Here is a 70,949-nt window from a genome sequence, read left to right as displayed (position 1 = left end):
TTAGGTAATAAAACCCTCCTTTCACGGGTGTGGCTTCTGTAGGAATTTATTTTTATTTTCTTATTTTGTGGATATGCTATGTAATCAACCTATTAGAAATTGTCATACCTTAGCCACAATTCTTGGTGAAACAGCCATAGTAAGCTGTGTAAACTTCCTACATACATCAACCTTTGTAGGAAGTTTCAGCGATTTAAAAAGGCCCTTGGGCGCTCGCCTAGGCGCTCGGGCGAGGCCCGAGCGCCTCGCTAATCTCCTAGGCGGCGCGCTACAAACAGGCATCGCTTGGGCGCTCGCTCGAGCCCAGGCGCTGGGCACTTCGGGCGAGCACCTGTGTTAACCAAGGCGACCGAACCAAGTTTTTAGGTCTGGTTCGATCCTGGTTCGGCTCGCCCGAGCGCCTCGTTAATCTCCCAGGCGACGCGCTACAAATAGGCGTCGCTTGGGCGCTCGCCCGAGCCCAGGCGCTGGGCACTTCGGGCGAGCACCTGGGTTAACCAAGGCGACCGAACCAAGTTTTTAGGTCTAGTTCAATCCTGGTTCGGTCTATGATGGTTAGTTGGTTCAATCGAACCAACTAAAACTGATATAAGTGACAAACGAACCCTAACCCTCGTCGCTACCGATCCCAATCCCGATCCCGCTGCTTGCCGCTCGCAAACGCTGCCGCTATCACCGCTCGCGCCTCTCGCTGCACGCAAACGCTATCACTGTCGCCGCTCGTGCCTCCCGCGGCCGCTGCTCGTAAACGCTGTCGCTGTCGCCGCTCGCGCCTCCCGCTGCTCCCCGCTCCCACTCCGGCTCCCGCTGCTCGCCGCTATCGCCGCTCGCCGTTGCCGCTTCCTCTTTTCTCAGTCAACAGGCTCAGCACCCCCTTACACTTCCTTCTTCTCCTTCTGTTAACAGTATACAGTATACTGTTAATATTGTTAGGTTTATTTGAAATTATTAATTTTCAATACTGTTAATAGATTTTCTTAATTTAATAGCATATTTTAATTTAAAATTTTAAATAATTATATTTATTAATTATATTATATATTTTTATATTTTAGCGTCTCGTTTCGCTCGGGCGAGTGCCTAGCGCCTCGGGCGTTTTTGGACCTTGGCGCCTAGCGCTTTTTAAATCACTGGGAAGTTTACATCATTTTTTTTTCTCTTTCTGATGGACTCCAAGGAGTGAAAAATTGGGTGGATATACTAGTTTACATGTTTCTCTTATGTATCTGAAGAGCTTTCTCGAGACACTATATTCCTTTTCTATTTCTGATAAAATTTAGTAGCAAAAATTGTCTGACTTAAATTACGTCTCAGCTTGAGAAGGGCATTTCTTTGCTGCATACTGGTGCATTGTGTGTTCATATGATTAGGATTCCATGGTATTTAGTTTATGGGATCAAAGATCTTCATCACATGGTACCTTGGAGCTATGGCACAAATTTTATAACTTGATATTTAGACCAAGCCAAATAGTAGAAAAGCAGATTGCATAAAGGATGTTCAAATTCTACTGATAAATGGCAGGAACCACAATGACTTGCCCAATGCCATCCAAATTAGTGACAAGAGGAAAAGGGTTCAGACTGTGGTTATGATTAAACATGTATGTCAGTTTTTTAAGATCTGCGGTCAAGTACTGAAATAAAGGTGTCTTCATTTCTCAATTTCTTGGACTAAGAGAGGGTGTCTATACCCACAAGGCAATGCTTGCTTGTAGTTGGACTACATAGAGGTTGGGTTAAAGACTTTTATCATGAACAGCATGCATTTTTTGATGCCTTGTGTACATTTCCGGTAGTCCCTAGTGACTTATTGGAGCAAAGAAGTCACGACATGGGATCCTATGTGCCTTGGTGTTAGCGTTCAAAACGTATATATGTGTCCATGGCACAGGGGATTATCATTGTTCAAGTTGCTCAAATGAAGGGTTGGTTCTATGGTGATCAAGGATTTTGCAAAGGTGTATAATGTATATCACAGATCTTGAGGATACATCATGGTTGTTGACCAATTCTTATTCTTTTTTATCCAGCTTTGTAGCTCCAAAAATTATCCAAAGATGATTGGAAAAAGAAATGCTATAAGAACTGGTAATATATATGATATCTGATAAGCCATGATGTGGTCAAATTGGTTAAATTATCAAGCAATTTTCTACCAACTTCGGAAGTTATGAAGATTCAAGTGAATCGGAGAACGTGCACGGCGATTGTGGTCCTAAATAAATGGAGAGTGAATCACAACATGACAGGAGACAAACTGGATGCAGAAGTGACATGGGAAGGACATTCCATAGAAAATCAATTTTTCACTCAAGATCTGATCTTTTTACTAATGTTCTTATCCTTGTAACAATGTTAATAAGGTATGAAGATTACACTCTCTGTAAAAAGGTGATAACATTTTTATGATTTGCGCTTTGAGGAAGAATCTTGTCAACTGTCATCAAAGCGCCTACATAAACTATGCAATGTCGTAAATCTAACCTAAGAGACTTCAGTTTCCAGAAGCCTGAAGGAAGCTGTCTCAGAAAATCACATTCGTTCCTCCTATGTGCTTTGCAGATTATATAAAGCAACCACTCGCATGCCATTCTTTCCATTATTTCATATTTCTTAGTGCATGCTACAGATTATTTCCTTTTTGGTTTGTTGTATTTACAGATAAGACAGCAAAAGGATGCTCTTGGAAGGCACTCGATTTACTTCCTTTCTAGTTACATCAATGTATATTCAGGATATGGCCCCTTCCAAACAGGCATCAAAAGGTAAGTTCCTTGTTCTAGGCATGTGCCTTATACAAGTCATCACTTTAGCGAAGTAACTACTACCGCACATGATAGGTTAACCTCCATCAACAAAGATTTACTAGTTGCTTTTTGTTTGCTTTGTGTTTGCAGGGAGATCGATGAAGCATTGAGACCTGGCATATATTCCTTGATTGATATATGCACAGCAAGTGATATTCAACAGCTTCATACTGTACTTGATGGTTAGTAATTGCGAAGCGGTCCTCATCAGATTGAGCAGGTTAGATAAATGAATGTTTCCGAGCAGTAACTAATTATTTGTGTCATTTCGCTTGCAGAGAGTTCGTGCAGAAGTACTCTTTCAACTTTACTGCACGACTACCAATTGGATTTCCAGTACGAAGGGAAAGTGTGATCTGAAACCAGGTTCTTCCTGTAATGAGTTTCAAGTTGGTTCTGTTCAAAATTGAGGGAGGCTATGGGTTCATCTTCTTGTTCTTTGGGAACATCGCATGAGCATGCCTCAGTTTGTGGAAAACTCTTCCTGCAGTGGCTACTGTATCTGTACAGTTTTTTAAAGATGGATCAAAGACTGATGCTTTCAGAATTTTTCGGATGGTTCGATGCAACAAGAGGACTTAGCAGCGGTGGTAGAACCAGCTGATGACCAAGGTTGCTACTTGTTATTTATGATCAGTGAGTTGGCACGGCAGTTGAGCTACATGTGCAGCTAAGAGTGGGTATCGCGGATCCACCCTAAAGAAGAAGAGAGTGACTGCTTCTTTAGTTGTCATTAGGAAGCAAAGTCGTGTGAGGGTTTAACCAACTGCAGAGTCCAGACTTCTTGCTTTTTAACAACTTAGTGTACCTGAACTCGAAGGAATTTAGCACTTGGCCGATGATGACGGGAGACGAACATTATCCAACGGCTGCAGATCATTTCACATATGTTTTAACTCTAATTATTAACCCAAAAAATAGATGGTGTTCATTTTGATCTTTATATTTCATACTAGAGAGCATCGAGATCAATTTGTATGATTACGTTATGTCATTGCATCTGAAAAGCAAATGACACAATCTTAATTTATATTTGTAACACACCGTTGGTGTGTGTGTGGTTGATAGATGGCTCGATTTAATACTTGAAATATTAATATGATATTTTTATTAGCACGATCTGATGAAAATTTCAACTTATGTACTTTTAATTTGAGACGTTACGATCTTGATAGTCCGATTCAAATACTTTGGATAGTGGCTCAAGAGGCTATCTAATATTGCATCTAAAAAAGCTGAAGCCAGTAGATGAAGATGTGATCTTAATTTATATTTGTAATTAAAACAAGAAACTATAACTCGAACTTCGGCCGCTCGCAAGCAACAAAGAGTCATGAAGTTCTAATTCTTCCTATAAACTTAATATGAATCGGGGAGCAGTTGTCTCTTTGATCAACGATAAATCAAGGTTGAAAGGATGATGGAGATTCAATATATATATGAATATTATGCAGCAATACATAACTGAAGATTGCAACAAAAACCCCCAAGACATTTTTTCCCAAAAATTATGGTCGAGTATTATTAACTAAAAGTTGAAATGACATTTTTCCTACGATGAGCTCCATCGAAAGAAAATTGAGGTAACCTACCTAATTTAGTGCACTGAACGAAGAAGTAGTAGCTCTTCTTAATTTGCTAAAGTGATTGGAGTCTAGCGTCGGCGCCCCTATCCCTAGTTTATAGTTTAAACAGGAGATACCAAACTTGATTTTCCTTATTTATAATACTTCTATAGCGAGATCCCTATCCCTGGATATTATAACAAGCCCGAGAGGAAGTATGGCGTGAGAAGATCAACAACCTACAAGGGCAAACCCCACTCGTCTCACGCCAAAATTGAAAAGAGGAAGCAATTGATAAGAAACAAGAAGTGCTAAGTGTTACTTGTGCGGGGAAGAAGGACACTTCGCAAGAGAATGTCCCAATGACCGTAAAAACATCAAGAGAGTCGCTATGTTTGAACAATTAGACCTTCCTGATGACTATGAAATTTTGTCAGTACAAGAAGGGGAAAACCAGAGCGACGCAATCTACTCCATCTATGAAGGAGAAGACGTAGAAGACCTACAACACGGTATTCACTCCTTCACCCACAAAATTTTTGCACTAATAGAAGATAGTAGAACTTGGTGGATAGGACCCGAGTCAGGTTACTAGGCCAGAGTTCAAGTCTCCCAAGCACAAGCTGAATGCAGACACATATGGGAAATCAACACCGAGTTACCAGCAAATTTGGAGAAGTGCAAATGCTGCAAACGGACATCACAAAGGAGGCACAAGAGACACTGCCCCTTGTGTAAAATTACTTCATGCGAGATGTGCAGTATCTACTACTTTGATAAAAGAACCCCCGTAATGACTAAGGAACCACCAAGGTATGAACCAAGAAACTTGCTTCAGTAGCAACAGGATTATATTAATCACTGTGAAGCAGAAATTAGGAGGCTCAAGACTGTAGTAGAATCTGAACTGCAAAAGGCCAAGGAAATGGAAGAGATGCACATCCAGGCCGTAACCACTGCCCAAGAAAACTTTCGCCTACAACATGAAGTATGCAAAAAGAAAAAGAAGTATGATCAGCTGGAAAAAGAGGCAATGGAGGTCGACAGGTTAAGACTAGAAAGAGCTGATCTATTAAAGGAAATGCAAAGATTGAAGGAAAAAGAAATTGAGGAGGACAAGGAAATCTTCGTTCTACTCGCAGACGAAACCCAGAAAGTCTTATCCGTTGAAACCAAGGAAACAAGTGGTTCAAGAAAAGCCAAAAATATGTTGTTTAATCTAAAGGTACAAATCGAAATTTTAAACATCCCCCCTTTTGAAGTTAATGCTATATTAGATACAGGAGCAACAACTTGCTGCATAGATGAAAATAAAAAGCTGAAAGGAGGCAAAATGACCATTGCGGATAACTAGAATCCCATATACCTATGCCTTCGCGATGAAACTTGGGGATGACATCCAAATGATAATCGGATGCAATTTTATAAGGGCAATGCAGGGAGGAGTAAGGATAGAAGGTAATATCGTTACTTTTTACAAGAACCTTACTACAATTAACACACTGCTCTACATCCCAACAGCAACAGCCATAGAAGAATTGGATCTTGAGGAAGATGACTATGTTCAAATCCAAGAAGCAGTGTTTTTCTCCGCTAAAGCCCAACAAAGTGACAATGCTATTAAGGAAAAATTTGGAAGCCTACTGGACCAACTAAAGGCCCAAGGATACATTGGGGAAGACCCCCTTAAACACGAGGAGAAAAACAAGATTCAGTCCAAACTGAAAATTAAAAACCCTGATTTCGTGGTGGAAGACAAACCCCTGAAGCATCTCACACCACAGGCTAAGGAGGCTTTTTCAAAGCATATAAGGGCCCTCTTGGAAAACAGAGTAATAAGGCCCAGCAAGAGTAAACACCGAACGACTGTCATAATTGTTAACTCCGGAACAACAATCGACCCAATCACTGGAGTAGAAAATAAAGGCAAAGAAAGAATGGTATTCAATTACAAGAGGCTGAACGACATCACAGAGAAAGACCAGCACAACCTACTTGGAATTAACACCATTCTAACAAAGGTCAGCAACAGCAAAATTTATTCAAAATTTGATCTAAGTCTGGCTTTCATCAAGTTGCTATGCACCCAGACTCAATTGAATGGACTACCTTTTGGGTCCCTAACGGGTTATATGAATGGCTAGCCATGCCATTCGGGCTTAAAAATGCACCAGGAATATTCCAAAGAAAGATGGATGAATGCTTTAAAGGTACAGAGGAATTCATTGCAGTATACATCGATGATATACTAGTCTTCTCTAAAAATAAAAATGACCATGCCCGACACATAGCCCAAATGCTGGAAATCTATCAAATAAACGGCCTGGTATTAAGCCCAAAAAAAATGAAGATAGCAGTCAAGGAAATAGAATTTCTTGGGGCAATTTTAGGAAACTCAAAAATTAAGTTACAACCTCACATCATCAAAAGGATCACTGAATATCAGGAGGAGGACCTTACCACGAAGAGAGGACTCAGATCATGGTTAAGTATACTCAATTATGCTCGAAATTATATACCTAACTTGGGCAGACTTTTGGGACCACTCTATTCCAAGACAAGCCCAACTGGGGAGAAAAGATTTAACGAGTAGGATTGGAAGTTGATCAAAAATATCAAAAGCCTGGTTAAAAATCTCCCAGATCTAGAGGTTCCTCCAGAAGAATGCTTCATCATCCTTGAAACCGACGGATGCATGGAAGGGTGGGGAGGGGTCTGTAAATGGAAAAAATACAAAAATGACCCTCGAAACACTGAGAAAATCTACGCCTATGCTAGTGGAAAATCCAGTCCTATCAAATGCACCATTGATGCAGAAATGCATGCGGTAATGAAGACTCTGGAATCCTTAAAGATATATTTCCTAGATAAAAAGGAAGTCATTATCAGGACAGACTACCAGGCAATTATTAGCTTCTTTAACAAGTCTGCTCAGAACAAACCTTCCAGAGTTCGGTGGATGGCTTTCTTAGACTATATAACAGGAAGTGGCGTGGAGATAAAATTCGAACACATTGAATGGACTAGTAATATCCTTGCAGACTCTTTGTCCAGACTAATAAATATTCTAGTTGCAGGATGGCCAAGCGAACAAGTATTCCTGCTATTAGAGGCCACCCAGGAGGTTCAAGCATAACCAAACCCGAAAGCAGCGGCATACCTCAACAAACTGTTAGTAACCTTGTCCAACAATATCAACAAAAGCTGGACGAGCTCAAATCAGAAATGCAAGGAGGAATCCCCCTCTGTAAAATCAAGACAACCGAAGGAGAGCTCAGGACCATTCAAAGAGAAGCTGCCCGCCAAGCTTGCGAAGCATTACAATGCTTCCACGACATCCACTCAGCAAAGGCAAAGGAATATCAGAGAAGGAGTGGGGGCAAGGACAGTTGGTACAAAGACTGGCTACCAACTGTCCTCCAGCACCAGCAACAGTTGGAAAGAGCTCTTGACTAACCAAAGATTCTGCCCAGAAGATAAATAACTTCAGTCTTTAGAAACTCGGGGAGCCGTGCATAATTGGAGTCTAGCGTCGGCGCCACTATTTTGTGCCACTAGTTTTTACTTTACCATCCTTTTGCACTGAGCCCCGGGTAGCCGTGCATAATTGGAGTCTAGCGTCGGCGCCACTGTTTTGCGCCACTAGTTTTTACTTTACCATCCTTTTGCACTGAGCCCCGGGGAGCCGTGCATAATTTGGGGTCTAGCGTCGACGACCCTGTTTTAGTAAAGGCAAAATAGAAAACTTTGACAAAGGGTGTCGATGGGGGCAAATGATCACCCGACCCTCTGCCTTAGTTTCTCTATATAAGTCTTAGATCAGCTCATTGCAGGGCATTCAGAAAATACATCTGAAGTTCTACTTTGAGTTCCAAGTCATAAATCAGAGTCTGTAAGTTTCTTTCTAGTACTTCATACCTATCAATGTTTTTATTTCTTGAAGGTACAGTGAAAGCTTAGTGAATACTTTTGCTAAGTGATTACTTGAAGCTTAGTGAATACTTTTGCTAACTTCTTAATTGACTCTATTGGTATACCAATCACTTTAGCAAAATAGTGGCGCCGACGCTAGACTCCAATTATGCACGGCTCCCCGGGGCTTAGTGCAAAAGGATGGTAAAGTAAAAACTAGTGGCGCAAAACAGTGGCGCCGACGCTAGACTCCAATTATGCACGGCTCCCCGAGTTTCTAAAGACTGAAGTTATTTATCCTCTGGGCGGAATCTTTGGTTAGTGCAAGAGCTCTTTCCAGCTGTTACTGGTGCTGGAGGACAGTTGGTAGCCAGTCTTTATACCAACTGTCCTTGCCCCCACTCCTTCTCTGATATTCCTTTGCCTTTGCTGAGTGGACGTCGTGGAAGCATTGTAATGCTTCGCAGGCTTGGCGAGCGGCTTCTCTTTGAATGGTCCAGAGCTCTCCTTCGGTTGCCTTGATTTTACATAGGGGGATTCCTCCTTGCATTTCTGATTTGAGCTCGTCCAGCTTTTGTTGATATTGTTGGACAAGGTTACTAACAGTTTGTTGAGGTATGCTGCTGCTTTCGGGTTTGGTTGTGCTTGAACCTCCTGGGTGGCCTCTAATAGCAGGAATACTTGTTCGCTTGGCCATCCTGCAACTAGAATATTTATTAATATGGACAAAGAGTCTGCAAGGATATTACTAGTCCCTTCAATGTGTTTGAATTTTATCTCCACGCCACTTCCTGTTATATAGTCTACGAAAGCCATCCACCGAACTCTGGATGGTTTGTTCTGAGCAGACTTGTTAAAGAAGCTAATAATTGCCTGGCAGTCTGTCCTGATAATGACTTCCTTTTTATCTTCTCAGTGTTTCGAGGGTCATTTTTGTGTTTTTTCCATTTACAGACCCCTCCCCACCCTTCTATGCATCCGTCGGTTTCAAGGATGATGAAGCATTCTTCTGGAGGAACCTCTAGATCTGGGAGATTTTTAACCAGGCTTTTGATATTTTTGATCAACTTCCAATCCTGCTCATTAAATCTTTTCTCCCCAGTTGGGAGCCGTCTTGGAATAGAGTGGTCCCAAAAGTCTGCCCAAGTTAGGTATATAATTTCGAGCATAATTGAGTATACCTAACCATGATCTGAGTCCTCTCTTGGTGGTAAGGTCCTCCTCCTGATATTCAGTGATCCTTTTGATGATGTGGGGTTGTAACTTAATTTTTGAGTTTCCTAAAATTACCCCAAGAAATTCTATTTCCTTGACTACTATCTTCATTTTTGATGGGCTTAATACCAGGCCGTTTATTTGACAGATTTCTAGCACTTGGGCTAGGTGTCGGGCATGGTCATTTTCATTTTCAGAGAAGACTAGTATATCATCGATGTATACTGCAATGAATTCCTCTGTGCCTTTAAATCATTCATCCATCTTTCTTTGGAATATTGCTGGTGCATTTTTAAGCCCGAATGGCATGGCTATCCATTCATATAACCCGTCAGGGACCCAAAAGGCAGTCCATTCAATTGAGTCTGGGTGCATAGCAACTTGATGAAAGCCAAACTTAAGATCAAATTTTGAATAAATTTTGCTGTTGCTGACCTTTCTTAGAATGGTGTTGATTCTAGGTAGGCTGTACTGGTCTTTCTCTGTGATGTCGTTCAGCCTCTTGTAATTGAATACCATTCTTTTTTTGCCTTTATTTTTTACTCCAGTGATTGGGTCGATTGTTGTTCCGGAGTTAACAATTATGGCAGTCGTTCGGTGTTTACTCTTGCTGGGCCTTATTACTCTGATTTCTAAGAGGGCCCTTATATGCTTTGAAAAAGCCTCCTTAGCCTATGTTGTGAGATACTTCAGGGGTTTGTCTTCCACCACGAAATCAGGGTTTTTAATTTCCAGTTTGCACTGAATCTTGTTTTTCTCCCAGTGTTTAAGGGGGTCTTCCCCAATGTATCCTTGGGCCTTTAGTTGGTCCAGTAGGCTTCCAAATTTTGCCCTAATAGCATTGTCACTTTGTTGGGCTTCAGCGGAGAAAAACACTGCTTCATGGATTTGAACATAGTCATCTTCCTCAAGATCCAATTCTTCTATGGCTGCTGCTGCTGGGATGTAGGGCAGTGTGTTAATTGTAGTAAGGTTCTTGTAAAAAGTAACGATATTACCTTCTATCCCTACTCCTCCCTGCATTGCCCGTATAAAATTGCATCCGATTATCATTTGGATGTCATCCCCAAGTTTCATCGCGAAGGCATAGGTATATGGGATTCTGAACGAGTTATCCCCAATGGTCATTTTGCCTCCTTTCAGCTTTTTATTTGTTGTTGTCTTAGAGGTGATCCCACTGAAGTGTACTATGTAGGGATTTTCCTCCATTGCGGCATCTGGTACGGCATTTTCATCTATGCAGCAAGTTGTTGCTCCTGTATCTAATATAGCATTAACTTCAAAAGGAGGGATGTCTTTACACATGAAGTAGTAGATACTGTACATCCCGCATGAAGTAATTTTACACAAGGGGCAATGTCTCCTGTGCCTCCTTTGTGATGTCCGTTTGCAACATTTGCACTTCTCCAAATTAGCTGGTAACTCGGTGTTGATTTCCCATATGTGTCTGCATTCAGCTTGTGCTTGGGAGACTTGAACTCTGGCCCAGTAACCTGACTCGGGTCCTATCCACCAAGTTCTACTATCTTCTATTAGTGCAAAAATTTTGTGGGTGAAGGAGTGAATACCGTGTTGTAGGTCTTCTACGTCTTCTCCTTCAGAGATGGAGTAGATTGCGTCGCTCTGGTTTTCCCCTTCTTGTACTGACAAAATTTCATAGTCATCAAGAAGGTCTAATTGTTCAAACATAGCGACTCTCTTGATGTTTTTACGGTCATTGGGACATTCTCTTACGAAGTGTCCTTCTTCCCCGCACAAGTAACACTTGCACTTCTTGTTTCTTATCAGGTGCTTCCTCTTTTCAATTCTGGCGTGAGACGAGTGGGGTTTGCCCTTGTAGATTGTTGATCTTCTCACGCCATACTTCCTCTCGGGCTTGTTATAATATCCAGGGATAAGGATCTCGTTGTAGAAGGATAAGTCTTTTAACGCTCTTCTGAAGGCAGCATCTTTGCATTCTGCTTCCAGATACTTATAGGAGAAAAGTATCCTTGGAATTACTCCTATAGTATTTCCCCTGTATTTCGTCTCAAACGCCTCTTTGATTCTTTTTCCTAATTCTCCAGGCATTTTAGACCATAGTTTTTCGAAAAGTTCTGGGCTTGTAAACAACCTTCCTGTCTTAGATGCAAGCTTCATGTAATCGTTTAGAAATTGAATAATGTACTTGAGGTTTGTGCGGGATAACCTTTCGAGGTCTCTGTAAGCTTCTTCTTGCGCTGTAGTTGAACCCTGGAACGTATCCTCCAGAATGAAGATCGTCCTTAGTTGTGAGAGGATATTTTGAGTTCCTCCAGTTCCGTCTGCGTTAGCCATTAGTAGTTGGTATTCCTCTGGGTACGCCATTCGCCATTAGATCCATGCTAATTTCTCTGCTTCTCCAAGCAAGTTTTCAATGAATTCCATTTTTGCTTGGGGATCAGTGAATCCTTGTAGGGAAACCAAGTTTTTAGTGATTGATTCTCATCTCATAAATACTTCATTAAACATCCCAAGTTGGGACGGAATTATAAACATTGCCCCTTGTTGTTGGAAGGCTGATGGGAGGTTCCAAGCTTCTGAGAAATCCTTGGATTTGAACCTTGGATGTCTTGAGTAGCCTTCATATGCGGGCCTTTGGCTTATGGATTCCACATTCACTGCTGGGGGGTAATTTGCCGGTCCCATAGTTGAATCCGCAGGTGGTCTGTAATTTGATACAGCAGAGGATGAATATACCTGTTGAGATAACTTTGCAAGTTGGGGGTATTCCATTGCTAGGTCTTCCTCGAGTCCTGCTGCAATTACTTTCTTTTGAAATTTTTGGGGATATGGCATCTCCCCACCTCCTTCTGAAACGTTAATATCCTGACAATAGGAATTCAGGTTTTTACGTAATTCTTCAGCTTCATTTTCACTATCATCAAATAATTGGATGTTGACAGCTACTATGTGGCTCCGGATTTCTTCTTCATCGCTAAATGTTTCATCATCAGCGGTATTGTAGTTGATCCGGCTGGATGTAGATGCAGCTTTGTAGTTGTCAAAGCTTATAGATATTCTGCCATCAATAAGGTTGCGACTCCTTACTTCTGTTGGCTGTATTAGTATTGCAATCTGGGTTGGTCTGATGACCCAGTCTCTGCCATGTAGCTCAGTTGTGGAGTACCTCCTTCCGAGAAGTGCCCGGACACCATGGCTTGTTAGGTAGTCCACCACCCCTGATGTTTCATATGCAAAGGCGATATTCGGGGTATTTGAAAGTCGCCCTACTATTCCACGGGTGATTAGCAAGTTTGCCTCACCATTCCGCCATGTGTAATATCCTCTAGTGAGGATTGAAATTTGAATGTTGCGGAAGAAGTCCCTAATTGTCATCATGATGTCAGGAATGATGTAGACCAGCTGACTTCCTCGAGTCAAGTCTACCTCCATGGTGGCTATGATGGACTTGTCGTCAGCCCATCTATTATCTCTGAACACTAATAGTGCTAGTGTTCCTTCTTCTTGCCGATGGAGCGTTTGCATCCTGACTTGCAGTATGCCTAGGTGAATGTATTGCATGCGGCTCCTTTGCAGTCGGTCATAGCTTTCCTCTATGATGAATGCCCTGTCTTCCTGATTATTGGTGACCAACATTGCCTCTTTGGATCGGTGCACATAAACTCGATGGTGTGCATCATCTCGCCTGGAGTGATATAAACGTTAATTTCTTATGGTGTGCATCATCTCGCCTGGAGTGATATAAAAGTGAGATAGGTATGAAGTAATCCTGATGGTGTGCTTCATACCTATCTCGATCGGTGCACATAAAACCTGAATTCCTATTGTCAGGATATTAACGTTTCAGAAGGAGGTGGGGAGATGCCATATCCCCAATAGGTATACCTTGTGCGGGGAAGAAATACTTTTGCAAGGTCAAGATACCCTAGCAAAGTGAGATAGGTATGAAGCAATATACCTGTTGAGAAATACTTTTGCAAGGTCAAGATAGTCTAGTTTCGAGGTATGGGAGCTAGTATACCATTGTTGTATAGCTTCTTCCCATCTTTCAGACATCTATCTTAGGCATTCCTAACCATTGGTCTTCCTTTCCTTTTTCTAGTCTTAGGTTGCCTCACCTTATCAGTGTTTTCTTAGGGTCTCCCTGCCCAATTTTTGACACCTTACGTCTTTTGACAACCTTTCCCTGGATTAAAGAAAGTACTTACCCATGGTTATTTAAGCTTCACGAGTTGATTCTAAATGATAGAAGGAACTTAACAAAAATTTAACCCATGCTCCTCAAAACCTGTCCACATGACTATCTTGAAGCAATATAGAAAGCCATAAAAACAAGCTCTGATACCAAAGTAATCACTTAGCAAAAGTATTCACTAAGCTTCAAGTAATCACTTAGCAAAAGTATTCACTAAGCTTTCATTGTACCTTCAAGAAATAAAAACAGAGATAGGTACGAAGAACTAGAAAGAAACTTACAGACTCTAATTTATGACTTGGAACTCAAAGTAGAACTTCAGATGTATTTTCTGAATGCCCTGCAATGAGCTGATCTAAGACTTATATAGAGAAACTAAAGCAGATGGTCGGGTGATCATTTGCCCCCATCGACACTCTTTGTCAAAGTTTTCTATTTTGCCTTTACTAAAACAGGGGTGCCGACGCTAGACCCCAAATTATGCACAGCTCCCCAGGGCTCAGTGCAAAAGGATGGTAAAGTAAAAACTAGTGGCACAAAACAGTGGCGCCGACACTAGACTCCAATTATGCACGGCTCCCCGGGGCTCAATGCAAAAGGATGGTAAAGTAAAAACTAGTGGCGCAAAACAGTGGCGCCGACGCTAGACTCCAATTATGCACGGCTCCCCGAGTTTCTAAAGATTGAAGTTATTTATCCTCTGGGCGGAATCTTTGGTTAGTGCAAGAGCTCTTTCCAGCTATTGCTGGTGCTAGAGGACAGTTGGTAGCCAGTCTTTGTACCAACTGTCCTTGCCCCCACTCCTCTGATATTCCTTTGCCTTTGCTGAGTGGATGTCGTGGAAGCATTGTAATGCTTCGCAGGCTTGGCGGGCGGCTTCTCTTTGAATGGTCCTGAGCTCTCCTTCGATTGCCTTGATTTTACAGAGGGGGATTCCTCCTTGCATTTCTGATTTGAGCTCGTCCAGCTTTTGTTGATATTGTTGGACAAGGTTACTAACAGTTTGTTGAGGTATATCGCTGCTTTCGGGTTTGGTTGTGCTTGAATCTCCTGGGTGGCCTCTAATAGCAGGAATACTTGTTCGCTTGGCCATCCTACAACTAGAATATTTATTAGTCTGGACAAAGAGTTTGCAAGGATATTACTAGTCCCTTCAATGTGTTCAAATTTTATCTCCACGCCACTTCCTGTTATATAGTCTACGAAAGCCATCCACCGAAACTCTGGAAGGTTTGTTCTGGGCAGATGCTAATCTAAAATTATATTTGAATGGTGCAGATGCTAATCTAAAATTGCATATGCAGTTATTCAAATCACCTCATAATTTTTCTATAAGCAGCTCTTCATGGAATTACCATCCTCATGTTAGCGTAAATCAAGATGGGTAGACCACAAATTTGTCCCAGTAATATTAAACAAGAAAAAGTTGTCGAATATTACTGGGACAAAGACTCCCAAACCTAAAAACATGACCTTGTGCACCAGGCTTCCGAAAGTGTTGTAACATGATTTAAATTAAATCAATATATGCAACCTTATCTCTACAAATAAAGTAGTTTCTCCGAATCGAACAAATCTCGATACTCTAAACTAAAATGACAAGAACAATGTATGTTTATATCAAAATTGTATCTTCCAAGAGCGTAATCTAGACGATCATTGAGAAAATATGCTTTTTACCCAAAAGTATGTTTGTGGACTACTTCTAAAGTTCATCAAGGCAGAGAGAGAGGTAAATGCTATTGGTTCCAGCCTTCTAGGCAAAAAGATAATGTTATGGCATCACCAAGCGAGGTCTCTAATAAACTTATCTAGTAAATGTTACCAAAGCAGTCAGTCACATGAAACTGTTTTAAGAAAATGATATAAAAAATAAAAAAGGATGCCTACTCGATAGCAGTAGCACTCCAAGAAGCAACATTGTAAATAACTTTGCTTCCATCCCATGCCTTTGGAAGCTGGCTCCTCTTCTTCACAGAAAATGTTTTGCATAGGGCTAAGGATCCACAGAAACAGGCAACAAGCATCTTAAGCGACGGTTCATTAATGCCAAGCAGTCAACAATAATATAAAGAGAGAGGCATAATAATACAAATGACTCACCATCTTGAAGCTGATTTGGAGTAAATTCCTGCAAAAGTAAGCTGCTAGCAATAAGTAAACAGACAATAATGAAGACCATTATGTTGACAAACCCAATAAAGGCAAACGGTTAAGAAAAACAAGACCAGCTAAAACTTTTCTTAAGCAAATTGAATTTCACTCACAAACAAACACCTTATTGGCCAATGCATAACGAAATGTCATATGTAAAACCTATGCAATTTCTATAAGAGATATCTCCAACACTGCAGCAAGTAAAACCACAAGTATTCATAGAACAAAGCAGACTATCTTGGAGCAATTTCTTTAACCAAAGCAATTATCTCTGCGTCCATGAAAAGTGTTTTCCCTAGAGACTACACACAATAAATCTCCGTAGGCAAAATCTATATTATTGGGAAAGTAAAGTGCCTTTCACATTAATATAAAGATCTCCAAACAGAAAAAAAGCGCAAATAAGTAACACTTGTTATGTTTTTGGTAAGATGGCACTTGACATACTTTCATTTGCTGTAATGATAATAGGTAATCAGCCATGAAGCATGCTATTCCATCCACAATATCCTCTTGCCTAATGAGAATAAAACCATCTTGTTCTCAGTCATTCTCCCCATCGACAAGTCTGTCTTCCCACAAGTCTCTAGCAGTAACCATGTCCCAAGATGCATTATCATCTGCAACCAAGAGAAATGCATCCACCGGCATCATTCATAGATAATTTTGGTTTTTTAGGAGAATTCAGACATTTCAAACAACAAGAAGTAGTTCATAAGATGAATTTTTATTAAAGATGCAAAGAGATATATATATAAGTTGGCTCGCCATGAATATTTTGATGAACAGATGTCTGCATACTCCAAAGTTTTTCAAGGAAGTATGACAATTCAACTCTTGACTTCAAAAGTGTACATAGCTGCAAAATAAAAGACATGGTACTAAAATTATACTCGTCAAAAAACAACAACATAAATCTATGAGATTGTACTTTGCAGTAAAAAAATGCTGAAAGAGTAGGGAAAAAATTAACATCAAGCACACTCATACAAAGAACAAAACCATTTTTATTTACATGCAACATTAGAAACAACAAGCTCGAAAAGAACAAATGTTCCTCACATGGCAAGAATTTCTAAACAAGAGTTTGTTGAATCTCGAATTTTGATGATGAAACCAATTGATAATGTTATGATCTAATATGCATTTTGAGTGACGCAGGACTAGCTTCCATCAGGAGAGGCAAATTGATTAAAGCAAGAGGAATCGGATGTTGGGCCGGAGTCGAACATGTCAGAAGATTGGACGTCGGATCGAAGGATTGGTCGACGTGTCAGCAAAAGACTTTATGTCGTGAATTCGGGTATCGGGCCGAAGGATTTGACATTGCGTCAAGGAGATCAGAAGTTGCGGGTGTCAACATGCCGATTGGGCAATACAACGAAGGAGAGGACGATGAGCCGAAGGATCGGACGAAGCGTCGGAAGAACCAATGACATGCTGGACAACAGATGATTCATGCTTTGTAATAATTTGTCTAGATCGAGTTAGTTTAGATCGTAATTGAGTTGGTTTAGAATGTAATTAAGTCAACTCAATTAAGGGCCAACTGGGCCCAAAGTGGGGCTATTTTGGGCTAAGAGAAAAGCTCATTCAGTGGCACCGTCGATCCAGGCGGTGGCACCGCTAGTGGCTCAGTCTCCGAGACACAGTCTCCAAGACTGTATCAAGCGGTAGTACCGCCAAACTGGGCGGTGGTACAGCCCCGACAGTCTCCCAAACTGTGTCAGGCGGTGGTACTGCCCAGTGTCAGTGCTGCAGGCGGTAGTACCGACCAGCATAGGAGGTGGTACCGCTAGTACCTCGAAAACTGGGGATAAGACACTTTTAGGCTCCAAGTTTGAATCCATTTGAGGCCTATAAATACCCCTCTCATCCCTGCTCAAATTACATAAGAACTGAGAACAAAAACAAGGGAAAATTCTGTTGTAATCTTGTGAGAGTTCTCCTCGTCTAGTCTAAGTATGATTTCTATTTAGAGAGGAGTAAGGTGGGGTAAATGTTCTCTCCTGAGCCTAGTGATTGAAAGAGGTGCTCGGGCGCTCGCCTAGGCGCTCGGGCGAGGCGAGGCGAGGCCCGAGCGCCTCGCTAATGTCCCAGGCGGCACGCTTCAAACAGGCGTCGCCTGGGCGCTCGCCCGATCCCAGGCGCTGGGCGCTTCGGGCGAGCGCCTGGGTAAACCAAGTGACCGAACCAGGATTTTAGGTCTGGTTCGGTCCTGGTTCGGTTGTTAGTTGGTTCAATCGAACCAACTAAACCGATATAACCCTTACCCAACCCTAACCCGCTGCCGCTCCCGATCTCGTAGCTCGTCGCTCCTGCTCCCGCTGCTGCTGCTCGTCGCTGTCGCTGCTCGCGCCTCCCGCTACTCGCGAGCCCTCCCGCTGCTCGCGCCTCCCGCGAGCCTTCCCGCTGCTCGCGACTCCCGCGAGCCCTCCCGCTGCTCGTGCCTCCCACTCCCTTTCCCTTTCCCGCTGCCGCCGCTCGCTGCTGCTTCCTCGTTTCTCCGTCAGGCTCAGTATACAGTATACTCTTAATATTAAGTTTATTTGAATTTTGAAATGATTAATTTTCAATACTGTTAATAGATTAATAATATATTATTTTGATTTTAATGTTGTTAATTTTTATTTTGATGTAAAATTTTATTGTTTTGAATTTTGAAACTTTTTGTTAATGTGACATTGTGATTTTGAATCTTAGATTTTCTTAATTTAATAGCATATTTTTATTTAAAATTTTAAATAATTATATTTATTAATTATATTATATATTTTTATATTTTAACGCCTCGCTTCGCTCGAGCGAGCGCCTAACGCCTCGGGCGTTTTTGGACCTTGATGGCTTTTGGCGCCTAGTGCTTTTTAAATCACTGCCTGAGCCTATCAAAAGAAGAATAGAGTTGTAAGGGTAGTTGGTCTTCGCCCATTGAAGGAAGACCGTTAATAGATGTCAGTGGCCTCGACGGAAGAGGAATCGGGAGTAGACATAAGTCACGACGACCGAACCACTATAAACTCGACTTGCATTTCTATTGTTGTCATTTACTTACTTTGCAACTGCTTTATTTCCTCATTACTTTAGCTGCACACTATTCGAATTTTATCATATAAAGATTTCTAACTCAACGTAACTTTTATCACTGCACTAATTCAACCCCCCCCCCCCCCTCTTAGTGACGACTCGATCCTAACAGTTGGTATCAGAACCACGTTTTTTATCGTTTGATTTAACACCCAAGAGAAATGGTTCTTTTCAGCTTTCAAGATGATCACTCTATCATTCGTCCTCCTATGTTCAATGGGATGGACTACACTTATTGGAAAACTCGGATGAGAGTTTTCTTGCTTTCGTTGAATCTTGATTTATGGAATATTGTTGAAAACGGATTTCAAAAGTCTTCTCTTCCAATGAACGATTGGAATAATTTGGAGAAGAAGACTCTCTCTTTGAAGGCCAAAGCTATGAATGCTTTATTTTATGCTTTGGATAAAACTAAATTCAATCGAGTTTCTATTTGCGAAATGGCTTATGAGATTTGGCACACACTTAGAAATCACACACGAAGATACTAGTAAAGTTAAAGATTCGAAAATTAATCTTTTAATGCATGACTTTGAATTATTTCGAATGAAGCCAAGCGAAACTAGCATTGACATGTACACCCATTTTACGGATGTCATCAATAGTTTAAAAAGTTTTGGTAAATGTTTTTCTAATTTTGAACTTGTTAACAAAATACTAAGATCACTTCCAAAAAGTTGGGATCCAAAAGTGACGACAATACAAGAGGCTAAAGACTTAAACAAGTTTCCACTTGAAGAACTTATCGGGTCTTTAATGACCAATAAAATGAGTTGTATGATACAAAATGAATATGAGAACTATCTTCCAAAGAACAAGAAGGATTTGACACTTAGAACTCAAGAAGACCACTCGAGCGAAAGCTCAAGTGATGATGACTTTGAACTCTTAACAATAAAGCTTAAAAAGTTCATGAAACATGAATCAAAGAATAAAAACAAACTTAAAAAGAACACAACTACTTGTTATGAACGCAAGAAACCGGGGCACTCCAAAGATGAGTATATAAAACTGAAGAAGTTACCAAAGAAGAAGGAAGCACTCAAGGACGAATCAAGCGTATTTGAAGATGAGGAGCAAACCAACAAAAACAAGGTGGCCTCTCATAATGTGGTATGTAACTCACCCGAAATGTATTTACTTTACCATGAAATTACTTAGTGCTTTCATGCTTTGATGAATTAGTTTTAAAAATATATATATTTTATCATGACAATTACATGTTTTACGATAAAGGAATAAAAATGTTAAAATTAAATGCAATGCTTGTACACCAAATAAGATTAATTCTATACATATTTTAAGAAGCAATAATGTGTATCTTGATGATTTCCATGTTGCTATTCGATTATAAATGATGATGCATGGCTTTTGTATTGAAAACTAAGCATGAAGAGTTAGATTCACTTAATCATTTTAATTGAAAATGCTTTATGATTAATGAAATCATGCTTGATGATTTAATTATGCATGATGATTTGAAGTAATAATGATTTTTGTGATTTATTGATCTTGATGATTTCTATGATGAGATTTGCTCTTTCGATTTTAAACGATGATGCATGTTTTGATTTGGCGAAAAAAACTTGGACATGCTTATATGAAATCAAATCACTTAAATTGAAACAAAAATTGGAGAATACATGTTTCTTGAAAATATCTTAAAGCTTTTCAAATTTTCAACAAGTAATTCTTAGTGATGAATCTATTTTATGTTATCTCTTGAATTAAGAAAAGTGATTTTGATGATAAGTTTGGAGTTAACAAATTGAATTTGAATGAAAATTTTTCAACTGAATCATGAACTTTCTTTTGATTTCTCTACTTGAGCTATTTTTTATGAGAATCAAAATATTTTCTATCTTTGATGATTCCTTCTTACCAATTACTAAAGAAGAGACTTATGCAAACAAACTATGACCTTGATAATGGTTTAAAATTATGCATGTTATATGTTGAAGACTTGAAACCATGTTTTGGTATCATGCATACCCAAGTAATATTGATTTGAAAATTTATTAATTTGGTATCATGCCCAAAGTGACGATGATGACTTTACATTTCTTACAAGAAAATTTTATGGATTGAGATTTATTTTTTCATCTTGATTTCTCGATATTTAATACTTGAGATCTTTCTATGAATTAATATCTTGTTTTTGAACTATCATAGTTCATTTTGCTATTTACTAAAAAGGAGAATTATTTAAATGAATCATGATTTTTCTTATGAATTCTTATAATTATAACATGAGATTTTTTATGAATCAAGATCATTTACTATGATTCTTCTTTTCGCTATTTGAGTCATCCAAAAAGAACCATAATTTTTCTCTTGATTTTTCGATATTCACAATTTGAAATTTGGTTCATGACTCCCTTGTATTCATGAAGTGTATATCTCATTAACTAATTAATTTTTTTTGATATTCTTCATGTGATGATATGAAATTATACATGAAATACTCATGATATTATGTTGATGCATAAAAATGAGAAGTTATGATCATGCATGGTATGATGTAATGTAATTTGACATTTTAATACAATCATGATTGAAATATTTATGATTTGGAATAATGCATGCAATACTTATAATTTTTTGATGAAATGATGTGAAAGTCAACTATCATTTTCTGAAATGATACCTTATTTCAATATGTCATATTGAAATAAGATTGATACTTTATCTTTGTTATGATTTGGAAATTGATGTAAAGGGAAAAGAATTACAACATTGTATTCTTTCCTTCTTTTTAACAATGACAAAGGGGGAGAAAAATTGCTAGCTTGCACATTTCAAGGAAAAAAACTTGCTAAGAAGCAAAATTACTAGCTTGCACTTCTCAAAAGAGAAGAAAGAACTTGCTATCTTAAACATCACTAAGAATTGCTAGCTTGCAATCTCAAGAGAAGCAAAAGTGCTATCTTGCATATCTCAAGAAGCAAAACTTGCAAACTTACCTATCTCAAAAAAAGAAGCTAAATTTACAAACTTATACAACTCAAAATTATTACTAGTTTGTATGTTGTAAAACTTGCGTATCTCAAAAACTTGCTAAATGCACTTCTCCTTTTTGTCGATAACAAAAGAGGACAAGTAATGATGATGATTTAAATCATGTGTAGTATGATGCATTTTTATATTTTGAAACATTGCATGATTTTATGAATTTAAAGGTTCTATCAATATGGCATATTGATAGGGTGGGGTTAACGTTAACTCCGTAATCAATTGGTTGTCATCATAAAAAATGGGGAGATTGTTGAATCTCGGATTTTGATGATGAAACTAATTGATAATTTTATGATCTAATTTGCGTTTTGAGTGACGCAGGACTCGCTTCGATCAGGAGAGGTAGATTGATTAAAGCAGGAGAAATGGAATGTTGGGCCGGAGTTGAACATGTCAGAAGATTAGACGTCGGGCCAGAGGATCGGTCGACATGTCAACAGAAAGCCTCGTGCCGTGAATTCGGGCATCGGGTCGAAGGATCAAACATTGCGCCAAGGTATCACGGACAAACTTCTAAACAGGATGTTTGATGTAATGCTTATGTATATCCGTGTCTTTTGGTATGTTCATGCTCTGCACAGCATGTAGAGGGACGACCGAAGGCTTAATAGTCCTATTTTAGTTAGGTTGGTGGCCGCTTTAGGCTTGTAAATAAAGGTTGTGTCATGTGGACACGTGTGAGAGATTTTCGGTTTGTAATGGACCATTTTGACCATTTGTTGTACAACTGTTCAGAGCTTGTAAAGTCTGTTTGTAATTTGCATTGTCTATGAAGTGTTTTCGGAAATGTTTGCTTGTGGATCCCGAGTGAGGCGTTTTCTCTAACCCGTTTTCTCTTTTGTGGGTCCTAAGGGACCATGGGAGGCTTCGGGGAGGCTAACCTTTGCGAACGGACACGCTAGGGTGCCGCACGACTTAGGCAAAACCAGCTAAGTCTATGACAGATGGTATCAGAGCGGGACAAGCACTCATAAAAACACTTAGCATGCAAACGTGGGGGATCTAGCGGGGCTGCGTTGAGGGCAGTCAGCATACGCGCGACCGTTTGTGGGAAAACGGGCATGGAGATGTGGGGAAAAAGAGTCGCTCGGAGGAGCGGGCATCTGAGATTGGCATTCAGAGGAATGGCCAACCCTTCGCGCAAGAGGCACCATGACAACAGGCAAGCTTGGAAGAATGTAGAGCGCACAAAGGTTGGGATGGCTGAGTTTGAGCTACGGCTCAACGTTGACAACTATACTTGATGGTGCTCAAGGCAAGCGAGACGCTTGGTAAAGGATGAGACCATGCAAGGTGGAATGAGTTGCTCAGCGACCGAAAGAGTTGTGCAAAGCTCACAGAGGTGAGGGGAATTGCTAACTCAAAGAATTCAGTACTCATACATGGGCTTGTATGCGGACGATGGAATGTTCGCGGCCATCCCAAGGCGACCGAAACTCGACGCCATGGAGCATTGAAACTTTCTCTTCTGCATGTGAAGGATACGTCCGTAGGAGGCTGAAGTGTGCAACAAGTTCAGCATGTTACTAGGCTTTGAGTGGTGAAGCGGGGGCTGTATTGACGTGGAGTCGCAATCTAGCAAGTGCGTTTGCAGAAGGCAGAACAATGCACAGTTTGTTCAACAAATCGGAGCAGTCCGAAGGGGATGGTGGTCTCCGAAACGAAGAGAGATGTTGCTCCAACGGGACAGTTATCCATGAGGGATAAGTCCCGGCTCTCCAGAGGGAAAATCATATGAGACGGACCGCACAAATTGAGGAGTACCTCAACAAACAACTCCACGAAGCTCAATGGACCGAGCAAGCGGCGAGGAGTCGTCGCATGATCTCGCTTGAGAGAATGCATTGGTGGATGCATTACGAGATCAAGTGGGGGAGCGATCCAAAGCAACACAAATGAAGGCACACTTGGAGTCGATATGGAGATCGGACTCCAGGGAGGGCTAACCCGTGGAATGGTGGGCGCGAGGGCCACCATCAACTCAATGCAAAACGAGGAGCGGAGCAACTTGGGTGTAACTTGGCGAAGTACCAAGCCGCATAAAGGGAGCCAACATAAAAGATGAAACATGGAGCGGAGGCATAGTGCTTTCCTTGGACAGAGGTCAAGGACATGAACTCTTGCAGAGGCAAGAGCAGGATCATGTTGTTCTATGGGTCCTTCATTCTGACGGAGCAAACTCATCTTGCATTGTGCCAAAGACGAAAGGAGCTTCTGGACACATGCACCTCATCTCAGAGAAGCATTTGATGGAGGAACTAAGGCGACTCAACTTGCGGAGACGAAGTTGGGTTTAGAAGGCCTTGGCACGGGGCAAGAGGATGCAGAGGCGGGTACTCTTGAAGAATATGCCATAGTGTTACCAGTCAAGTTGCTAGGCAGGAAGCGATGCGCAGCGGAGATTGTGCTGGTAAGGGCAGAGGCCCAGGATCCAAACAATGGTGCACTATTTTCAGCGAAGTCGGTGGACTTCGGGAGCTACTAGGCGACGGACTGTCCTAGAGCGGTGCTTCATCTAGGTGTGACCCAAGAGTGGGTGGATGAAGGTCGATTGCCAAAGGAGCGAACAAAATCGAAGGTGGAAGAGACCCTGCGATGTATTGGCAGAGGCTACACATGGAGGGATCACAATTCGAGTTCATCCCACAAGGATCATAATGCAATAGAGATGTCACCAGGAGGCGACATGGTGCAGCGGATCGTGGTGGAACAGTTCGTGGCAATGCGATACACACGACATAGTCCCGTGAGGGACTAGATCATACGGAGGTATGATCGGGAGCTACTGGAAGCTCCACTTCGGTGAACAACACGACGGTAAGAAGGGCTATGGATTCAAGGAGTGAAGGCCATGGTACCGCAGAGGCGGGTCTTCCGTGCGTGCATCGAATTTTGCATCGGATAAAAGCCTTGGTCATCAGCATATGGGGGCTGTGTTCCACCGATGGAAAAAATTCGAATGCAAGTACCAGTGAGTCCCAGGGGAGGGACTTGACCATGCAGAGGTATGATCGAAGCAGCTGGAGAGTTGGACTACTCTAGAGCCTATATTCGCTTAAGGGAGCCCGACAAGTCAGAGGACAAGGTCGAGTAAGCGAACGTTGCTACCAAGGAAGCTAAGGAGAACAGAATTAGTGCAAACCCTACAACGTGATGGCAGAGGCCATGCATGGGAGTTGCAGTCTGTCTTTCTATCGACCAAAGGGAGCTGCTTAGAGAACACAGAGGTGTTGAAGCAGGGGGTCGAAAGGGGCGAGGAAGTGACGACGAGTCCAGAGGGACTTAGCTACCCAAAATCAAGCATCAGTTAGAATGGAGGTGGACTCAGAGGAGTGCCACAGAGGCATATCTACTAATTGTGAAGAAAAGGGATGCAGATGCGAGGCGACGGATAGTAGTGCCATGGGCATGGCAGCGCCATGGTACCGCAGAGGCGGGACTTCCGTGAAAGTCATTGATCCCTTGCTCTCATGAAGGGAGAGCACTTGGTCGTGAAAGGGGCTGAGGAGGTGGAGCATGCAGACGCAAACTCCAAGTACCGAGACAAGGCTGAAGGGCAGAGGCCAATGAACTTCGTAAGACCGGTGTCAACGAGCTTCTCATCAAGATAGCCGAAAGTGAAGGACTTTGGGTCAGGCAAGAGTACATGACCAAGGAACGAAGCAGGCAGTACGCGGTGTTGTACCTTTGCTACTCAATAGAGTAGGCAGCAAGATTGATGAAGAAGACGGTACAATCCCAGAGACGACGAAACCTATGAGAGAATCACTTCAAATTGGGGTGAAAACTTCCTGCATTCCAGAAGTTTGATGGCATTGAGAAGGTGAATCACAGTAACTAACTCAACGCAAGGAGTGCAAACACTTCAAGTGCTTCAGAAGTGGGAGCAAAGAGCAGGCGAAGGCCAGTAACCATCTCGATGCATGGAGTACAACCTCGAGGAGGCAGGCGAAGTCAAGTAAACTTTGCCTTCTCAACTCTTAAGAGAATGGGCGAAATCGAATACCCCAATTCTCTTATCTATCCAGCAGAAGAGCTCTGCACATGTTCAAAGACCCTTCGAAGATAATGGAAGACAATAGTTGTCAAATCCTCACCAACGGTGATCAATGTTACTGAGAATAGATTGTCCGCTTCATTTCCCAACGAACTGTCAATCGAAAGCGGAAGTGATACAAACCTACTTGGAAGTGACAACTAAGTGAAAGAAGAGTCAATGGGCAAATTTTGTAAAGGAATGACCCAAAACTTCATAAGTTTGCGAGACGATGCTCGTTAAAGCTCCAACAAGCATCCACCCAGTTCAAGCAGCATGAACATTTAAGAGATTGGCGCATAGTAAGGATGGTCTTTTCCTTCATCTGGAGGATCCGCAGGAACCAACAGGGATCAACACAACTCAGCCAACCCCACACTAGAGTCAGAGTCATTAGCGAGTTGAAGCAGCATAGCGGATCAAAGGTTCGACTACTCAAAAACAGTAGCTGGGAGCCAAGAGGCACATTGCAGCTGGAGCAGAAGATTGAAGACTCAGCAAATGCAAGGAGTTGTAGTGTCAACAAAGGCTTCGACGAGGACGTTGAAGGAATAAGTGGGAGAGAATGTCAAGGACAAACTTCTAAACAGGATGTTTGATGTAATGCTTATGTATGTCCGTGTCTTTTGGTATGTTCATGCTCTGTACAGCATGTAGAGGGGCGACCGAAGGCTTAATAGTCTCATTTTAGTTAGGTTGGTGGCCGCTTTAGGCTTGTAAATAAAGGTTGTGTCATGTGGACACGTGTGAGAGATTTTCGGTCTGTAATGGACCATTTTGACCCTTTATTGTACAACTGTTCAGAGCTTCTAAAGTATGTTTGTAATTTGCATTGTCTATGAAGTGTTTTCGGAAATGTTTGCTTGTGGATCCCGAGTGAGGCGTTTTCTCTAACCCGTTTTCTCTTTTGTGGGTCCTAAGGGACCATAGGAGGCTTCGGGGAGGCTGACCTTTGCGGACGAACACGCAAGGGTGCCGCACGACTTAGGCAAAACCAGCTAAGTCCGTGACAAAAGAGATCGGAAGTTGTGGGTGTCAACATGCCGATTGGGCAATATGCCGAAAGAGAGGACGATGCGCCGAAGGATCAGACGAAGCGCTGGAAGAACCAATGATATGTCGGACAACAGATGATTCGTGCTTTGTAATAATTTGTCTAGATCGAGTTAGTTTATGTTGTAATTGGGTTGGTTTAGAATGTAATTAAGCCAACTCAATTAGGGGCCAACTAGGCGTAAAGTGGGGCTATTTTGGGCCAAGAGAAAGGCTCATTTAGTGACCCAAAAGTTGGGACAAGCGGTGGCACCGCTTGTGGCTCAATCTCCGAGACACAGTCTCCAAGACTGTATTTGGCAATAGTACCATCAGATTGGGCAATGGTACCGCCCAGTGTCATGCGGTGGTATCGCCAACCTCGACGGTGGTACCGCCCAGACATAGTCTCCCAAACTGTGTTTAGCGATGGTACCGTCAGACTGGGTGGTGGTACCGCCCAGTGTCAGTGCTACAGGAGATAGTACTATCCAGCACAGGCGATGGTACCATCAGTATCTCGAAAACCGGGGATAAGACACTTTTAGACTTCAAGTTTGAATATATTTAGGACCTATAAATACCTCTCTTATCCCTGGTCAGATTACACAAGAACTGAGAACAAAACAAGAAAAAATTATGTTGTAATTTTGTGAGAGTTCTCCTCCTTTAGTCTAAGTGTGATTTATGTTTAGAGATAAGTGGTGGTGTAAAGGTTCTCTCCTTAGCCTATCAAAAGAAGAATAGAGTTGTAAGGGTAGTTGGTCTTCGCCCATTGAAGGAAGACCGTTAGTAGATGCCGATGGCCTCGGCAGAAGAGGAATCGGGAGTGGACGTAGATCACGACGATTGAACCACTATAAACTCGATTTGCATTTCTATTACAGTCATTTACTTACTTTGCAACTGCTTTACTTCCTCATTACTTTAGCTACACACTCTTACGAACATTTTCAAAGTTAAAACATTATCGAAACGAATTTCATCGTACGAAGATTTCCGACTCAACGTAACTTTTATCGCTGCACTAATTCCCCCACCCCCTCTTAGTGTCGACTCGATCCTAATAGAGTTGGACCAACTAAAGTTAGCGAAGCTTCAAATCATGATTTCCACTTCCATTTGGCATGATACTGTGATAAAGTCAAATAGCTCATCATATGAAATCTGCAGGATAGCTTACATTTTTCTCCTCTATTAACAGAATTGGATGGTCTCCTATTGTACATCTGATCTTATTTCTTTGCAAGGAGTTGCCTCTTGAATTTACAACCGTAGTAAGCTTTACATGCATTGTGAAACAGATCAGCCTTTTAGTTCTATTTATCATATTGTTCAACAGATCATTTCACACTGGAAAGTGGAAACCATTGCATTCTACTTGTTATTCCCAATTTCTGATGCCATTTACAATACCAATGACGTAATAATAACATAAGCAACAATAAATCATTTAAAGACCATAATCCTTTCAAGCCCTTATGAGTTTGTATTTCCAAGCTGTAATGCAGTAACAATCTTATAATTCAACTACAGTAATCAATAAGCTTCTTTCAATATATCACAAATACACATTGTCAAATATGAGAATGGATTTATCCAAGGATGACATTTCTAGACAAAGACGATGAAAGAATAAAAAATTTGTCCTTGGAGTACCATACAAATCACATGAACCATATGGTGTGAAAAGATGAGTCAAAATACTTTGACATTTGCTGTACTAGTGAAAATTTCTCCCTTTTTTCCTCCAATTGTGCAACAGATTACTGCTGACCAACTGCAGAAACCAACTAAATTGGCATGGAGCACATGTGAAATAGAATATCACAAATAAGTGCAGTATACTACAAACTGGCATCTGCAATGCATGTATTAGCAAATGAGAATTTAAAGAGTTATCTTCTCATAGTTTATTACTTGTTTGTCCATCCGTTTATAAATGCAAGTATTTGGATGCATTTACAAGCTTATAACACCTTGTTGTCATTTATTATTGCTGTACAAGGCATCAGGGAAGGAAACGTATGACTCTCCAATATGATGGAGTTAAGAAACTACCAAAAAAAAGTTATCAAACTAAAAAATGGACTGATTATGTGTCACCATGTAATCATGTAAAAATGGTATCGAAATGGATATTGAGATTTTTATCAGAAATAAACTAACACAACTTTTGGAGATCAGACTAGGTTTTCATTAATAGAATAATCCACCACTATAAATAAACCTAGTTTGTCATGTCATACCACCCCCATCGAAGACATGTAAAGAACACAAAGATCTAACGTATGCTATTTTTCCCTTTAAAAAAACACTTATGTTTATAGGTAATGTCGTAAGCTGCAGTGCATGTATCTACTAAGAACAACGGGAGAAGATTGTGGGTTGACTTTGTCTCATCTGCTTTTTAAAGTTTAACTAGGCTACACAAGCGTAATCTACTATGAGTCTCCAACTTAAATTCCCAGTAAGATCTTTCTACCATTATCACAACTCACAAGCACATACCTGACCTATAAGAACACATTGATTTTAAGCGAAAAAACTCTTAAACCACTATCGACATTAACATGTGTCTGCATGGTATATAATCAATCATCCCCCTTACGCAGGGCCAAGACAACGATACCACATTCAAATTAATATATTCCACATGCAAAGAAGATGGATACACATTTCCCCCGTAAGTAGCTGAGGATTTGTGAAGTCACATGAGATATATCACGAGCTCTGATCAATAAGCTGCAAGACTACCCAAACTGTATCTACGTTCTGTGATGAATATATTTCCAGCACTACTACGGTCTTCCAGTTTGTTTCCTGGTAACTCGTAAACATCGATCACCGGACCCACAAAATAACCAATTGCAGCACACTAATTCTATGCACGCAAAGAACAATACACATCTGAGATCGAGTCCACAAACCGTTCTAATTAAAGAACTGATCGGAGTAACTTAATCTACACAAAATCATAAAGAAATATCTCTATCAAGGTGCAAATTCCACAACTAGAAATAAGAGGATCCGATAATAGACCCTAGCCGTACCTCATCGGCATCGGTATCCGACCGCAGCGGTGATCCCTCCTCCCCTCTCGCCGTCGCTAGTGGCGCATCCTTCGCCACATCCTCGTCGTAGGGCTCACCGGCAGCGTTCTCCAGCAATTCTAGGGCTTTCCTGCAGTTCTCGAGGGCCCGCCGCCTTATGCGGACCTGCTCTTCCTCCGCGCGTGTACGGTGCGGCCTCGCCGGAGGGTTCTCCGGTACGGGAGAGATCAGTGGATGAGCCTCCTCGATCGCACGGCGGGGTGGCGTAGCCGGAGGGGAGCCACCCGTCCCCGACGAACCTAGGAAAGTTTGATTCGAGAAGAATTTCATGTCCCGTTTGCGTCGTCGACTCGAGGATATTTATCATTATAGAATTTCATGTCCCGTTTACGGCTCTCTTAGTCTAACGGGAATGGACCCGCGCGGGCCCCACACATATCGTCCAACGATCACGCGGGCGAGTGTCTGGAACGAGTAATGCAATTTTTCCACCTGTCAGTTGATCGAGCGAAGCAATGGTCCGTCGTTGGTCCCAACGTCGCAGTAGGTAGGTGGGCCGGGTCGAGCAGAGATGAACGTCTTGAAGGATTGGACACGTGCTTGTGTGCGCGACACGGACAGACTCCTCGGTCTGTGTGGCACGCATCTTTCGTGGCGTCCATGGCTGACTCAGGTGGTAATTGGATGGTTCAGTCAAACAGTCACGAGTGAAGAGGATGTCTCAAGTATCTATCCTTCCAAATTTTGTAATGTTTATATATATTTCCTCCGGTGATTAATATTTTTCATATACATATTACCAAAAAAAATCAGATTAACCGTGACTAGCAAATACCAGTTAATTTAAGTTTAGAAGTATCTGAATATTGATATGATTAATCTTGGTGGTCAACCCAATTTTGCATAATGTGCATTTTTTATGTCAATTCAAGTTGATAAAAATAAACTAAGCCTCTATAAGCTCCTTCAAGTCATCATTCTTTCCTACTCAAACCTTCATCATACAACATCCATCCTTAATTAAATATATGACTCATTAGCTAATTTATTGAGCCTATCTAAAAGTTTAAACTCATTTTTACAAAAATACATTTATCAAAATCTTCTGAGTAAACTCAAGTCGTTTTCCGAAGCTAAATTTGATAATGTTATAATCATAATTTCTATTAATATCTCAACGATCATATTAGCTCTAGTTCTACGTACTGTTATAATCATAATTTCTATTAATATCTCAGCAATCATATTAGCTCTAGTTCTACATACTGTTATAATCATAATTTCAATTAATATCTCAGCGATCATATTAGCTCTAGTTCTACATACTTAACAAACATGCAAAATCCACATAAGACAATTTTACACCATATTTCCGTTTCTAGTGTCCTCATAGATAATTCTTACAACGGGTCGCACCCACCCTATAATAGCATTTGGCGATGTCTATCTATATCGATTAAATTTTTAGTGTAAAAGTTCATAATCATCTACGAACCATATATACATATATATATTTGGAAAACATTTTATTATTTAATCTTCCGAAACATAAATTATTAAAATTTGAAAAAAGTAAAACGTAATAGATCAACTAGAGGTTTGGACATGAATTCAACATGCAAATTCTTCTTGAACATAATATTCCTATTGTCTTTTTCATAAATTTCATGATCAAATGTTATTATTCACTCTATTTTGTAGATGGGAATTTTACTTTGTAGATTATTAATGATTTTTGTGCTTGGAAACGATATGTTTGGGAAACATTGTTTTACTTAATATTTTCAGAAACATACACACAAAAAAAAAAATTAATTGTAAAAACCATATTAGACACGCATTCTACGTTTTAATTTATTTTGTTATTGTCCAGCTGGTTTACCACGATCCACGGTCCTTCTTTCGTGCTCCCTCTTCCAAAAATAATCTCCCAATATCACCCTTTTCCTATATCTATGAGAACGAATTTATTGATCTTCTAAAAATAATCTTTCATTATTATCTAATTTCTATATATATGACAACCAATTTATTATCCTCTTCCACTATATTAAGCACTCCTCCCTCTCATTTCCACTCTTGTCTCCACCTTTCCTCCTTCCCCTTCTATCAATCTTTCCTTTCCGAGTTCTCAGTTGATCTCTTGCCAAATTCATAAGATAAAAAAAAAAAAGAGGGTTTTGTGTTGGAAAATATTACCTTCTGGGATTCGCTGCGGAGGCCGAGATGTTGCGCTGATCGCCCACATCTCCACCGTCCATCATCCCAAGCAGTGCATGATGGAATCGCGGCGCTCCATGAACCTATTGCTCCTCTGCCTCCGATCTCAAAGCACGCGTGTAGCCCTTGTGGGTGGTAACCACACCGCTGCCCGCTTCTGTACCCGCTAATCCGACCCCCGCCTCTCCCCTCCCTCCCTCCCCCCCTCTCTCTCTCTCTCTCTCTCTCTCTCTCTCTCTCTCTCTCTCGCCGCTGCAACCTACTTCTCGGTTCGTCCGTCTTCCCGGAAATGTCTACGATGAAGAAGACTGGTGCAATCCAGCGCCTCGGCTTTGGAGGCGCCGTCGAATTCGGAGGCGGGCGCCTCGTGATCCGCCTGCCGGACCGCCGCCTACTCCGCCTCGTCGCCCGATCAGTGCTCCTGGCCGCCGTCATCTTGTCCTTACCCTGGCTCCACGCCGACATATTCTTCCGCGGCGGCGACGTCGGCGGGATTGCCGAACGCCAGGGAGCCATCTACGGCGACGCTACCTTCCTCCCGAGTCTCCTCCACGATCTGAGCCGCCGCGGCCTGCTTCGCCCGGGGGACAACGCTGTCTTCCTCAACGACCCGATCGCAGGCGATCGCAGCACCGCGGTACCCGATGGCTCCGCTGACTTCGTCTTCTCCGCCTCCGCCGGCGATTTCGAACACATCGACCGGATCCTCAAGATCGGCGGCGTCGCTGCCGTGCGATGGAGCCGCAATCCATCGGAAACCTTTACCCCGGCGAACTACCGCACGGCCTACGTCGGACGAGTCGGCTCCGTTGCCGTGTTGGCGATGAGGAAGTCCTTCGCGAACGGCCGAGGGCTGAGGCTGCGGCGGCTGCTGTCGATGCCGGTGGCGAAGAAGGAAGCCCTGAGCGGGCTGGAAGGCGCCCTGCTGGAGCCACCGGAACCCGGACGACGGGGCTGGCAGCGGAGGGCCAGGTACCTGCCGGAGCTGACGAGGGACGAGCTGGACGGGTACCCACGACGGGTGTTCGTGGAGGTCGCAGGGGCGGGAGAGGCGGGCAGCGGAGCGGCGTGGTTCGAGCAGAACTACCCGCGAAAGGGCCGCGCCTTCGACGTCATCCGGGTGGAGGTTATGGAGAAAGAAAATAAGGATACAGACGAGGCGGAGAAGGGGGCGTCGCCGTCGCTGGCGGAGTGGCTGGAGAGGAACGTGAAGGAGGAGGAGTACGTGGTGGTGAAGGCGGAGGCATCGGCGGTGGAGGAGGCGGTGGCGGAGGGCGCGATCGGTCTCGTCGATGAACTCTTCCTGGAGTGCGACCACCAATTGTGGGAGGACGACGACACGAAGAAGGGGGAGACGCGGGGCGGGCGGCGGGCCTATTGGGAGTGCCTTGCGCTTTACGGGAAGCTGAGGGACGCGGGCGTGGCGGTTCACCAGTGGTGGAGCTTCTAATACAAGATGAAGTGGAGAGAGGGAAAGGAGAGTGTGAGAGCGGAAGAGAAAGGAAAGAGAAGGAGAGGAGAGGAGGGGTCCGATGGTGCGGGGGATGAAATGGATCTGACGGTTTGGATTTGGGGGTTGGTGTGAGATTGGAATTCAAATAATTTGAACTCTTTTGAAGGGGAAAGAGTTATCTTCTTTTACATTGTCATGTTTTAAGCTCTCTTATATGTATATATATGCATATCATGTGAATGTATTTTCTTGTTGAATGGGATGTTACTAAATAGTATCCGTTTGTATGAATTGATCATGTCAGGATCAATGATGATGGGTATGTTCAAAATCGGTTCGAATCAAACGTTCAAGGGGTCAAATCAATTTTTTTTTATTTAGGTTAATTAGAATAAGATAGTTTAAATTAAAATCGATTCAAATTTACGTAATCGGATCAATTCATAATCAATTAATCTAATTTGATAGTATACGATAATAATTATTAAATTAAATATTTAAACCATGGTTCGTCTTATCAATTCATATCGATATTACGATCAACTATCAACTATCGATTTATATCAACAGTGTCAAACCTAGATATATGATATATAAGGATATACCGATATACTATCTCATGTCAATTTGTATTGAATCAATATGTACTCGTCATCGATATGTTATAGTAGGATGAATCACCCGTTTGATTAATGTGTTTCAATCAATTAAATGTTCAGAATAGTAGAATTAATTATATTAATATTTTTAAAATTAAAAATCAATTTGAATTGATAAATCAGACAAAAATAATACCTTAGAATCGTAAGTATTTATAATTCTTAAAACTAAATTATCGATAAATCGGATCGAATCTTGAACAAGTTGATGCAGGATCGATTCCAATTGGATTTAATTTTTCGATTCAGCATCCAATCCCTTCGCGTCTCGTAAGCTCGGTGATAGACCACAAACCAAAAGAGAGTCACAAATCACATCCGGACACAGAACGCGTGACAATTCACATCCAAACACCACCTTTTTTTGACCCATGCAACAGAGAAGCAGACACACCGCTTCTTCCCACAAACTCTGCTACTAAAACATAAAACAACAACATAACGTACTGAAAACAACATCAGATGGGGGTTTCAATTGCACACCTCCCGTGCGAAGCCCACCCGGGCGTTGGCCGCGTCCACCACCACCCTCAGGTTCTGCTGCTGGAGGCTGGCGATGACGTTGACCATAGCGTTGACGTTGTCCGGCGCGGCGGCCATGGCGAGGCAGGCCAGCGGCGTCGCGCTGCTGTGGATCAGCGTGTTCTCCACGCGCAGCACCAGGTCGAGGCCCTCCATGCGCAGCGTCACCGCCGGCACCGAAGCCACCTCGTCGGTGCTGAAGCAGGTGTCGAAGGCGCCCAGCGAGGTGTAGCCGCCGGAGGCGTTCACCTGGCGCCGGAACTCGTCGCGGATGGCGGCGTAGACTGGGGTCACGAACCGGGTGATCACCGTGCCCGAGTCGACCACGGTGCCGGCGCCGGTCGCCGGGTCGAACGTGAACGAGCCGACCGGGACCGGCACCTCGAACCGTCCAACCAGGACAGCCGTCAGGTTCACGTAGTACAACGAGGGCCGGTGCGGGTTCTTCAACAGGGGGGTGAACCGGATGTTCTTCGGCTGGCCTAACGGGCCGAGCCGGAGCGAGCCCGAGAAGTAGTAGGACTTGAAGCTGGGGAGGCAGTAGGAGAAGACGCCCTGGTAAAGCGGGCCGGTCTGAGCCAAGAGAGACATGGGCCCTCGGCCCAACCCTAGCAGGCCCTGCTTCGGCAGGTTGGCCGAGCTGCCGTTGACGGCGGTGACGCAGCCGAAGAGGTAGTTGGGAATGACGTCGGAGGCGAGGGTGAGGGAGTCCTGCGAGAGAGTGGCGGTGAAGGCAGCGTCGCCGCCGTAGGGCTGGTAGTAGGTGCATGGGGAAGGGGCGGAGTCGGCGGCGCAGGACTGGCCCTTGAACTGGGGGCACCAAGAGGAGGAGCAGGGGAGGGGGGAGTAGGTGGAGGAGTTAGCAGGGAGGAAGAGGGCGGAGGAGGAGGGGCAGGTGGAGCAAGGGGAGCAGGAGGTCCAGGCGGCATCGGCGCTGGTGTCGAGGGCGAGAAGGAGGAGCTGCCCGGGGGAGCCGAGCTTAGCGCGGAGGACGTAGGAGGAGGACTGCAGCACCTGCTGGCCGGAGGCGACGGGGACGGAGGTGACTTTCCGGGAGAGGAAGGCGAGGCGGGTGAGGTCGTTGCGCGCGAGCGAAAGGACTGAATCGAGAGGCGTCGATGAGTGGCGCTCCGCGTGGAAGATGCGGAGGTCGGCGGCGTTGGAGGTGGAAAAGAGGAGGAGGAAGAGGAGGAAGAGGGAGTGGGGAGTGGTCATGGCTCCAGGTGGCGTTGGGATGGGAGGGATGGTGATAAGGTGGTGGGTTTTCATGGGCGGGCGCATTTAAAGACACTAACTCACTCTCGTCTTGGATATTTCCTCTCATACTATTATATATAATATACGTATGCATGTGTGGTATATCAAATAATACTGCTTGCATAATTGCAAAATATGGGAGTGATGGACATGCATAATTGTATATAACTGTGAGGTGAAGTCTCATTCTATCCTACAAAATCAAATTTCACCATGAGTTCATCTTCTTCACAACGTGAGAAAGTTACCTATGGAACCCGTGATCGAGGGATAGATCAGCTGCCCCATAGGGGTGGGAACGGTCACTCACATGTTAAGTGGCCACACTTGTCCTCTTTCTTCTCTTCTTCGGCCTCGTTCATTCATATATATATATATATATATATATATATATATCTTCTTTGTTTATTATCTTCTTCACTGTGTCTCCGACCTGTCTTCACATCACTCTCTGATCTCTTTTGTTCGCTTCGCTGCAGCTTCTCTCGTGTTCACGGGCGCATTGAGCTCACAGAACACCACCTCATGTGCTTGCTGATGGCCTGCATCTCTACAAATAAGAGAAGGAACACTGGAAAGAAATATAAGGTGAATCAAACAAGTAAAAGATACTAAAGGCATGAAACGGACCTCGTGGATCCACAGTGCACAAATAATTGAGAGAGTCTTATATTTTCTTCCAGAACCAGAACATGAAAAGAACGCTTCAAATAAATTATTGGTGGATGAAAAGAATACGATCATGGAATCCATTTGCTTTTCCCGAAAGAAAAAACGCCATGTCGGTAATACAGATGGCTACCTGATTCCATGAGAGAGGACAAGTCTTCAGTTCAACGAAGAGAACAGTCGCACGATCCACCAATAATGCAGCAGACTGCTTTTGAATAAGCTCATTGTCCTCTTCCCACCAAAGAATCCAAATCATTGCCAATATAAGTAGAGAAGAATGTAATAGAAAACATGTATTCTAAGTAGTATAAATCTTTAAACTAACATACATCGTGAGGACAGATGCATACATCATGAGGGCGATTCCATCTTCCTTGTTGGCTTCAGACAGGGAGTCACGGGAGCGACGGATATATCTTCTGGTCTTGTGAAAGAAAATTCCCCAGCCTGAGCTGAGCTATCGCCAATCTAGTGGTCAGCAGTGGTTTGAAGAAAGGACAAAGAACACGGGTTGTGACTGTCGGGTTGATTCTGCTCAGGTTCGGGCGACGCCTGAATACAAGGATCGGATGTTTCTCTTTTACAGCTACCAGTGTTAATAACTCTTGCGGCTCCCCGCGGAGGAGGTGGTGGTGGTAAAAGCCAGCCCCGCTCTTTCTCCAGACGAGCCAAGCGAGAAGAATTGATATTTTCTCGAGAGCATCATTCTCTGCCGATATGCTACCGTTGGAGCCTTTTTGTTAACCCTGCAAAGAGAAGGAAGAGAATAATAAGTAATCGAAGGGAGGCCCGAGAAAGTTGCGTGTGTCACGCACCCGCACCCGCACCCAAAGCAGCATAGCATCTCCCTCTCGCATATTTATGTGGCCCACGGTGGGGTTGTTTAAAGCGAAGCAACTGTCTTGCTTTAAGATTCGCGGAAGATTGAATGTACCGTAGGGAAACCTCAATTGGGCAGCGATACACGTGGTTGTCAACAGGATAGAAAAAGATAAAATGTTATGAAACTAATTCCTCATGTCGACAAGTGAATCATAACAAATATTCTCAGATTTTTTTTTTCCAAAATATATTTTGTTTTTATAATCCCTCGTGGTTATCACTGTGGGCGGCGATCCAGCTGCAGAACGGGTCCATCAACACAATGTGTTAGGTTATATTCGCTCTACTAAACACTTATTCACATTGGGACTTTCTCATTTAAGGCTGAAGGGATCTTGCCACGTCTCTGAGCGTAAAAAATTAAAGGAAGAAGATAGAAACTTATAAATTATAGAAGAAACTATAAAATGTATGGAATGTAATTGCATGGTTTATTAAGATAATTTGCTCTTGATGGCTATTTATATACGTTCAACATGAAGAATTTTCCTCAACTGTTCATATATTTTCTTAATTGCTTAGAGATTTCCTCAACTGTCTTGAGGAAATCTTATCTGCTTATCATGCCCCCGCAAGATTGAGCTTCTATCAAGGATGTTGATCTTGGACTGATGAGATGAAAATAGTTTACGGGCGAGAGACTTTGTGAGTGAGTTTGCTAGTTGATCAGTCGTATGTACGTGAGAAACACGGAGTTGATGTCTGACAACTTGATCGGACATGAAGTGGAATTCGATGGCAATGTGTTTCATGCGGGAATGGAACATTGGATTGTCACGTAAGTAGGTAGTTCCAATATTATCACAATATATTGTAGGAGTAACTATGGAGTTGACATTGAGTTCCTTGAGCAAATTTGTGACCCAATTGAGTTCAGCAGCGGCGATGGCGATGTTACAGTATTCATCTTCAATTGTAGATCGTGCAACCGTCTTTTATTTTTTAGAACTCCAACTGATTGGAGTAGCTCCAAGGAAGACAATGTACCCTGACGTGGATGTTCTATCATCAAAGTTCCCTGCCCAATTAGCATCAACAAAGGCCTGGAGATGGAGTGAAGCATTTTTGCGAAGAAAAATGCTATGATTAAGAGTCCCTTTAAGATACAAAAAAATTTATTTGACAGCAGACCAATGCATAGTAGATGGTCAATGCATGAATTGTGATAATTTATTGACGGCAAATGAGATATCTGGACGGGTGAGAGCCAAGTACTGTAAGGAACCAAGGACTTGTCAATATTGAGTTGAATCTATAGCAGGGCTTCCATCACATAATTTAAGTGATTCACTAGTAGAGAGAGGAGTTGTAACCTCTTTCGCATCCTGCATGTTTATCTTTGATAATAAATCTTGAATATACTTTCTTTGTGATAGGAAGAGACCTGAAGATATAAATGTTGCTTCCACTCTCAAAAAGTAGCTTAAAGTTCCTAAATCTTTGAGGGAGAATCGATCAGCTAAGTACTTTAGAAATGCTTGAGTCTTCAAAGGATCGTTGCCTGTGACAATAATATCATCCACATATACTAAAAGATATATTATGCTTCCATTGTACTGGTAAATGAATAACGATGTATCAGACTTAGAATTGATGAAGCCAATTGAGGTAAAAAACGAGCCAAACTCGGTATACTAAGCCCTTAGAGCTTGACAAAGTCCATAAATAGCTTTTTGAAGTTTGTAGACATGCCTCGGATACTGAGGATGAATGAAACCAGGAGGTTACTGCATAAAGACATCTTCAGTAAGCGACCCCTGTAAAAAGGCATTGTTAACATTCAATTTTCGTATGTGTCAGCCCTTTGAGATGGCCAAACTCAAGATAAGACAGATTGTTGTGGGTTTAACAATGTGACTAAATGTCTCTATGAAGTCGACACCGGGTCGTTGATGAAACCCTTTGGCGACTAGATGTGCTTTATATTTGGCAACGGATCAGTCTGGGTTCCGCTTAATTCGACAGACCCATTTACACTCGATGATTTTTTGTGTGTGATGAAATGGTACTAAGGTCCATGTAGAGTTATGGAGGAAAGCATCATATTCGTCACACATGGCTTTATGCCAGTGAGAAGATTTTTGAGCTTGAGTGATTGTAGTGGGTTCACTGGCCTCAGTGGAGGAATTTGTTATAGCATGTAAGTTAAGGACTTGACGTGGTTTGAAAATACCACTTTTGGAGCGTGTTGTCATTGGATGTCTAGGGGCGATGGAAGTGGTAGATTGTGTTGGTGGTATAGCCGAGGGCGAGTCACTATCATGGACCGAGCTAGCCGTCGGCATGTCAATGTCACTAGGTCTAGGAGAAGGTAAAGCTAGTGGCAATGTTGCCAAGTATATTACTAGGGGAAACTTATGAGGAAGAGAGTGGAGAAATAGAGAGAGTGAGAAGCTATTGAACTGGAGTAATAGTAGTATGTGAATCTTGAGGGTAAGGACTAGACGGTGTCGTGGGAGGTTCGTGTGATGAGATCCGAGGGATATTCCAATGATGTATGTTTATCGGAGTAGCCAACATAGTAGGATTGTTTTGAAAAGGAAAGACAGACTCCTCAAAAATAATATGACGTGATATAAAGACTTTTTTAGTTTGGAGTTCATAGCATCGAAAAGCATTATGTTCAAAAGAGTAGCCTATAAAAATGCAAGGCTTAGATCGTAGTGTTAGTTTATGTGAGGCATAGGGACGGAGTCATGGATAACATAAACAGCCAAAAACTTTGAGTTTATGAAGGTTTGGAAGCTTGTGGAATAATTTTTTAAATGGTGACTGGTATTGTAAGACTATAGTGAGCATACGATTAATGAGATAAACTGCAGTTTGAAAAGCTATTGACAAAAAATGTGATGGCATGGATGCTTGATGTAGAAGGAAGAGACCAGTTTCAATGATATGCCGATGTTTGCATTCGGCAGAGCCAACCAATTGGGGAGTATGTGGGGGTGACTTGAGGTGTTGTATACCACAAACGGAGAGACAGGATGTGAGGGCTTGATATTTGCCTCCGCCATAAGAGTAAACTGTTCTAATAGAAGATTGAAAAAAATTCTCGACTAACTTTCGAAAGTTGGTAAATACTGTAGAAACATCAGACTTATGGTGGAGAGGATATAACCATGTATACTTAGTAAAATAGTCTATAAAAATGACATAAAAACGAAACTTGTCAAAAGAAGGAATTGGGGCAAGGCCCCACACATCGGTATAAATGATTTCAAATGGTTTAGAGCAAGAAATAGAGGTTGTCCCAAAAGATAATTAATGACTTTTATTACAAAGACAAACATCGCAATGAGTGACAGTGCTATTGATTTTCAAGGTAGAAAGAGAATAACGAGAAAGTAATTTTTGCTGGATGAAAGGGGAGGGATGACCAAGACGACGATGTCATACATCAACCGGAGCTACTACTGAAGAGTGAGCAGTAGGAAGGGTAATTTGCGAAGCGGATAGTCACTCATAAATGTTATCTTTGTTCTGGCCCTAGACTAAAGATGCCCCCGTACTCAAATCCTTGACAAGAAAAAAGTTAGGAAAGAATTCAATGGAGGTATTATTTTGTTTACAGAATTAAGAAATGGAAATAAGGTTTCTTTTAATGTTATGTGCACACAGAACATCATCGAGTGTAAAAGTTGTGGTAAGTGAACTAAGCATTGAGGAACTAGAATGAGTAATAGGAATTCTTTTACCATCACCGATGATGATATCTTCATTTCCATCATAGTTGTTGTGGATGGACAAGTTTTGAAGATCAGAGGTGATGTGATGAGAGACGCCCGAGTCCACAATCTAATTAGGTTGGGTAGGAGTTAGAGTAGCCATAAAATTCGCTTGAGGCCACTGTGATGGAACAGGGAGTCTAGGGCGAGGCCGACAGACTTTCGCGGAGTGTTCGACTTTATCACATAGTTGACAAATGACTCATTGGTGGCTTGTGAAGTCAAGACACGATGGCTGAGGATTATGAAAGTTACCACCTTGATAGGGATAAGGGGGGTTTGGTCTAGGCCCCATAGGGCTAGGAGGCAGCTTAGCCAGACTGTTGTTAACGTGCTTATTGTACTGGTTGCTCTTCCTCTTGGATTTTTGATTGACCTGAGCTGTAATAGGTTGTCCGGGCAACCTATCATCATGCTTCAAGTACGTCTCATAGTCGATCAACTTATCATAGAGTTCTTCGAATGATGTTGGTGAGTCCCGTGCCCGAAGTGCTTCTTTGTACTCGCCTCCTAGGCCATTGAGGGTATAAATTAGGACTTCTTTATCACTGAGAGAATGACCTATCAAAGCCAAGTCATCGATGATAACTTTGATATTTTGTAGATAATCAACAATAGTACTTTCCTCTTGTTTTGTTTTCATCAGATTGGAGAGAAGTTCGAGCATGTAAGTACGCGAGCGATTTGCCAAAGTTATTTGTAACCTGCACCATGCTTCTACCGCAGTCGTACATGAGGATATCAGCGGGGCAACGGATCCAGCAACTGAGGCTTGAATAGCTTGGAGGATAAGGCGATCTTGACGTAACCATAGTTTATGGGCTGGATTTGGCACTGGACTAGGTTCTCCTGGGATGTTGACCATTTCAGGTGGACACTGGAGAGAGCCATCAACGTAACCTAGGAGATCATAGCCAAATAGAAGATTAGAAAGTTGTGCCCGCCAAGATGGTAGTTGCCGCCTTTGGATAATTTGAAGGGAAGGAGTACTATAGCATTGATGGTGATAAGACTTTGAGAAGTACTATAGTTCCTTGCAGGAATAAAAAATGGAATGGTAGAGGTAGACAATGAAGACATTTGGAATGGCAGAAGTGCTGTAGAAGAGTCGTTGTATGCAATGCCGAAGAGAGCTATTGCTTCTTCCAAAGGTACTGGTAGAGCTTGGTGGTTGGGATTTGAGGGCTCTAAGTGTTATGATCAAGAGTACTAAGAGGGGGTGGGGGGGGGTGAATTAGTGCAGCGAAAAACTTTCAACGATTTAAAACGACATTCGTACGATGAAATTATTTCCGACGTAAAACTATTTTCAGAAACTTAACTTGAAGGCAAGTTCGTAAAGGAGTGCAGCAAAAGTAATGAGAAAGTAAAGCACATATGGAGGTTTGCAGTAAGGTAAGCAGCAAGAATAAATGTAAACCAGAGAGCACCGCAATTTTAGAGTGGTTCGGTCAATCTTGACCTACATCCACTTTTGGCTTCCTCCTCCGACGAGATCACCGACGTCCACTAGAGGCCTTCCTTCAATAGGCGAAGGCCAACAACCCTTTTATAGTTTCACTCCTTTTGACGACCTTAGGAGACAACCCTTATAGAATTTTCACTCTTCTCTTGAATGATCGAAACTTGAAAGAAAAGAGGGAGGAGAACTTTTAGCTTATACAACACTTTTGAGCTCTAAAAATCATAGAGTAAGATTAGATTTTCGGTGCCCTTTGATGCAGGAAAGGGCGGGGTTTATATAGACCCCAAACTGGTTTGAATTTAGAGCTCAAAAATATCATCTCTCAGATTTTCGAGGTCCTAGCGGTACTACCACCATAACTGGGCGGTACTACCTCTCGGAGACCGAGCTCAGGCGGTACCACCTCCTGACAGGGGCAGTACCACCGCCTAGTCTCGCTTGGAGACTGAGCCCAGGCGGTACCACTGCCTGACCTGGGCGGTGCCACCGCCGACCAGAAAATCTGGGTCCGAATTGGCTGATCTATTCGGCCCAATTTGGGTCTATCAAGGGCCCAATTGCCTCCAGATTAAGTTAATAGGATCACCTAATATTCCTAACTTAATCTACATGCTAACTACGATATTTCTTAAGACATTTACTGCAACTTGCTCTGGTGCGTCAATCGCTTCTTCCGACGAACATCCGACGAACCTTCGGCGATGCTCATGCGGACTTCCGGCAAACTCCTGGACTTGTAACAATCCACTTGGCGAGTTCCGATGAGCTTCTTTGGCAAGCTCTTGGACTTCTAGGATTTGTTCCCGTAGAACTTCCGACGACCATCCGGACTTCCGTCGAACATATGGATTAGATAACAAATGATAATTAACTTCATCATCAAAATCCGAGATTCAACACTAAGGTGTTCTCTCTTCTAAGGGTTGAGGTGCGGTTGCAACAGTGTTAGCAGCAGAAGGCTGCACCGATGCTGGAGAAGGCTGCACTAATGCTGGAGAAGGCTGCAGCAATTTCTGCAGTGATGTAGAATGCAAGAGAGATTTCACAGTGATGCAAGAGAGATTGTTGCAGCGAGGTGAGAGAAATCTCTACAGCTTGCAATGATTTTTGTAACGATGCTGGAGAAATCTGCAAGGTTGGAGATAGCTGCAGTAATGCAATGTTGGAGTTTGGTGGCCGGAAGAGCGACGGAGTTTTCAGCGAAAGACTTCGATTGGCAAGGGAGCAGCAGCTGGCAGTAGAAACAAAGGTCACGACTGTGCTTCCTTTAGGAGCGTTGCCCACGGAAGAAGTGTCGATGTAGTGGGCGTGGCGACAACGACTGTAGCAGCGGTGGCACCACCATTATCTCAATCTCTACTGCTACGGCAGGTGTGATCTGATACTAGCAGCCGCAAGTGCTGCAGTAGGCTGCAACGAATGGTTACGGTTGAGGGGCGGAGACGTCACCGCGAGAGGGATGGTTGAGCAATTGCGATTGTGACCCAAGGGGAGGCAGTGGACTCCGGTCGGAAAGCGATCGCGGGGCTGTGTCGAGGTGACTGCTTTGTTACTTTGGATTAATATTGCCGAGGTACGCCGAGGTAGAGGAAATGATAAGCGACTACCAGCTCAGGTAGGAGAACACTATGAAACAGGGTAAGCAGCGTCGACGTCGAGCTCCTCAACAAGGTTGTGTGAGGAGTCAAACGATGAGAAGAGAGTTTACTCTAAGTAAGGTGCTCTGATATCATGTAAAGAATTAAACGAAAAAGATAGAAAGATATAAATTGTAGAAGAAACTATGAAATGTAATTGCATAGTCTATTTAGATAGTGAGCTCTTAATAGCTATTTATATACGTTCAATAGGGAAGATTTTCCTCTGCTCAGATTTTTCCTCAATTGCTTAGAGATCTCCTCAATTGCCTTGAGGAAATATTATCTATTTATCAAGGAGATGCACCCCTTCTTATATCAGAGTTCTTCACGTTTCATCAAGGCTCCAACCATGAACCACCACGCCGGGTCGACCATCCTCCACCTCAGTATAGGACCGACCTCCCTAGAATAGGCCACCGACACCAAGAGCTAACACAATATGAAGAGAAGATGTTCCTATGACATTATCTAGTATACTTATCAAATTTTAATTTGTATATAATCATATTTCTAAACTGCATCAAACCAATTCAGGCCGGTTTAATCCGAATACGATAACAGCTTCAACTGGATTATTGCAATGCCCATGGCTGATGCCCGTCAGCTTTCTTTTGTCTCTTATTACACATTAGAGCGCCCATTATAACTCCGGGTTGTAGTCATTGATGCGTCCCGACCATTATAACTCCGGGTTGTAGTCATTGATGCGTCCCGATTCAGCGCCTCACTGGAATGCAGGTAACTTAAACAACAGAAGGTAATATTATTAGTTCGTAAAACGATATCACAATGAGTCTTCCATATTTTTTTTTGTTGGGAAAAACCTGTTAAAGCGAAATATTCTTTTTCCTCTTTATGTATCAAAATAGGTTCCTCATCAAAATACCAACTTGATATCAAAATGTAAATATCAACCAGCACAACATAAACAATAGAGCAAAAAATCAATCACACAGTGAAACCAAATCTTTTTAACGTGGAAAACCCTGTGGGAAAAACCACGGGACCGTAGTCCACCTCAAACTTCCACTATCAATAGTAATGATATCCACTATCAATAGTAATGATAACAGATTTACAGTAGATCTTTTCTAGAATAAGAGGATCAGAATAACATTAAGAACATAGATCTTGGCTCTAACATGGATCTCCTCGAAAGAAAATTCTAGGTCTCACAGAGTATATATCATAGGAAAGTACATTAGAGAGAGTAAACTACAGATCAACACCGTTAGGATTGTAGAGTTTGCTGCAATGATTCTCCATATAAAATTTGGGCCAAAACTAATAACGTTTGACCACCGATCGTCAAACAGAAAACTCAGAAACCTAATATTTCTCTTTCTATTCCTCTCTCTCTTTCCTATGCACGCTGCTATTTCTCTCTCCTCTTTTCTCAGCACGCCGCTCGCTACACAGTGCAATCTGATCTATTTTCCTCAGCTTCTCTCTCCTCTTTTTAATTTCTTTCATTTCTGAATAGGCCCAATTGTCTCGGCCCACATGAGCTGCACCCAACATTTTTCACCTCTTGTGTCCGAAACGCCGAATAAGAGAAGAGGTCAAAGCTCGCTCAGCAAGTAACCAATCACTAGTACCCTTTCAAACAACTACGTATACAAAACTTCATGCGAGGAAACAAGAAATGAACAGAACCTAGCGCATGATGATTGGCAAATTTCATAATCTGTAAAGCAACATCTTAGCTACGTGATTAAGACATTGAAGCAGCAATATCCCCATGGCGTAAAGGCAGTGCAACCAAATCTCGCAAGGGAAAAGAGAATTGTTTATCATAAAGAACTTGATAGCAGCACCAATCATTCAGATCGCTCAAGCACATCAGCAATACTATGCGCCCAAGATGATCCAACTAAAGTAGCCAAGCCAGATGATGTTATCGAGGAAATATACTCATCAAGTAAGTATACTACCAAAAGTCCTCAATTATGAAGAAAATGTGAAATTCTAACTAGATCCTGGATCAAAAGTATTACATCCATATCAATATAAACACAGATGACCGTCATTTAGATGTTAGTCCCCCGGTAAGTTCTACTTGCTTTCTACAAGACTACTATCCCGAGCTTGAGTTTCTTCCTACTTTGGGTCGGCCATCACATAATGATACGCAATTACCAAAACAAGTATAAATATGCCAAGAAAATTAGCAAAAAATCCCAAATCTTGATCATCGATCATCTGCAAAATAGAAATCTTAAAAAAAAGTTATATCATTGCCCAGTTCATAAACATGATGCAAATAAAATTACACAAAGGTATGACACGATCAGTGAGCTTTAGCCAGAATAATGCATGCTAACTTCAGCAATCTGCAATTGCGATCACACTTTGAACAAATGACCAAGGGAAACCAAAAAATTAATATGCTTAAATAAGCAACTCTAAAGTGTATTCAGAAGTTTCATTTAATGAGAATTAATTATAACATATTCTATTTGTGTGAGGTTAGTATCATCCTCGACAGTTGAAACACCTTGCAACCTTCTTTTTAGGGTGACTCACTTTTATCTAAACTATTTGGTTTCTTAGTAACAACCGAAGGTGGCAGCAGCATAAGTTTTGTCTACCAATAGGTAATGACAAATGCATACCAGTCGCTGTAATAAACATTGAACGGTAACCACTGCATATATCAAGTAACCATGTAAATAGCACATGCCAGAATATATGCAACCAGTAAGGATTCCACTTGAAACAAAAGCTGCAACAGAAGATAAAGTTTAGGCAATCCATCTTAATTACTTACAATATTCTACTTGGAAAAGCCAAAAGATAAAACAGCAAGCCAGTGCAAGAGACGGCTCTGGAGTTGGTCATATGGAAAGAGTTTTAGCACCCACAAGTAGAAAGACCTCTCATGTACCACCCAAGAGTTCAGGTCCAATCAAAGCAACAGAGAAGTGGTAAAAAATAACCTAACAGTAAAAGAATTGGTCAAGTAATGATTCTCTTTCAACCAAAAATGAGCAATTAAAAAGAGTAGTGACTGTTTCAACTTTGAAGGATAAAAAATATTATGTTCCCTTCTTACCACTTGAATCCTCCACCTTCCCTCAATCCTTGCTCCCCTTACCGTCAAGGATATTTCCAAAAGCAATCATCTTTGGGGCCATTTTCTCTGGTGGGAAAAAGGATCACAACTTATTTCAAATTTTCTTTTTCGATTAAACATTTTAGTGACTAAGATTGCCCATGCTTCCCTTCCATTGAAAACACAAGAAGGACGAAGAACATCGTCCACAAATTTCAGGCTTCCTTTGAAGGCCTAATCAAGTAGTTACTCTTGATAGAGAAGCATATTTAGACTTCACATCTTCCCATAGGTTGTCCATGTATAATAATAGGAACTTTTTGAATCTTAATCAAATAGCTAATATCTACTCTGTGGACATATCGGATTCTTTACATCCAAAGGACAGCAGCATATGACTTAAACAAGTCCCAGTTTTAAAAACCATGCTACAGTAAGAAATTGACTTGAAAAAAAATCATATTGCACCATCCTCCCCTTCAGTGTAACAGTCAAATGAGGGATGAGAGATAGCCATCTACTTAGTGGATATGATATAATTATATTGACCAAATAACTTTACACTTCCATATATAATTCCTAATCCAAGTACTAGCTCAAACATGAGAACTAAATCAATTTTAAGGTCCCAAATATTGGCTTCAGTTCATAGTTGATGATGATGGTCTTCATAGCTTCAAAAACCCAATCCAAATATTCAAGGAAGTCTCTTGCTATTGTAATAAAGCAAACTTTTAAGACTGAGTTGACAGAGACAAAATGTTGAACAATGAGTCCAATGTTAACCACCTACAAGAGAAAATTTTCATCTAGCAGTGTGCAAAATTGGTTGTGGCCGATGGTACAAATATTTAGTGAATAATTTAATTAGATCAGATTACAATTAGTCTTATGAATAAAGGCTATGGTATCAAGATTAAATGATCCACTCAGATCTACTTGGACAAGCAGCTGGCCTCATAGCCGAGGCCAATTTGATCATTTCACTGAGTCTAGTATGTCTAATGGTTTTTGTTATCTCGTTACTTTGGTCTCTTTCCTCTTCCTTTATTGTGGTCTACGGGTCAGATTTAGTGAGATGGTACTCTTCAAGGCAACATTAGCTAGGTTGGGCAGTGGACTGGAAACCCTTCTATAAACTTGGTAGAGCCCTATGTTATGTGATGAAAAAAATTGTCTACAATCCCCTGTGTGCCAGCACCTTAAAATGAACCCAAAAGTTGTTGACTGACAAAATCTAGAAAGTGCAAAATGGGATGATTTAGACTCACCATTGCAGTAAAATATTTCAATTCAAATGTAATAAGTTGCAAACTGTTTTACAAGGAGAGTGCGAAATATCATTAGCTGCATTAGCAACCTCTTACTGGGACACCTTTCATATTTTTCTTTTTCATCTTCCCCTGGGTTCGCATTATCTACTTTTAGATGCTTCTCAATGAAAAAGCTTTGTGATGTCTAATTCTTCTAGTTACGGTAGCAGAAAATCCTATTGTTGTCGGATAAAAATCAGACCAATCAACCAACCGAATTTCCATTTGGATCTGATCACAAGTTCTTCCATTCTCCGCTGAAATCTAGTAAACATCATCTTTAATAGGTTTACTGAAAACAAGTTTAATAATCAGAGTGTTTCAACTTAGATCATTGACAGGCAGGCATCAGAATTTGTCGTGAACACAAAAGAGATATTGATGAATGGCCAAGTATCAAGGCATCTCTTCCTATGAATTTTTTGGTACCTTTCTACCCTTCCACAGCACAATTTATATTCAAACTACCATTCTTTAGGTTTTTGGAAAAAGCAAGGTACAAATGAACCTAGTGCAGACTTCCCGGTGACACAGTTCAATTCATGCCCAGAGGTCTAATTGCTCCTAGAGGTAAGATGTTCCTGATGTTTAGAATGACTTCTTCGGTTCCTTCATGTCAATCACCTATTCATTCGCTTGACTTGCTAAATTTGAACACAATACATGCAACAAGGCAAGATAAGCATAAAATAGTCGAAGAGAAGATATTTGGCTTTGACTACTCAAAATTTATCTTCTAGTTACACTGATCAACAGGAATACGCAGCTTTAAGCAACAATGTTTACTAAAAATTTGAGTGTGTTCCCTATTCGAGGGCACAATCTTGCTATCCGTACTTATCGTCTTCTTTCACTTTCATGATGCTCTTTCACTAGCATTACTAAAAGCTCTTCATGGTTTGCGGCTTGTAGATTCCTTGGATAGGTTGACAAACATAGTAAAATGCTCACATGGATAAACAGCCGCGGAGATACCGTCACCGGATATAAATATTACACAATACGGGTACGGCAATCTGAAGTATATGTATTATCTAGAATTATCTATGTAAAACAAGAGATGAGAAGAAATGCTAGTACAAAAATATCTATATAAAATGGTTAAAATTCGCAAGGGGAAAAAACTGCAGAAAGTATCCATGAGATCCCAGAAACATATGGCGGACCTATGGAATTCACGTTAATTACCATAGACTTGAGGATGCTTGAACGAAGTATCTGGCCACTAATCATGGAGCATTTAGCAAAACTTGGTAACGAGTGCAGACAAGCGAGACTTGTTTTGCCAGATCCGATCCAGCTCATCTGGACCGGGATCCGCAGGGGTGGCCTGATTCCATGGGATTCGTGGCTAGATTATCAAATCACAAGCGAAATCTTAGGTACGAGAGGCAGAAACCCACGGTTTACTTGAGGCAAGCAGAGATGAAGAACAAGAGAAGGGAGAGAGCTAAGAGAATGGATAAACCAGACCAGAGATGGAACGTACATAAAAGCTTAGATCTTACGCAGATGAAAACATCATATATTCTAAACCGAAAGACTGCATCTAGAGATCAGATCAAAGAGATGGCAGAACTAAGCGATCTTGCGAAACGAAACATAATCGAAGTGAGGTTACGAAAGCAGACGATCCAACACATCAAAGACACCCTTAAGGTCTCACCTTCGCCTCCTCCCCTCGAACCCTAGAGCTCCTGTTTCGCGCCTCGACTTCCCCTGCTGGATCACGAAACACGATGGGGTCTGTGATTTGGATCCGAACTGCGATTTCGATTCGTAATATTTGAATAAAGGGATCCACACCATTTTTATATGACTTCTTATGCCTTTATCAATCACCCCAAGCCGCCTTGTTAGTTTCTCTTCTTTCGAATAAAGCGAAACCGTCTAACAACTTTTCTCTGCTGCGTACGTTGACCGAGCATCTCATGTTGGAGAAAAAGAATAATACTTAAGTAGTGACATAAAAAAAGATGAATGACGTCTTTGAATTCAAACTTTTGTCATCTCGAAGGGTAATAATATGTACCTAGGGTTATATCTCATCTCATGCACGAGATATATATTGCACTCAAAATACGATGGATGGCAAATAACTTAATTTGGCAATCATATTTGATCTTCATATAAAAAAAATTAAAAAAAATAAAAAAATCATGGAAATACAATGAAGTCTGTTACAAGCTATTGACAAAAATGTTCGAAACTTGCTACAAGCTATTGACGAGTAATTCGTTGTTATAATGATTTAAAAATATATTTTGATATCAAAGATTTCTTACACGACATAATCACACCATCATGTCATATGGATCGTATTGCAAAGACAATCAATCGTACATTCAAGTTCATCGCTTTCTCATGATGATCATGCCCTCGAGTCAGCCACATCATTTAAACCATCGAATCATCAAAGCGATCCATCCTCAAGTTGGTTTTTCTTGCTTAAGTTGATATTATCTTTAAATAAGTCGTGAGTTGACTATAATCAAGTCGGTAACTGTCACTTAGTAGCAGGTGAAGCTCAACTTGATCTTAAAACCAAAGAATTTTTTATTTTTCTTTCCTTAAAAGAGGAGGAGGAACTCTGTACCACCCAACTATCGAGGCTTTGATATTAATAGTCAAATAAATCTATGATGAGTCCACGTCCAGCAACATCCACTAGTCAGTCATCTTGATCTCTTAGACTGCACACGACCCATGTCGGGTCAACGAACACCTAGTCTTACTGGCCTATGTCAGAACCGACTATATCAAGTCAACTTGGGCTAGTCTGCGGTCAATTCATTAGACTACGTTTAACTTACAATAGACCATCTACGAGATTGGCTCCAGCTCAATCAATCCAACAAACATATAAGCATTAAGGTGCCAAGTGTTCTGGCATTATGTTTTTGAGACAAACCCTTATCTCAAATCATAATGAGGGGCAAATGATATAACAATGATTTATAATTTATCAAGAATCGAATTAGCTTTAAAATGATGACATGTCAACTACGTGTAACCACCTACAATAGAATCAAGATAATTGAACCTATATTTAACCTCAAAAAGAATTTATTCTTCAACTGCATAATTCAATATATGAAAGTATTAGAAAACATAATATCGCGTGAGAATCAATATATATAAACAATTAATGGAAGAATATTATCGATTCTTGACACTAGAAAATCCATGTCTTACACATTCAATACGATCTCCCGGGTACGAGATTGTACACATCAAATGCAGAATCATAAGAGTCAACTATTTGTAATTGGCCAGAGCCTATTACATATTAATTACATATTTCTCACAAATTTACAAGATTCTTAGGGAAAAAACAAAACTCAATATAGCCTAATGTTTTGCTGTGTAAAATTTTGGGAATATTTTATTTATTAAACATTTTCTTTTTCATTTTGTATCTTGATTGCATGTCTTGGCAAAAAAATAATAATAATTAAGTTTTTTTTTTTAGAGTACTTGTATCTTTTGAAAAAGTTCCATTTTGTTTGTGTACTCCTCCTCCATCTAAATAAGTTATTATGACAGTTAAGGGATTAGTTAGTATTGGCCTAATTCATATGATACACCTATTCATATTTATATTTAGTGCTAATATTTCATGCTTCAATATGATAAATTAGTTATTTGCTTGTTTGTATCCCTGTAAGATGTCTAATTATAAGTGCACTATAATACCAAGGTGATTAGACCCAACTAAAAAATCACAACTTATTTATCATCGTAGATTTACCTAATCATATTTGTTGAAAGGAGAAAGCCTTAATGTCAAAATACAAATTCACATATCCAATAAGAGTACAAACTAGAAAATCAACATGTGCTCTAATACTTTTGGTCTACGTTATTGTATAAAATCGACCAATAGTAGTCCAAGCTGAGTTAACTCAAATCCTATTATAGATGCTTTCATAAACTCCAGAAAGAAATTTATGATAATTTTATTTAATTTCTCTATATCCATTATAGGAAAGGATTTAAAATGTTGAGTTTAACTTAAATCAAATGTATAAGATAATTTAAGAGCATGAGCATTTGCATGATTTCTCAATGCAATGGGTGTGGTGTGTGTGGTTATTGTTGAGTACTCAAACCCGGTGTTGATCTCTAAAATGCATATGCCAAATTCATCAAATGGGGTTCCAAATCTTTGCTACGCTAGAGTGGTTGGGTTTGAACATAAATTTCCTATTGAGATCTAACCGAAGCATGAAGTCAACACTAAAAACATGCAAAAACATGACGGTGACAAGCATGCAAAAGATAAAAACATTGCTCTCTTTCATCTAATCACCCCGTCAATTATTTGATCCAACCAATTTCAAGTCTCAATAATAGCGTCTCGGGCAACGACGACCGAGTATTCGGAATACTCAACATAGTGTCAACTCGGAGGTCTTTACTATTTGATGAAAATACTAGATAATTATTAGACTGATGTATTTTTTGAAAATATCTTACCATCGTTGAAAAATAATTATGATATTTTACCTATATATATATATATATATTTTTCTAATTATTTTTTTCTTTATATCCATCATTCTTTGCTAGCACAAAGCTAAAGTCCAAGCGAACATTTGTGAGCTGATTTCACTTTGCTGTCATATAATATATAATGTACATAATTCTAACTAAGTCTGTGATGATGTTGTTAATACTATAACTCATTATTTATTCATAATATGATATTATTATTTATTAGTTTAATAATTTGATATTATTATATTTATTTCATAAAAAGGTCTATATAGTTAATTAAATCAATTTTTTTTTCTTCATTTATTAGAAGATATAATTATCTTCAATTGAAAAAGGAGGACTGGTACGAAAAATAGCCTTTGGAATACTAACATTTATGATCTTTTGTTTTGTCTCTTCCACGAAACATCATGTCATCTACCATATCAAAGCTTGACCCTCTGTACAGTACCAAAGATTCCAAGCGATGTTACCCGATCATCAAGTTTACTCGATCGCATACTGACCGACCGGCTTTCCATCATCACCCCCTTCTTTCCGAAACTATTATTGTACCACTGTTTGTCGTCACAACTTTACTTTGTATATTGGACTGGTGGCTTCACTCGTTGGCTTCTTCCTCTGCGGCCGCCAAGTAACCAGCGACCATCGTCATCTCATCATCGGCGTCATCAACGCGTAGGGGCGGCGTCGGATTGGGAGCAGCGTGTGAAGGAGGAGGAGTCGGGCGGTCCGGTCACGGCCTCGAGCGAGCGAGCGACCGATCGAGTGCGCGCGAGCGACCGTGCATTTTGATCTCGTAGTTGGCGTCAGCATCGCAAGGAGGCGGCGTCGAATCGGGAGCACCGTGTGAGAGGAAGGATTGGGGACGATCCCCTGTGACCGCACCGGGAATCTATGCGCGCGCCGGCGGGGGAGCGCCGGACGACGGGCGGTGGTGTGGGGGCAGGATGCCCCCCCTAGGGTTTGCCCTGGTGGCGCTTGTCCTCGGCCCGCTCCTCGCGCTGGTGGCCCGGCGGAGGTGGAGGCGGGCTGCGGCGAGGCGGGCAGAGGTCATGCGTCTCGCGCTCCTCGCGGCGGAGGAGGCCGCGCGGGCGGAGGAGGCCTTGTGGCTCGGATGCCGGAGTCCCCTCCCAGTCGTAGGCGGTGGTGGGCCCAAGATGGCGGTGTGTGCCGTGTGCCGCAGCCCTACTACCACGAGGTGCTCCCGGTGCAAAGCCGTGAGATACTGGTATGTGGTCTTCGACTTTACGACTTCTGTAAATTGTCGGCATCTTGTAGAATTTTTTATGAATTCTACCTCCTTTGATGTTTGATTCTGGGGAATCGGGTAGAATTAGGGTTCTGATTTCGGTCTTGAGCTATATGGCCTGTGGATCTCATGTAATCTTAATGCATGAATTTGAATTTTTGACCCTATAGAAATGTAATTAGTCGCTAGAGAAATGAAGTGTTGCAACTGTTTAAATTGGAAGTAGATTGCACTGTGATTAATTGTTACTCTGATTTCTTCTGGTAATTGAGGTTAGAAGATATGGGAATTGATCGTCTTTTATGTGGATCGTTTCCTCATCGATAACACAAGAAACGTACTAGTCTAAACCCTATTTATTGTGGCGCTGATGGATAGAAATAGGAGGGGAGAAAATGATTGTTTTTAATATGTAAAAGAAGATACACTTCAACCACTTTCTTTTGCAAATTCCACACATTACTTGTGTCTTCTTCCTGGATACTCCATAAGCCAGGACATTGGACGTGTGCAAATTCATTGCTAGGAACTTGTTATCATGAAGGTGTACTTCCAGAAACTCTGCCCGCGTTGTCACGCACTTAGTTGGTTTTGCATAAGTCGTGCAGCATTCTTGCGTGTCCGTTCGCAAAGGTCAATCTCCCCGAAACCTCTTATTGTCCTTTAGGACCTACAAAAGAGAAAACGGGTTAGAGAAAGCATCTTACTCGGGATCCACAAGCAATCATTTCAGTAAATACTTCATAGTCAATGCAAATTACAAACAAATTTTATAAGCTCTGAACGATCGCACAACAAAGGGTCTAAAATGGTCCACTATAAATCGAAATATCTACAAGTGCCCACATGACACAACCTTTGTTTGCAAGCCTAGGAAAGCCACCAAAACCAAAGAAAATGAGACTGCTAAGCCTACTGCCAGCCCTTTATATGTTGTGCAAAGCATAAACAAAACCGAAAGATACGAACATACATAAGCATTATATCGAACACCCCGTTTACAATTTTATCCGTGACATTCTCCCCCACTTATTCCTTCGACATCCTCGTTGAAGCCCTTGCTGACGTTGCAACTCCTCGCCTGAATCTTTAATCTTCTGGTCCAATTGTAATACGCTTATTAACTCTCAGCTGCTCTCCGTTGTTGTTGTTGAGTGGTCGAACTTTTAATCCGTCATGTTGCCTCAACTCTCCAATGACTCTGACTTTAGTGTGGGGTTGGCTGAGTTGTTTTGATCACTGTTGATTCCTGCGGATCCTTCAGACGAAGAAAAAGATCATCCTTAGTATGCATCAATCTCTCAAATGCCTTATGCCGCTTGAACTGGGTGGATGCCTGTTGGAGTTTTAACGAGCATCGTCTCGCAAACATTTGAAGTTTTTGGGTCATTCCTCCACAAAATTTGCCTATCGACTATTCTTTCACTTAATTGTCACTTCCAAATATGTTTGTATCACTTCCGCTTTTGTTTGACATTATGTTGGGAAATGAAGCGGATAATCTACTCTCAGTAGCACTGATCACCATTGGTGAGGATTTGACAATTATTGTATTCCATTTGGTTTCTTCGAAGAGTCTTTGAACATGTGCAGAGCTCCTCTGTTGGATATATAAGAGAATTGAGGTACTTGGTTTCGTCCATTCTCTTAAGAGTTGAGAAGACAAAGGTTACTTGACTTCGCCTGCCTCCTCGAGGGTTGTACTCCATGCATCGAGCTGGTTATTAGCCTTCGTCTGCTCTTTGCTCACACTTCTAAAGCACTTGAAGTGTTTGCACTCCTTGTGTTAAGTTAGCTACTGTGATTCACCTTCTCAATGCCATCGAACTTCTGGAATGCAAGAAGTTTTCACCCTAACTTGGAGTAAGTCTCTAATAGTTTTGGTCGCCTCTGGGATTGTACCGTCTTCTCCATCATCTCTGTCGCCTACTTCACTGAGTAACAAAAGTTCAACACCGCGTACTGCATGCTTCGTTCCTTGGTCGTGCACTATTGCATTGATTTGAAGTCCTCCACTTTCGGCTATCTTGATGAGAAGTTCGTTGACACCGGTCTTATGAAGTTATCTGGCCTCTACCCTTCAGCCTTGTCTTGGTACTTGGAGTTTGCCTCCGCATTCTCCACCTTCTCGACCCCTTTCACGACCAAGCGCTCTCCCTCCATGAGAGTAAGGGATCGATGACTTCACGAAAGTCCCGCCTTTGCGGTATCATGGTACTGCCATGCCCATGACCCTACTATCCGTCACCTCGCATTTGCATCCCTTTCTTCGCGATCGGTAGATCTGCCTCTATGACACTCCTCCGAGTCCACCTTCATTCTAACCGATTCTTGGTTTTGGGTAGCTAAGCCCCTTTGGACTCGTTGTCGCTTTCTCGCCCCTTTCGATCCCTGCTTCAACACCTCTGTGTTCTCCAAGCAGTTCCCCTTGATTGATGGAAAGATAGACTGTAACTCCCATCCATGACCTCTGTCATCATGTTGTAGGGTTCGCACCGATTCTGTTCTTCTTAGCTTACTTGGTAGCAATGTTCGCTTACTCAACCTTGTCCTCTGACTTGCCGGGCTCCCCTAAGCGAGTATGAGCTATGGAGCAGTCCAACTCTTCAGCCGCTTTGATCATACCTCTGCATGATCAAGTCCCTCCCATGGGACTCACTATTACTTGCATTCGGTATACTCCCTCGGTGGTACATAGTCCCTATATGCTGATGACCAAGGCTTTTATCTGATGCAAAATTCGATGCACGTATAGAAGACTCACCTCTACGGTACCAAGACATTCACTCCTTGAATCTATAACCTTTCTTGTCGTTGTGTTGTTCACTAAAGTGGAGATCCCAGTAGCTCCCGATCATACCTTTGTATGATCTAGTCTCTCGCGGGATTAGATTCGTGTGTATCGCATTGCCACGAACTGTTTCACCACGATCCGCTGCACCATGACGCCTCCTGGTGACATCTTCATTGCATTCTGATCCTTGTGGGATGAACTCGGATTGTGATCCCTTCATGTGTGGCCTTTGCCAACACATCATAGGGCCTCTTCTACCTTCGATTGTGTTCGCTCCTTTGGCAATCGACATTCGTCCACCTGCTCTCGGGTCACACCCAAACGAAGCACATCTCTAGGATAGTCCGTCACCTAGTAGCTCCCGAAGTCCATCGACTTCGCTGAAATTGGTGCACCATTGTTTGGATCCTGGGCCTCTGCCCCTACCAGCACAATCTCCGTTACGTACCTCTTTGTTCATGACAACTTGAATGGCAGCACTGTGATATATTCTTCGAGAGTACTCGCCTTCGCGTCCTCTTGCCCTGTGCCAAGGCCTTCTGAACCCAACTTCGCCTTCGCAAGTTGAGTCGCCTTAGTTCTTCCGTCAAATGCTTCTTCGAAATAAGGTGCATGTGCAAGAGTTCATGTCCTTGACTTCTGTCCAAGGAAAACTTCGTGCCTCTGCTCCATGTTTTATCTTCTATGTCGACTCCTTTCATGTGACTTGGGTACTTTGCCAAGTTACACTCAAGTTGCTCCGCTCCTCGATTACATTGAGTTAATGGTGGTCCTTGCGCCCACCGTTCCACGGGTCAACCCTCCATTGAGTCCGATCTCTATATCGGCTTCAAGTGTGCTTTCATTTTGTGTTGTCTTAGGTCGCTCCCCTACTTGATCTCGCAGTGCATCCCCCAATGCATTATCTCATGCGAGATCATGTGACGACTCATCGCCACTCGCTCGGTCCGTTGAGCTTTGTGGGGTTGTTGTCTTGAGGTACTCTTCCTCAACATGTGCGGTCCGTTGCACATGATTCTCCTTCCGGAGAATCGGGACTTATCCCTCCAAGGTATTTGTCCCGTTGGAGCAACTTCTCTTTTCACATCCTTCCCTTTGAAAGTTTCAGAAACCACCATCTCCTTGGACTATTCCGTATTGCTGAACAAACTATGCATTGTTCTGCCCCCATAAATGCACTTGCTAGATTGAGACTCCTCGCCGATACAGCCCTTGCTGCACCCCTCAAGGACTAGCAACATGTTGAACTTGCTGCACACTTCAACATCTTATGAATGTATCATTCTCATGTCGAAGAGAAAGTTTCAATGTTACACGGCGCCGAGTTTCGGTCGCCTTGGGATGACCACGAACATTCCATCATCCGCATACAAGCCCTTGCATGAGTACCGAATTCTTCGAGTTAGAAATTCCCCTCACCTCTGTGAGCTTTGCACAACTCTTTCGGTCGCTGAACAACCTATTTCACCTTGCATGGTCTCGTCCTTTACCAAGCGCCTCGCTTGCCTTGAGCACCATCAAGTATGGTTGCCAACGTCGAGCCGTAGCTCTAACTCAGCCATCCCAACCTTTGTGCGCTACACATTCTTCTTAGCTTGTTTGTCCTCGTGGTGCCTCATGCGCGAAGGGTTGGCCATTCCTCTAAATGCCAATCTCAGATGTCCGATCCTTTGAGCGACTCCTTTTCCCTATATCTTCATGCCCGTTTCCCCCAAATGGTTGCGCGTGTTGGCTGCCCTCAACATAGCCTTGCTAGGTCCCCCATGTTTGCATGCCAAATGTTTCTATGAGTGCTTGTCCCGCTTTGATACCATATGTCACACACTTAGCTGGTTTTGCATAAGCCGTGCAGCACCCTTGCATGTCCATCTGCAAAGGTCAGCCTCCCCGAAACCTCCTATGGTCCCTTGGACCTATAAAAGAGAAAACGGGTTAGAGAAAACGTCTCACTTGGGATCCACTTGAAATCATATCAGTAAACACTTCATAGCCAATGCAAATTACAAACATACTTTACAAGCTCTGAACGGTCGCACAACAAAGGGTCCAAAATGGTCCACTACAGACCGAAATCCCCACAAGATACAACCTTTATTTGCAAGCCTAAGATGACCACCAAAACCAAATAAAATGGGGCTGTTAAACCTACTGCCAACCCTTTATATGCTGTGTAAAGCATAAATAAAATCGAAAGACACGAACATACATAAGCATTACATCGAACACCTTATTTACAATTTTGTCCGTGACAGCGTGATGATCCTTTTGCAATGGCTCGCCACATCCAGTAGTCCTTTTGTTCCTTGGATTTTTATTGATTCTCCATGTGCGGGTATCTCTCGCTGAGTTAGGTGCACAAGGCACACAATGAGGCAAACTGTGTTCCATCAGATGTGGTATGTTTGCCGATTTGTTAGGGTGACAGGTCCAAAATGTGTGCTGTGCAACTATGAATAGAGCATTTTCTTTTTTTGCATTAATATTTATCTGCCTATTACCATGATTATTATAGAAGAGGAAGTACAGAAAATATGCTGAAATAAGTTGGTAAGGAAATAAGGACTCAATTACATGTTTCCTTATTTCACAGGGAGTACTATTTAGATCATGCAGATACTGAATTTTTGTTAAACTATACGTGATCATCTGGAAAGTTTATTGTTTGGCCTTTTAAAGATATTTCTTATGGTATTTATTGTTGTACTTGTACTATTGATGAGTATTTCATTTCCATCATTTTAAAGCATATATTCACATGGTTATAGCTGTTATGTGCTGCATCTAACTTCTGATTTAACTCATTCAGTACTCAGCATTTACCTGTTTCTGCATGGAACTTGCAGCTCAAGGACATGCCAGATAATCCATTGGAGACAAGGACACAAGAACGTTTGTTGTTCTCCTTCGGTTGATGATCATTATGATGGTCTAGATGGTGTTACAAGACCGAAGGAGCTACCAGCTGAAAGATCCAAAATATGCAATGGCAGTCTGCGTACTGGAGGAACTTCACAGGAGGCTGTCATGTCATTCTCCAAGAAACTATCATCTGAATCAAGCTATTCATCTGAAGCTTTTAGTGATGATGAATTTATGGACTCATCAGGAACAGAAAGCACTTCTGATTCTTCCTCTAACTCTTCATCCTCAAGTTGCTCAATGTTCGCTGTCCCTGTTGGATCATTTGTTGACTCTTCTTCTACAGCTCACCCTACTTTACTCCACAAAACTGGAATCAGAGAACATTCTTCTTCTGATGTTTCTGCTAAGAAATTAAGTACAAAAGTTGATCAGAGAACATCCTCCTTTGCATCTGGAGAGGTCGAGTGTAGTCGTGGCTCAAACCTCATTGGTTCTGAAAGTTGTTCAAATATTAAATCCTCTAAAGATGGTGGTCAACGTGAGAATGGAACTTTTGGACCCAGTGTGTCTCAAAGCAATAGGACTGTTGAATCGACAGAATTTGAAGTTTACCAAGAAATCCATCACAATCACTCAGATGTCACACCCCAGTTGCAGTCCTCCAACCTTTCTGATGAGACTATACGCTCTCAAACTAAGTCTAGAAATGAAATACTTTCTTCAAGAACTTCTATGTTGGGAGCAATTGATCGCACAAGCTCATCAGCTTCTATCACTGAATCGGAGGGTCTTGATAGTTTAAGAAGTTATGGTGTACAGCTAGTGCAGTCTAAAAGTCTGATGTCTTTGTCATCTGCTATTGCTGATCAAGTATCTCTTGTGGGGAATTCTATGTCAAATGATGCCTCTAAAAAAGTAGAGAATGCTCCTAAAGCTCCCATGAAATTGTACCAAAATGCAGGTTCCCATTCCAGTGACATAAAAACACCTGTACAAAGAGTTGTTCAGCAGCTAAAGCTTTCAAAAGTCTCAAGGCAACATAGGTCTAGTTCTGGATATGATTTTTCCAAAAAAATTAAGGTTTGAATTATTTAGCTTCTTATTTTGATACTCCCAAGTTATACCATCACTTTTTCCTCATTGGGTATTGTTAATACATGGCTCCTCCTGCTTTTTCAGATGCTCTTTCCATATGATTACTTTGTCAAACTTTACAACTTTGACAAAGTGGTGTTACGTCCTAGTGGTTTAATAAACTGCCACAATAGGTAAAGTATTTGTTAGAATGCACCTTGATACCTGAAAATTTTCCATTCAGTTCATAAGCTCGAAGCTATGTGTCTTATGAATTTTACAATACTTGTGCGATCTTTGCATGAGATAACCTTGGCCAATATGGTTCTCTTGATTTTTCTCTGTATTTATTTTCCATACTAGTTAACAATCATATTTCTTATGTCATAAGCATGAAATTCTCATTATCAACTATTGGTCATTAATTTCATTTGCTTGCACATTATACAGGCAGTTTTTGATGAATTTCATTGCTATTACTCTTTGAGTTTGATGACCTTTTTTTTCCCTCTTACATTCTTTTTAAGCATCTGGTCAAGCTTTGTGCTTTTAGGTTTCCACTTAAATATACTTTTTTTCCCATAATATAAATATACGTAGTTTATGTTTACTGTTGGTCATATGATTTGTTGTCATTACAAACTACATAGCATTGGAACTTCTATGCCATGCCATGAGTTTTACTCTATTTTGGTGAACTAAAAATTCATTCCACCAAATTTACTGTTGAGAATAATGCTGAAACATGAATTCTTTTTGAAAACACTAATGAAAATATGAAGCCAATCAAGTTGTTGCAGATTGTTACTGCCGTCTCTGAGGAACCTTTCATTAATATGCATGTTTTTATTTTTTTTTCTGCAGCTGTTATGCAAATGCTGTGCTCCAGTGTTTGGCATTTACTCCGCCGCTGACTGCTTATCTTCTTCAAGGGCTTCATTCAAAAACATGCATGTTTCCTCCACTGAACATTCCCATTCTCTTTGCTTTTGTCAATTAAAAGAATGTGTCTCTTATTTGTGTTTCAAAACTTTTCATAACAGGTCCAAAGAGAGAATGGTGTTTCACATGTGAACTTGAAAATCTCCTTATGAAGGCAAAACTAGGAGAATCCCCCTTATCATCTGCTGGCATACTTTCCCACATGCATGAAATTGGAAGTCATCTTGGTCATGGGAGAGAAGAAGATGCCCATGAGTTTTTAAGGTGATACAAGTATTATATAGTGATGTGAAATGAATTCTAATTAGACAATCTTATAAGATGCCTTTGCTAAGATAGTAGCTTCATTGCTTTTTGTAGTTGTACAATTAAAGTTAGATGAATACCTAGCCCATGTCTATGCTTGACTGAGATTTGTTGGCGCATCTGAGTTCTAGAGCAATTTTATTAGTAAAGTTTCATAACAGGTTGTGTCTAAGCAGGTCCCATTAGTTTGTTGTAGTACTTATATGGAGTTTGGTAATGTTAAGTTTCAGGATCATGGAGCTGGAGAACATGTCTCTCAGTCTGATGAAAAATGCTCTTATAACTATAGTTAGATAGCATGTAATATCTATCATTCATCCATTGAAAGTACTTTTGTCTGTTTGGGGGTTGTTTATAAATCCTGCTCTTATGATAATTTTCAACAAGTGGCTAACCAGTAGTCACAACACTTGGTGTTTTTTATCAGGATATAACTGCGTAAAAGGCAGCTTCATTTAGAGAAAAAAAGAAATTGTACTAGCTGTATGGAGTGCTTGCTACTGAATACTATTATCAAGTACAAGATCCACTATTCTGGCCATGTGAGCAGCTGAGACAATCATCACATTCTCGTATACTAACTAAACAACCTTTGATATTAGATAGTGTACATCTTTGCTTGTTCAAGTTTGTCTATTGACTTTGTTTATGAATTTATTGCCCAACACAGCATGCTTACGTGCAAGAATTGAAATATCATACTGTACTGGAGTTTCGGCCTTCTCTCGGTACGGTATGATACTTTATACCGAGCGGTATACCGTTCGGTATATATATATGTATATATAAAAGTAAAAAAAAATTTCGCGACGTCGCCTCCCTTCTCCCCCACACGAGGCTACGTCGCCTCTATATATATATAATCTTTTATTTATATATATATATTTTAAAAACAATGAGCGACGTTGCCTCTCTCTCTCTCTCTTTATATATATATATAATCTTTTATTTATATATCTATTTATTTATATATTTATATATATTATATATAAATAATTTTAAAAAAATGTTCGACGTTGCCTTTATATATATATATATATATATATATATATATATATATTAATTTTAAATAAAAAATATCGATGGGTAGCGAGCGGTACACGTACCGGTTTCTTGTCGGATCGATACGTACCGCTCGTACCGGGTGGTATTATTCGAAACTGTATACCTTGCTTACGTGTGCCTTTGCTGGATGACCTCTCTTTTCCCGAGTTTTGGTCAATGATTCTAGTATTGTGTATGTAGGTATCATGAACATTGCTCATATTGACTAAAAACCTAATATGTGGAATTTGTTAGTATTTTTTTGCATGTATGGTGCTCTAAATAGCTAGATGATGGAATTCAAATGAAGATACTTTTGCATGTATGGACTTCAACAAGTTCTCTGTTTGTCACATTGAAAAGGTTTGGCATGGTAGATTATCTGATGCATCAAGAGACTTACCAAGTTACTCCAATCTAGAAAGTTTAGGATCCTCATAGGTTGTGTTTAAGGATGTAATAATTGATTGGTGCATTGTTGACTGATCAAGTCTGTAAGATTTATGTGCTGATGGTGGAAATAATTGACTATTCACTTTCAAAGGCATTTGATTTTCGTTTTTCTTTGACAGATATGCCATTGATGCAATGCAATCTGTTTGCCTCAAGGAAGCTGGGGCTCATGCAGTTGATCATTATTGGGCTGAAGAAACTACTCTTATACAACTGACCTTTGCTGGTTATCTTCAGTCAAAGGTTTTGCTTTTTGTCGTTTAATTGATTTTTTTAAAATTATTTTATTATCTTTTGGCGATAAACTATTTTGAGTCATTGTTCTGAAAATGGTTAATGCTAACTCAAAATTCTTGGAAAATTTAGATAAAATGTATGAAGTGCCACAGCAGATCTGAGAGATATGAGCGTCTGATGGATCTTACGGTAGAAATAGAAGGGCACGTTGGAACCCTTGAAGAAGCACTGCGACGATTTACAACTACTGAGATTTTGGATGGAGAGAACAAATACCATTGCCTTAGGTGAGTCTTCAGAACCATTTTCAATGGCAGCAAGATGGTATGCTTGTTAGTCATTGAAGCCCTTATTATTTTAATGATTCATGTCGAAGCATTAGATGATTCAACCTCTAGTGCACAAACAGATAGACTATGTTGAACTTTTATTGTCCCATCTTCTGGAAAAATGATGGATTGTCTGATTCATGTTTACCTGTCAATAGCAAATTTGTCAATAAACCCAAATTACTGATATAAAAATTTTAAGGTGTTAGTTTCTTTTCCATCTTAGTCAAGGATTTGAAGTATTTTCTCCTGTACCATGTTTTTCTTCTATAATGCAGTTCCTTGATGATTCAAGGTGTCATATGGCTTTAGGGAAACATTAACATTCTGATAAATTATTTGGCACTATTTTGCCATACAATTTAGCATTCCAAAGCATTCTTGACTTTACAAAGTAAAAGAATGTGGCTATTACCATCTGCCAGAGGCATTGATATTATGAACTGCAGAAATGATGAAATTTTGATTTACTTTTACAAGACCTCATGTTCCATGAATGCGATTGCCACCTTTGGGTGGTTGGTGGCTATCTAAAAACATGAGCTTTCCATGGATAACTATGGTACTAGTGAAGATATAAGTCAGAATTAAAACCACGATGACATTTTAGATAAAAGGAACTTAAAAAGATAAAGGTTTCTGTTTAGAGAATTATGCACATAAATTGGTATTAAGTTTGGATAATGCAAATCCTCTTAGTATCTTTAATATTTAGGCAACAAATGACAACTGATGTTGGATTTTGCAGACTTATGAAACAAAATAAGAAAACCAGAGAGAAGCTAGAGAGGGATTAGAGCGCTAAAATAGTCCTCAATCATCTGCAGATACTATTTATAACCCTTAATGAATTATAAATATGATAGTAAAGAGAGTGAAGCTAGAGAGGGATGCTATGCTCCCAAGAAACTTGTCAGTGCCTAAAATATCTGTAGGTGGCCATCCCTTCTCTTATTTCGTAAGGTTAGTTCGCAGGTCTGATTAACATGAGATGCTTACATGGCAAGCAGTTTCACTGCGTAAGATTGGTTATCTTTGAAGGGATGACTAATTAACCTTTTAATTGGTTATGTCTGTTTAAGTCTCAGTCTCATATCATCTGTATGCAAAAGACTAGCAAATATTTAGCCAAAAACTGACAAATGAAGAGCAGGTAAACTGCATTATAGGCTCGCACAATAATTTTGGAATAAATTTCATCAAGTTATTTATCTTATGGAAGATTTTGAACTTGCACATTTTTATATACATGAAACCAAAACCTTTGGACGGAAAAATTTAACTAGAACAAGAACTAATTATCTGATGTTATCAAAAGAAAAGTTGTAGATCTTTGAGAAAGTGTTATGGACCTTATCGGTGCATAAATCAGTATGTATTCCAAAGGCCAACAGTATTTCCATTATGAATTTCAAGATATACCAAGAGTTCTACTCTAGACCTGAATTGATTTCATGGGAGTTTCTTCTTCAAAATGAATCCTGCCTCATATCTTAACTGAAGTTTGCAGTTTTATTTTCTACAGTCTTATTATGTAAAAACTTGAGGACATCAAGATACTTCTTACCAACTAGATCCATATCATGTGTATCTACAGTTTTGATTTCGTATGTTATTGGTAAATATGTCTTTAGTGGAGTCCTAGTGTGTGTTTGTTGCACTAATTTATTTTTTCCCTTTTTGTCTGGTATGTATAATGTGGAAGATGTTGGTTCCCGATAGTCACAAACCCCTAGCCCTCTTGTATCTTTTACATTTTGAAGCAAAGATGATATTGACAATTTTGATAATCTCCTTGCGCTGCAGGCATCATTATTGAAAATATTTTAATGGGCAAATCACTGGGCAAAAGTTCATTGCATAGGATAGCTAACTCAACAATTTTTTCCAAAGCCATTTCATCTTTTTGTGTTTGTGTGCATCATATGCAGTGCATGTGCTCAAACCTATTTACAAATGTTCATATGCTCTTTTGCTACATATTGTCCTATCTTCTCTGCACATTTATTATTGTAGACTATTCCTATTTTGCCATGAGGTACTTGTATCTCATTTGACACCCTGGCAGATGCAAATCATATGAGCGTGCAAAAAAGAAGTTGACAATAGTAGATGCTCCTAATATCCTTACGATCGCCTTAAAACGCTTTCAGGTAACTCTTAGCTGAACAAATTTGGTCACTAATTTGTTCAATATAGAAACAATTCTTTGCTACTCCAATTGATTTTGTTTTGACATGTTTTTAACTATGCCCTGCAGTCTGGAAAATTTGGCAAACTCAACAAGGCAGTTTGTTTTCCAGAGTACCTTGATTTAGCACCTTACATGCATGGATCCAATGACAAATCTCCAATGTACAAGCTTTATGCAGTGGTGGTTCACTTGGATGTCATGAATGCTTCTTTTTCTGGTCACTATGTGTGTTACGTCAAGAATAGACAAGGAAAATGGTACAAGACTGATGACAGCACGGTATGATTCTTTTTTTGACATGTGTTTTTTTTTTTTTTTGCTGTAGGAAATCGTCCATAAACTTTTGTCGCATGTTAATTCAGTTGAGTATTAACCAAGTCACACAACTGACATTTACATTTCCAACAATTTAATACTGAAACCCATGTTAATGACAAATGCAGGTAAAACCAGTGGATCTTGAAACAGTATTATCAAAAAATGCATATATGCTTCTTTATGCTAGGTAAGTGTTAGGTGATGTTGCTTCCCATATATTATTTTTAGCCATAATCGAGGCTACTAACTTGAACTCTTTTTTTTCCCCATCAGATGCTCACCACATCCCCCAAGCTTGATAAGTAGCACCTTGTCCCCAGACCAAATAGTGAGTAAGAGAAGCAGGTCAAAGGAAGTGTTTTGTTCTGGTTCTGACAGAGAGAAAGCGAGCTCGAATGCTGTAACTGCAATGTCTGATTTACCATCTGCCCACCATAGAAACCAAGCTGAACCCAACTGGACAACCGGTTACCATTTCAGTTACGAACCTAATAATTTCCTCGATGGAATATTTTGTGTCCCCAAGTCGGATTCTTCGAGTGATAGTTCTTCCCTCGTCAGCTGCTCAGACGAAGCTTCCTGCAGCACCGAAAGCACAAGGAACTCTACGAGCACTGATGAGTACTCGGAGTACATATTCGGCGACTTGGATCGTCAGAGTTGGAATGGCAGTTTAAGATTATCGAATGACGTGGATGGTTCCTTGAGCCCCTCTTTGTACTCGAATCATTCCTCTGAAGCTGCAAGCTATAAGGCAGATGGTGTTGTGGATGACAGGGTTTGGGATTTGCAGGATGGAGGCTCTCCCATTTTGTTTTCTGACACAACTAACCAGTGTAGGAAACTAACAGACTGCGGTAAGAGTAGAGATACCGGCTGGGTTACCCCATCTAAGCTTAAGCCTAGTGTGTTGAGGAGAAGTTGTACCGCCAGCAAAAGAACAGCTGAAACCTTTTACTGACAGATGTCAGTTGTAAATTGTATATCAGAATAGGTTGTAGTAATGTATTATTATTGTACTTCTTTTGACAGAGGAAATCCATATTTTCTGTGCAAATTGTATGTAATCCTTATACAACTGGATGTTGTAAGAACAAAAGGCTATTCCAGCTTAAATTGGTGTTACTTAAAGAAATCTGATGGCTCTGTTGGGTTTACAACTAATTTGTTAGAGAAATACTTATTCACATGATTATAATATATAGAACAATGAGCAAAAGAGTAAGAACAAGAGATTATTATTCTTCTCCCTCCCTTGTGCTGCTGCTGCTTCCTTAGTTCAGTGGACCAGCGATTCTAACACAACACAAGTAAGATGATTGAGATATAAGCCCATCATTCGATTTAATGTGACTTTTTAACTTGTAATAAAGCTAATATAGATAGATCCCTAGTTTAGTTAATATTGAAATGCATGAAAAATTCAAGACGTCATCAAGCCTGGATTAATATCTCAATACTAAGGGATAAATTAAAAGAAAGGCAAGTACACGATATTATGCCATCATCTTCCGTGTCACTTACAAACTCGTTTCACAGGAAATGGGACCATATTTACCATAGCAGACACCCAACCCACGCCCATGCAGGAACAATTAATATTCCTCTCAAGAGATCCAGATCATGATTCACGCACAACGTGCACCCATGCTTAGCGTCTTCTGCGGTCCGTGCTAATGCGAACTGTCTTGATAACGTATTCTAAGCCTTGCAACACTTGCCCTAAAGAGTGTTAACTGGCAAAAGGTTTCACACAGCGTAAGGCTGAGCTTCAGCATCCAATAAAGCACCTTAAAAATTTAGGTGTTAGTATAAAATCTATAATCATGCTATCTGTAATGCGAAAAAAATTTTATGTCAAGATTGAAATCAAATAAATTAGATCTGACAATATTACGATGCGTACCTTTCTTATTGTTCAGAAAAATAAACTTATCTAATCTATAAGCGCTTCATCTTCGGATCTGAAATATCAATCTACAAAAATCTGTAAGGAAAACTAGATCCTTTCTATTTATAGACAAGAGCAGAGAGTCTAGGATAAATTATTAAGAGAGTTTCTTCCATCAAGGTTATCTCATAAGAAATCATACTTTAATAGAAACTTCTTTTCTATTGACAAATAAGAATTCAATCATATCTATAATATATCTTACCTAATTAAATAGGATCATATAATATAACATTAGGAGCATATAGAATCCTTTGTTTATCCATTACGGATCTCAAGGTATACAGCACAATCTCGAATCTAATAGTCCATAAAAGTACAGCCACCAGTTGCCACTATAAAGTTCCAATGCACGTTACTATGAGCCTACGCCAACTTGGGAACATAGTTTATATTGCACAGTTTCTCTTCGAGGGAGGGGAGATGAACACTCATCGAGAAAAGAGAAGGTAGAAACACGTGGCAACCGCCAACCCCAACTCAAGTTTGTCTTGCAGAAGATGGCGTCCTATAAATTCCAAAGAACAAAACTGAGACAGAATGCAGATTAATCTAAGCAGTGGGAAGACCGCAAATCATAAATTAATTTGGAACCACGTGAGATCAAACAGAAGGTTTCTGTCAGCTGTGTTGGTTCCTCAGGTCCAGGAACTGCATACTTGTCATAAAAGAAAAGAGAACTTAGCTTTGCAGTCATTAGCTGTCTTGCTTTCTGCATCAACATTACTCGAATGGCAGATGTGTGCAGCTTGATCTGGCATGGCCACTGGTGTTGATCATGCCATTCACTTGAATAGCATTACATTTTATGTTATGTCTGATTGGAATAAGCATCATCAAGTTTAAGCATTCAGCATCGATTTACGTACGTGAGAAATACCACCCAAGTCTGCTGCCATGCATGCTTACAGAGTGCATGAGAACTAATACCTGGGAAGTTTAAACAGGACCATTAATCACAAGCATTGAAGCTCTTTCTTCAAACAACCGACGAAAAGATAGAATGAAATAGCCATGATGAAGAAACAACACAATGCAGATAAAGAAAAGGCAAACCTAGAAGAAGAAGAAGAAGAAGAAGAAGAAGAAGAAGAAGAAGAAGAAGAAGAAGAATAGAAATGACAAAACTTATGTACAGATATCGCAAACGAATCAGGTTTCGGTCACACGTTCTTGTCCACGCCCTTGTTGCCGATAGAGTGGCCAACACCGGGACTGTGACCTGGGTTCGTTGGTCGAACATCTTCCCTGCCCACCAACAGCCCTGGGCTGTTGCCCTTCTCCGCAGAGGGTGCAATGGTGCCCTCTACCTTCCCTTCACCGCTAGCGTCAATTTGCGTTAAGCATCTGTAGCACATTCTGGTCCTCGTCTTGTCATCTTCCTTCAGCGATCTGCCCTCGGCAGTGAGAGCCACTAGAAGGATAATAAGCATAAGAACAGCAGACTTGTTAGCAGCCATGAGGGAACTCAAACCTCTCAAAGAAAGAGAGAGATGGAGATCGAGATCGAGATGGTTCCTTTGGCTCGTCCTGGTGGATATTTATAGTATCTGAAGTAGAATCTACAGCTAGACATTCTCTAACAACATGTTAGTATGCACGTACTGGTCGTCGTTTATTTGCAGTTCTTGATTCTCTTAATAACAGTTAAAAAGAATAAGCAAGCTTTCTTTCTGACTTGATAGCCTAAAGAATCAATGGAACGGCAGCATATGCCAACTGCATGTAAAGCATTTAGGGGTGAAATAAATACTCTGGAAGGGCAATCTCCCACC

General features: G+C 41.1%; 6 protein-coding genes across 14 annotated transcripts in view; 3 read left to right on the top strand and 3 right to left on the bottom strand.

Moving 5' to 3' along the window:
* The window catches only part of LOC103974129 (uncharacterized), a 17,434-nt gene extending 13,595 nt beyond the window's left edge, over positions 1-3,839 (top strand). For all 3 annotated transcript variants that reach the window (XR_670878.3, XM_065183500.1, XM_009388889.3), the window contains exons 8-10: positions 2,664-2,767; positions 2,900-2,991; positions 3,088-3,839. Coding sequence is in view for 2 of the 3 variants with exons in the window: in XM_065183500.1 (XP_065039572.1) it covers positions 2,664-2,767; positions 2,900-2,991; positions 3,088-3,164 (273 nt within the window). In the remaining variant the exon portion in view is untranslated. The remainder of the gene's footprint in view (positions 1-2,663; positions 2,768-2,899; positions 2,992-3,087) is intronic.
* Positions 3,840-15,407: 11,568 nt separating this feature from the next.
* On the bottom strand, positions 15,408-30,410 carry LOC135674063 (uncharacterized). Of its 3 annotated transcripts, none has more exons than XM_065183504.1 (5): positions 30,056-30,410; positions 16,637-16,694; positions 16,283-16,455; positions 15,782-15,809; positions 15,408-15,674 (listed from the first exon to the last, which is right to left on the bottom strand). In XM_065183504.1, the coding sequence occupies exons 1-3, from the start codon at positions 30,383-30,385 to the stop codon at positions 16,379-16,381; spliced, it is 465 nt and encodes a 154-aa protein (XP_065039576.1). In that variant the 5' UTR covers positions 30,386-30,410; the 3' UTR covers positions 15,408-15,674; positions 15,782-15,809; positions 16,283-16,378. The 3 variants fall into 3 exon arrangements, with proteins under 3 accessions (XP_065039576.1, XP_065039573.1, XP_065039574.1); XM_065183501.1 differs by having other exon boundaries at positions 16,604-16,694; positions 30,056-30,408; XM_065183502.1 differs by lacking the exons at positions 15,408-15,674; positions 15,782-15,809 and having other exon boundaries at positions 16,055-16,455; positions 16,604-16,694; positions 30,056-30,408.
* Positions 30,411-32,564: 2,154 nt separating this feature from the next.
* On the top strand, positions 32,565-33,725 carry LOC135673918 (uncharacterized). Its single transcript, XM_065183318.1, has one exon. It carries the CDS (start codon positions 32,565-32,567, stop codon positions 33,723-33,725), a length of 1,161 nt encoding a protein of 386 aa, XP_065039390.1.
* A 1,002-nt stretch (positions 33,726-34,727) lies between these two features.
* On the bottom strand, positions 34,728-36,189 carry LOC103974126 (aspartyl protease 25). Its single transcript, XM_009388883.3, has one exon. It carries the CDS (start codon positions 36,176-36,178, stop codon positions 34,859-34,861), a length of 1,320 nt encoding a protein of 439 aa, XP_009387158.2. The 5' UTR covers positions 36,179-36,189; the 3' UTR covers positions 34,728-34,858.
* An 895-nt stretch (positions 36,190-37,084) lies between these two features.
* Positions 37,085-51,157, bottom strand: LOC135674062 (dolichyl-diphosphooligosaccharide--protein glycosyltransferase subunit 4A-like). Of its 5 annotated transcripts, XR_010513493.1 has the most exons (3): positions 50,585-51,156; positions 47,606-47,692; positions 46,473-47,489 (listed from the first exon to the last, which is right to left on the bottom strand). XR_010513493.1 is itself a non-coding variant. In XM_065183499.1 (2 exons), exon 2 carries the CDS (start codon positions 46,750-46,752, stop codon positions 46,651-46,653), a length of 102 nt encoding a protein of 33 aa, XP_065039571.1. In that variant the 5' UTR covers positions 46,753-46,767; positions 50,585-51,005; the 3' UTR covers positions 46,473-46,650. The 5 variants fall into 5 exon arrangements, 2 of the variants coding, with proteins under 2 accessions (XP_065039571.1, XP_065039570.1); XR_010513495.1 differs by lacking the exons at positions 46,473-47,489; positions 47,606-47,692 and adding an exon at positions 37,085-37,584 and having other exon boundaries at positions 50,585-51,157; XR_010513494.1 differs by lacking the exon at positions 47,606-47,692 and having other exon boundaries at positions 46,473-47,275; positions 50,585-51,157.
* Positions 51,158-54,021: 2,864 nt separating this feature from the next.
* Positions 54,022-68,358, top strand: LOC135674061 (ubiquitin carboxyl-terminal hydrolase 17-like). Its single transcript, XM_065183497.1, has 11 exons — positions 54,022-54,649; positions 60,308-61,406; positions 61,506-61,594; positions 62,265-62,350; positions 62,444-62,606; positions 64,265-64,388; positions 64,512-64,669; positions 66,780-66,864; positions 66,972-67,184; positions 67,349-67,410; positions 67,497-68,358. Exons 1-11 carry the CDS (start codon positions 54,369-54,371, stop codon positions 68,182-68,184), a joined length of 3,048 nt encoding a protein of 1,015 aa, XP_065039569.1. The 5' UTR covers positions 54,022-54,368; the 3' UTR covers positions 68,185-68,358.
* The last annotated feature ends 2,591 nt before the right edge of the window (positions 68,359-70,949 follow it).

This window comes from Musa acuminata, chromosome BXJ1-5 (assembly GCF_036884655.1).
Source record: "Musa acuminata AAA Group cultivar baxijiao chromosome BXJ1-5, Cavendish_Baxijiao_AAA, whole genome shotgun sequence".
NCBI classification, from domain to species: Eukaryota; Viridiplantae; Streptophyta; class Magnoliopsida; order Zingiberales; family Musaceae; genus Musa; species Musa acuminata.
Note: the sequence above shows the minus strand (reverse complement) of the source record. Positions and strands in the feature narration are given on the sequence as shown.

What these genes read in the sequence shown, in the direction of transcription:
- LOC135673918 (XM_065183318.1), top strand. Translation starts at nt 32,565, where the DNA reads ATGTCTACGATGAAGAAGACTGGTGCAATCCAGCGCCTCGGCTTTGGA.
- LOC103974126 (XM_009388883.3), bottom strand. Translation starts at nt 36,178, where the DNA reads ATGAAAACCCACCACCTTATCACCATCCCTCCCATCCCAACGCCACCT.
- LOC135674061 (XM_065183497.1), top strand. Translation starts at nt 54,369, where the DNA reads ATGCCCCCCCTAGGGTTTGCCCTGGTGGCGCTTGTCCTCGGCCCGCTC. An exon ending in TTAATAAACTGCCACAATAG is followed by an intron (nt 61,595 to 62,264) that starts GTAAAGTATTTG and finishes TTTTTTCTGCAG; the next exon opens with CTGTTATGCAAATGCTGTGC. An exon ending in TCGCCTTAAAACGCTTTCAG is followed by an intron (nt 66,865 to 66,971) that starts GTAACTCTTAGC and finishes TATGCCCTGCAG; the next exon opens with TCTGGAAAATTTGGCAAACT.
- LOC135674062 (XM_065183499.1), bottom strand. Translation starts at nt 46,752, where the DNA reads ATGATCGATGATCAAGATTTGGGATTTTTTGCTAATTTTCTTGGCATA.
- LOC135674063 (XM_065183501.1), bottom strand. Translation starts at nt 30,385, where the DNA reads ATGAAATTCTTCTCGAATCAAACTTTCCTAGGTTCGTCGGGGACGGGT. An exon ending in CGGATACCGATGCCGATGAG is followed by an intron (nt 16,695 to 30,055) that starts GTACGGCTAGGG and finishes TTTATTTTGCAG; the next exon opens with CTATGTACACTTTTGAAGTC. An exon ending in TGTTCATCAAAATATTCATG is followed by an intron (nt 16,456 to 16,603) that starts GCGAGCCAACTT and finishes TCTTGGTTGCAG; the next exon opens with ATGATAATGCATCTTGGGAC.